Source organism: Suricata suricatta, chromosome 6, assembly GCF_006229205.1.
Source record: "Suricata suricatta isolate VVHF042 chromosome 6, meerkat_22Aug2017_6uvM2_HiC, whole genome shotgun sequence".
NCBI lineage: Eukaryota > Metazoa > Chordata > Mammalia > Carnivora > Herpestidae > Suricata > Suricata suricatta.
In genome coordinates, this window is record NC_043705.1 from 144,616,954 (window position 1) to 144,689,042 (window position 72,089).

A 72,089-nucleotide genomic window follows, 5' to 3' on the forward strand; every position below is an offset into this window, starting at 1 on the left:
ATTCCACAGAATGCCGTTGTTGGAGTAACATTGTGTCAGTCAAGCCCAGAGTATATGAAAAGGGACGGAAATGTGCTCTGTTTGGAGAAGACACAGCTGAGACAGGGATGGTCTGTCCTGGTGGGTCCTGTGACCTCTACACCCGAGGTCCCCCAGACACTCCAGGCCTTAAACTAACCCTCCTTTTCTCTCTACCCTTTGCCCATCCCACTGGTTCCGCCTCTCACAGCTTTTGCGTCTGCAGTGCCTTCCACCAGGAGCACCTTTCCCGCTGCCCGAAGAAGCTGCCCTTACTTCAGGTTCTAATTCAGATGTCGCTCCTTCTGTGAAGCTTTTTGACTCTGCTGCCAAATTTGTGAGCAGAAGCAGTTTCCCTGGGTGTCGAATGCCAAGCCGTGTCTGGCCGCCTTCTGTGGCTGATGCTACAGGCATGCTTTCTGTCATTTCATGGAACGTGCAGAGGCTGGACTATTATCTGTTTTGCTTAAAGTTTATGTATGTACGTATGTATGTATGTATGTATGTATTTTGAGAGAGAGAGAGAGAGAGAGGGAATCCCAAGCAGGCTCTGCACTGTCAGCCTGGAGCCCAATATGGGGCTTGAATTCAGGAACCGTGAGATCATGACCTGAGCCGAAATCGGGTCACTTAACTGACTGAGCCACCCAGGCGTCCCCCAGTCTACTTCTCTTTGTGGCTTCACAATCTAGCTCCAGGTTTAGAACACAATGATTTTGATTTTTCAGAATGTCTCTGTGGCTCTGTGAACACACTGTAGATTCTGCGGTGTGCCCAATGGATTCTGTCCGCCCAATGGAAGGAGCCACTGCAGCATTCCAGAATTCCCTTGACTCCCTCCTGTTTGCTGAGATTCTGACCCTGGTAGAGGTCCTGTCGGCGTCTCCTGGCTGTGGTGCACATCAAGACATCTGGTCTTCCTCCTGTCTCATGGCAACATCTGCTCCTCATTGTCGCCACTGGAGGGGCCCCTTGGGCAAGAAGGACCAGGTCTTGGTCCTGATAAGGGTGAGTCCGTGCCACTCAGTGCCAGGTGGGGAGTGAACAAGAGTATTCAATCACAGGGTGAAATGTTCAGTTAAGTAAATTAAAGCTGAACTAAATGCATGTTTTTCAAGGGCTTGGGTGGGTTGTGACCGTGGAACAGCTGTAACAAGCTGTAACACGTGGAGGTCCCATCCTCCAGCCATGGCGCCTGGAGCTGGAGTGCATCAAGGCCAGGCCTGCGCGGTGGCGCTGCCTCCCACTTCACCCACAGCGGGGATAGCGCCAGGGCTAGGTGGAGGCGCAGGAGCAGGTGCAGGTGTAGGTGGGAAGCTCGGCGGGAATGTCCGAGAGATGGGAATCTCTGGCTGGGCTCACAGCTCGCTGAGTTGAGCCTCCATCAGCATGCACTCCGGCAGCACCCAGGGGCTGAATTCTGGTGGCATCACCCACAAGTCGGGAGCTCTCTGGGGGACGTTGGATGACCAAGAACCATTTTCTCCATCCATATGATCTCAGTCTGGTACAGAAATAGGATTCCTCTCCTTAGCATTCAGGCCATGCTTCAAAAGATGTTACAAGTGTTTCCAGTTAGTTCTTAAAGTAAGGATTTACTAGGAGGGGAATAAGTGTCAGTTTCCACTCAAGTTTCTGCTTAGGGATTTTCCTGACATCATCTGACCTCCTCCCCTGACATCTTTTGATAATGCTTTCTTTTTATTTGTTAACAGTGAGTGGAAACTATGGCTCAAACACTCTTACATAGTTTAAAATGACAGAAATTGAAATACTCCTGGAGTCATGAATTTGAAATTCTGTCTAGAATTAGAGGTTAAAGGAGATGCTATTTCTTACTCTTGATGCAAATGTTGGTGCTTGAGAAACTTTGTAATTTCTACACTGAAAGCCAATCAGGGGAAGATGATGTAGACTTTCCAAGACGCATTGTATGAACAACCATGAATAACTGTGAGTTCAGAAAGAAATATTTCCCTGCTGCTGAACTCTGTTGGTGGCCAGACCCAAATCCCCAAATACTGAGTTTAAAGCTTCTAGTGGAATATTACATATTATTTTCAGTAGAATTGGGTAGAATGTCACAATTTTGACCATTTACATTTAAAAAATTTTTTTAAATTGTTCTTAATAGTATGTTTTTTTTTAATAACCCAAAGGGCTCTTTAAAACATATGGGCCATCTTCTTCCCAAGGCACTGGAGACTGGGGTTTATAAAGCCTGCGTTGAATTCTAAGGCAGACACAGACATTTTCAAGGATGAGGATTATCCTTAGTAAGCATCAGACAATCGGAAGTGACATCTGTTAGGTTTCTTTTGCTGCGTAACAAATGACCAGAAACTTAGCAGCTTCAAAAATAACCCACCGCTTATCAGCTCCTAGTTCTCTAGATGAGAAGACAGCATTGTGTGTGGCTGGATTCTCTCTTCAAGGTCCTACTGGGCTAAAGTCAAGGGGTCAGCTGTACTGTGCAGCTTTCTGGAGTCTCTGGGGGAAGAATTCACTTCCAAACTGATTTAGAATGTGGGAGGATTTGGTTCAGTGTGGCTGCAAGATGGGGGTCTCCATTTCCTTGTTGGTGGTCAGCTAGGACCCGTTCTCAGCCTCTTGAAACTGTCTACCTGCATTGCCATGTGACCTCTCTCCATTTTCAAAGCCAAGAATAGAAGACTTCTGTCTCGTCAAATACCTTCATTCCTTGAAATCTCTTCTGCCAGGAAGAGACGGTTCATTTGATGATGTCAAACTCCTAAAGTCAACTGATTTGGGACCTTCACTGCATATTAAAAATCCATTTATGGCCATAATCAGATTAACAGTTATTTGGGTGAAGATGTGCAGCTACATGGGAGTGGCACGTTTCAATTTTGCTTTCCACAAAAAAGAAAAAAACAGTTGCCTAATTTAGCAATTGTTTCCTTTTACACACATCTACTGAGTATGTTTCATGTGGTGACCACACACTGCCCATAAGGCAGTGAGTTTATGAGTTCATGGCATAGCAAGCAATGACTGAATGGTATAATATGGCTCTCCTCTACTCAAGGGTACGCCATGAAGTGTTAAATACTGGCTTAACAGACACAAAAATGATATGAAACACATTTAAAAAGTTAAACCAAAAGGATTTGATGGTTAGTAAGGAAAAAAGTGGGAGGGATCTATGGTTTGTGGCAAGTAACTGGGAGCCAGTACCTAGAAACTGAGCCAGGGACTGGGAAGGGGATATAAAATAAGAGATATACTTGAGGAAAATCATTAAGCCACAACTTGACAGTCTGAAGTACCAAGAAGACTTTTGGGAAGATTTTCTGGAGGAGGGTCCTTGCCCTCAAGAGAGATTTGGAGCCATTACTCTGAAGATGAAGGTTAAGCCAACCTAACCTGTGGAGTGTGTGTAGAAAAATGGCAGCAGTTAAGGATGAAATTTCAGACAACACTAGCATTTTTTGTGAGACTTGAATATTCACAGATGTTTGTTTTATCTCCAATGAGAAATTTCTTTCAGCTCATGCTACCATGATGTTGCTCCTTCACTTTCCAACTTCCCATAGGTACTCAACGTAGGGACTGGCCTTCAGTAGCTGCTCGGCGGCTGTTTGTTGATGGGTTAATGATAGACTCAGAGTCTATCAGATGGTTGCTTATGCCTAACAACTGTGCCAAGTCCTCAGGCCAGATGAGATAATGTACTGTAAACTCAGAAGTGCTCTAATAATGCGTGTTATTACATAGTGGAAGTACATGTGAATAGTCCAGGCAAAATGGTAAAAGGAGGGAGGCTGTGAGTTGTCAAGGGCGTTACTAAGTGAAGGCACTAACTTAAAATCAATGCAAGCCTGGGGGAAGTATGTCAACTTAATGGTGAGGAGGGAGGCTATAGACAAGGGTGGTAGAAGTCAGGAGGAGTCATTGCCCATTAAAGAAGACATCTTTGGATAGATTTCCATTTTCTCTTCTTAGAAAAGCAGGAGGAGTGTTCCTGCTCTGGAGGTTCAAGTTTGGACAGGAATTCTCAAAACAAAATAGACTTCTCATGAGATCCTAGAATTATTCTGTCTCTAAGGAACCCCCCTGTATGGTCAGTGACCTAAATTCAAATCTAAGAGAAGATTATCTCCCCAGGCTTGCAGCTTTGCATTCTGTGAAATGTGTGTTATTTGTCATGCAAGTCTTGACCTTCGTGTCCAGCTCCATGAAAAGAAGTGTGTCAGTCAGTTCCTCTGAGGTTGGTATCCTGACTGGCTACTCGCTTTTCCTCAAGTCTGCTACCCACCCCCTCACCAGGTTTCATGTCTCCTGGGACTTTGATCTTTTACTTTTAGCGACTGATGATGTGGCTTCACCAAGTCTGTGTGGATTCTCACTGAACAGATAATCCATCAGCTAAATACTGATGCTTCTTTCATATTTATTTCCTTTGGTTTCATTTTTTTAAATGTTTATTTTTATTTTTGAGAGAGACAGAGACAGAGAGCAAGCAGAAGAGGGGCGGGGGTGGGGGGAGACACAGAATCTGAAACAGGCTCCAGGCTCTGAGCTGTCAGCACAGATCCTAATGTGGGGCTCAAACTCAAAAAGGGTGAGATCATGACCTGAGCTGATGTTGGATGCTTAACCAACTGAGCCACCCAGGTGCCCTCCTTTGGTTTCATTTTTAATCTCACCACAGTTTTGTGGATTGTTTCAGCCCTTCTATATATGTTAAGCTTCAAGATGGGGAGCACCCTGGAATCTGAAGATAGAATTCAAAGGGTCTTGGTTGAGAAAAGGGGGGGAATTGCAGGTAGGGAGCTAACCATGTTGGACAAGGTATGGTTCATACTCACAGACCATTGGATTAGAACTTGGGGAAATATTTTGGATGATCTATACATTTGTAAAATAATTCAGTGCAGCAATTACTCTATGTATTTATGTTAAGGCTTTCATGCTTAGTTCTACATCAATGCATATTTTATGTTATCATTAACACTGTGATTTGCATGGGAAAACTCAAGTGCCCAACTCATCTTACCCAGTGGAGAAAATGAACTGTCAGTGAAAATATAACTGCTGTTTAAATCTCTCTATTCCATTCAGAAGACAAGGGAGAGTCTTCCTTTTGTCTCACTGTTGGGTCTGTCACCAACCATTGATTCTTCCATTCTAATATCTTCAGTCTCTCATCTCTCTCTTGCCCTCTTGCTGCTGCCATCAGCAGAGGTGAGACACTTACTACTTTGTGTTTGCTTGTCACTGAAATAAGGACAGAACTGACCCACAGGGAAAAGGATTTAATCATAGTGTAAAATAATGGCAAGGGATGGTCATGAGAGCCAATGTATCCCCTTTACCCTCCTCCCTTCCCCTTCCTTCCTTCTTTCTTTCCTTCCTTCCTCCCTCCCTCCCACCTCCCTCCTTCATTCCTTCCTTCTCCTTCCTCCCTCCCTCCATCCTTCCTTCCTCCCTCCCTCCCTCCCTCCCTTCCTCCTTTCCTTCCTTCCTTCTATAGACACATACTGAGCATATATCATTATGGCCCAGTGATTGAGTTCACAGAAATAACCAGTAAAATCCTCATGCCCAAAGGAGGTGGTGATAAAACAGTCACAAATGTCATGGCAGAAAAGAGAGAACCACCCACTTGATGTGGGTGTTGCGCAGGACCCTAGGGAAGGCTTCCTGGAAGTGGATTTTCCACTTAAGCTGGGAGTTGAAAGCTGGGCAGCGAATGAGCAGTGAGGGTGGAGATTTGGCTCCAAGTCCTGAAGAGGAAGACGGGTAAGAAATGCCAGAAGAGAATACAGAATACTTAAGAGAACAAACACCTGACTTGAGAATTGGTTTCAAGAGAAAGAGCTTGACCAGGGAGCCAGAGGGGGTGGGGGCACTGAGACCCTGAGGGAACTTCAGGCCATCCTAAATTTAGATTTCATTCGAAGTATAATGAGGCCTGCCAGAGGATTTAAAACCTGGAGAGGGGTGAGTGGATTCCTCCTTTCTGGTTTGTTCACACCTCCGAAGTGTAAGCTTTGCTCCTAGAATCAAGGAGAATGCCTGGTGTATAATAAGCACATGATAACTACAAATTGATGTGCATTTTTTAAGCCACAAGCGAAATGACCTACTATAGCCAAGGCCTTTTGTGGATTCTAGAAGACAATGCAAGTGATCAGATATGCTCATACAATTAGGCAAAACCACCTTCTTGACTAAGATATACACTTATGTGCAAGGATACACAGCATGAAAGTGGTCCTTTTCAGTCAACAATGGCATCTCTCTGTGACCATTTTGGGAAGCTTCTGGAATCAAAGCCAAACACCGGGGAACCGACTGTCAAGGCAGAAGCATTTCCAACTGCACAGAGAAAAAGTGAGGGTACAGGGGAAATGGGTGGTGAGAGTGCGAACCTGCCCCACGCGGAAGGCTCCGTGCCCTCCCCGCCCTGCGCTCTGAGAAGTGGGAGAAGCAGAGCTAAGCTCTACGGCGGCCCTGGATGTCATCATCACGCCAGTCCACTGTAAGCGTCCCCGAAGACATCTTTCTGGTTCTCATCTCCACTCCCACGTTTCCAGTCCAACCAACCTGCACTCTGTCAGACTAATGCTCCCCAAACACCCGTTTCGTCATGACATTGCCTGGGTCAAATAGTTACGACCTAGACAGCATTCATCTAACAAATATTTATTATCTGGCAGCCTGGGCTGCTGGTCTACAGCAAAGCCGGTCTGAAGAAGCCATTTGCATTGTCCTTGAGTGTTCAGAGCCTGGAGAAATGCTGGTGGCAGCGGAGCACCTTCATTAGGAGCTCAGGCTCCTGCTCTGTGCAGGGCCAGGTGCCGTCCTTCCTGAAGCGTCATGCGGTGCTCCGGCCTTCCTCTCTGCCAGGTGCACACCTTGATTGCCTCTCACAGGGCAGAAAACACATGAGGTATGTCCTGCCCTAGAGGTCAGGGGATATCAAGAGTGCTCGCAATACTGTCATCCAGAAGACTCAGAGTGATTTTCATTTAGGACGCTGTCAGGCTTGGCTCTTGATTGCCTCATAAACTTTTTTCTGACTATTCCAAGAAATTGCACTCCCACCTTTGGTAGCTATTTGCACCTACCTGCTTACTTCCTTTCATGGGAAGGGGCTGTGCGTCCTCTGAGGGTAAGACAGAAGGTGTCAAATGGTCAATGCATTTGTTGTTTCTCAGTCCTACCAGCAGGACTGCCTCCCTTGCGTGTGGGCTCTAAGACCCCTGGGACACTGGATCTAACACATCTGAGTGGGGTGGGCTGGGGTGCAAAGAGCAACTTAAATAAATAAAACCTGACTCATGCTCCTTATCAGGCCTGAGTGTTTTAGCGACGCTCACATCACTCTGTGGAGTGTGGTTTATCATACCGAATTTAGGGATGAGGCAATGGAGACTCATGGAGAGGAGCCAGTTAGCTCCCAGTCACCCTGTGAGCAAGTGCTAGGGTCTCTGTCCGCATCCTTCCTCCAAAGCCCACATTCTCCCCCTTGTTCCGTCCTGACTCTCAAAGAGCATAAGACCATTCTTTGGACTGGCTTCTTGGGTCAATGTTGGGGCTGTTCCTTCAGAACTAGCAAACTGCTTTTCCCAATTGGAGTGATGAGGCGGTCTTTCCCTGGAGTGGGTGGTCGTCGGTCTAGGAGGATGGCCTGCCCATCCTGGAGTCCCGACAGATGGGGGCACAGGTAGTGCTTATGAAGCCATTGCAAGGAGAACCCGGCCTGCTAGTTATTAAGTGTCTGGAAGCGATTTCGCAGTTTTTAAGTAGCCAGGATTTGCTGCTAATGTAGCCAGAGTCAGCACTACACCCACTGCTCATAAATGACTTGTTTAGAAAGATGCAAGACATGTAGTGACTTGGCGGCCTTCTGCTCTTTGGAGATAAGGTAAAAGTTCCTAGTAACAAAACACGAAAACAAACACGTTGCAATTATTTAACATATGTTACAAGTAAATAATTGGAGAATGCACATTTGCCTTCTTTCCCCCTGCCTTTTATTATTTCCTTTGAATTAACACGTCCCCCCAGCTGCCAAACACATGTTTTTTGGGCATGTGGTCCCTGAGAGGAGCAGACTTGGGTTCCCTACTGCTCTCTGCTCAGTGCCAAGGTGCCCAGGGGAGAGAGTCCCACTCTGCCCACGGGTCACAGAGGTCCTCACGTGTTCTAGCAGTTGATCCAGTTCAAGAAATCCTGGCTTGTTATTTACGTCAGCAGTAAAGTGAGAGGTGCCTTTTCCAGGTGGGCCCCCAACATAGCCAGCAAGGGGCAAAGCTTCTGCTTCCCTGAGCATCAGCACCCTGCCATGTTGGGGCCATGCTGTGTTCGGAAGGAGCACCTGTTGGCGGGTGCAGCTGTGAGCTCCAGAATGAGGCAGCTAAGGGTGAATACTGGTCCATCTCGTTGTTCTGCCTGGAAGGTCCCTCTTCCCTTTCCAAGCCTTTCTGAGCCTTTCTGGGTCTCAGTTGCCCCCTGGAATTTACCTGTTTGAAGAGATCAACAGAATTAATTGTATAAACCCTGAGAGCAAAGCCAGGGCCATGGTTAGCATTATAGAGATGTTTGCTGTGATTGATGGTGATGGCAGTGGGATGGTGACGGATCATGGGTAAAACTCCTAGTGCGCAGCATGACTGGAGGTGCAGTAATGACACTACCAGTAAAATGAATACAAAGAGAAGATTGGAAAGTCACGTCTATTATTTTTTATTTAATATTGTCTTTCATAAATAAATGGATTCCATGTGTCTAAAGAGTTGGGATAAACCTAGCAATAAATATAAAACACCATCTTTCTACTTGTTACCTCATTTTGGAGGAAATTGTTTTATTATTTAAACCTAATTTGGTTAAAAATTACATGCTGTGATTCAGTCATAGAAAAATAAGACATTTCTTTTCTAAGGAAAAACCCTGAGTTTTCCATGAGTCTCTTTTACTCAGGGGACTAAATACTCAAGGTAACGTTGTGTTTGGTCCTCTCTGAAGGACGCTGGGGTTACCTCAGTCCATTTGGGCCAAACATCTAGTCTTTCAGAGGTGTCCTCTTCATTACAAAAATACATGTTTTATTTTAAAATAATTTGGATTTACAGAAAAATTGTGAAGGTAGTACACAGAGCTCCCCACACACCTCATACCCAGGTTCCTCTCTTATTGGCAACTTACATCATTATGGTACTGTGGTTATAATGAATTCACCAATACTAATACATTATTATTAATTAAAGTGCATATTCAGATTGCCTTATTTAATTATTTAAAAATTTTAATGTTTTATTTATGTATTTTTTAAACTTTTTTAAAAATGTTTTATTTATTTTTGATAGAGAGAGAGAGAGAGACAGAGCATGAGAGGGGGAGGGGCAGAGAGAGAAGGAGACACAGAACCGGAAGCAGGCTCCAGGCTCTGAGCTAGCTGTCAGCACAGAGCCTGATGCGGGGCTTGAACCCACGAACGTGAGATCTGACCTGAGCCGAAGCCGGAGGCTTAACCGACTGAGCCACCCAGGCACCCCTGTTTTATTTATTTTTGATACAGAGAGAGACAGAGCATGAGAATGGGAGGGGCGAGAGTGGGAGACACAGAATCAGAAGCAGGCTCCAGGCTCTGAGCTGTCAGCACAGAGCCTGACGTGAGATCATGACCTGAGCCTAAGCCAGAGGCTTAACCGACTGAGCCACCCAGGCTCCCCTGCCTTATTTATTTTTTACATTATTTTTTTTAAGTTTATTTATTTTGAGAGAGACAGAGACAGCATGAGTGGAAGAGGGGCAGAGAGAGAGAGAGAGAGCAAGAGAGAGAATCCCAAGGCAGAGAGAGAGAGAGAAAGAGAGAATCCAATGCGGGGTTTGAACTCACAAAATCATGAGATCACGACCTCAGCCGAAGTAAGAGTCAGATGCTTAACTGACTGAGTCCCCCAGGTGCCCCTCAGATTGCCTTGTTTCTACTCAATATCCTTTATATATTCAGGGTGACATCCTAGATACCCTGTCTCCTTAGACTCCTCTTGGCTGTGACAGGTACTCATTTTTTCCTTGTTTTTGATGACCTTGACAGTTTTGAGGTGTTCTGGTCAAGTGTTTTGTAGAATGTGCATTAAGTGGGATTTGTCTGATGTTTCTCTCAAGACTAGAATGATTTCAGGGGAGGAAGGCTGCTGAGACAAGGTACTGTTTTTATTTAATCATGCTACCAACTGACCTATCACTGTTGGTTCTGACCTTGACCTACTGGCTGAGGGAATGTTTCTAAGCTTCTCCACTAAAAAATTACACTGTTTCTCCCTTTCCTTAGTGTCATCTTTGGCATGAAGTCACTATGTGAAGCGCATACCACATAGTGGGGAATTGTACTTTTAAGTGGAGCGTTGTCTCTGTCTGGTTTGCTATCACAAAATCCAGTAGACTTGAGTGGCTTTTAAACCACGGAGACTTATTTGTCATAGTTCTAGAAGCTGGAAAGCCCCGGATCAAGGTGCTGGCAACTTCTTTATCTGGTGGGATCCCCTTCCTGATTCGTAGATGGCCATCTTCTCCCTGTGCCCTCACATGGAAGATGGGATGAGGGCTGGGGTCTCCTTTATAAGGGCACTAACCCAATTAATAAGGATCTCCTCTCGGGACCTAATCACCTCCCAAAGACCCCACCTCCAGACACCATGACATTAGACCTTAGATTACAACACATGAATGGTGGAGGGGTACCTAAAGATTTGGTCTACAGCAAATACCTGCATAAATTACTTGGAGTTCTTCTGCATGGGAGATTTGTCGATTCTCCCCTACCTATTTACTTAAAACTTTTTGTAAATCAGTGTGAACTCATGGATATTTAGTGTGTGCTCTGTATTATAGTCCAATACTATCTTTACTTATTTTGTTACTTAGATATTCACCAACGGCCCTAGAGAGCTGTTTCAGTTGGCTCTTGCATCCCTTTGACACATCCGATTACTGTGCTTTTTGTCCGCATGTTGTTTTTGAGAAATTCCTTACTTTCTGGCACAACAAGATGCTCTAAGCTCATCTTTTTATATCTAGTCAGTCATGGAATCAGCCCTTTATCTGAAGAGGCCTGGTTCCTTTATCAGAAAGTGGACTTGGAAGCTGAGATCTGGGAGCCAGATGTATTTGCTGCTCCTGGGGTGTTGTTGCTTCTTGACCATCACAGCTGGCTTGGCAAGGGAATACGTGTGTGTGCATGTATATGTCTTATTCATACACATATATACATATACATCTTATGCATACTTCTATAGGGGTGGTCTATTTCTATATTTTGCTAATTATGAGTTTATACAGATATCTGTTCATCCATAACTTTCCACTCTAACCGTCCGCCATCCATCCTCCTAATTATTCAGTTACAGTATTTTCATAGAGCAGTCACATATTTGTTAACCCATGCTCCCACATGAAATAGCTTTATCAGCTGAACTATAGTAAAACCTTGGTTTACAAGCATAATTCATTCTGGAAGCATGCTTGGAATCTAAAGCACTTGTATATTAAGGCAAATTTCCCCCTAAGAAATAATGGATAATTCATTCTACAACCCCAAAGTATTCATATAAAAATGATTACAATACTATAATGTAATACAAAGGAAAGAAAATACAAAATATAAAGAAAAACGAATTAACCTGCACTTACCTTTGAAAATCTTCATGGGGGGTGTGAGGGAGACAAGAGAGAGGAGGGTTACTGTGCAGGACGACCTTCACTGTCACTAACAGATGTTGGCAGTATTAGTAAACTCCTGTCATATGCTATACTCAATGGTATTGGCAATAAGTCAGCTGAGGGTCTGTATGTACAGGCAGCCTGACCTAGAATGAAGCAAAGCATTTCTAGGCTTACTCTTGTATAGAAAAGCAAAGGATCATCCATAGGTGCTTTGGGGTGACAAAAAATACAGTAGTGTCAGTTCTTGGCAACTTTGAATGTTCTGAAAAGTTACTGATTTCTGCTAAACACAGTGGCTTGAGACCGAACATCTGAGCATGGGAGACGATCACTCACAATTGCGCAGAGAGAAAGAGAGAGAGGGAAGACTCATTGGCTCAGTTGTGACCATGTGACATTTGGAGTCACGTACTACTTGTGCTTGTATTGTAAGACATCAGTTGTTTATCAAGTTAAAATTTATTAGAACTGTTTGCTCATCTTGCGGAACACCTGTGGAACAAGTTATTCACAATCCAAAGTTTTACTGTACAGTGCTATGTCCAACTTATTTTGTCTTTATTTTTATAGATTCCTCTAATATCGAAGTTGCTTCCCCTCATGAGATGGTTTCACGTATTTGTTATAGCGTTATATTGTTTTGTCACATTGCGCAACCCATCCAGGGATACCCTGACTGCCACTGTAGGGAAATACTAGAGTTTGTCATTCATCTATTGAAACACATTGTGGCCGCTTCCACTTTTAGGTGATAATGAATTATCATTAATATTTATTATTATAATAAATTATGTTATTAGAAGATTTATATATTGTTGTGGACATAAGTTTTCAAGTCAGTTGGTTAAATTCCCAGAAATATGATTGCTGGCTTATACGGGAGGACTTGGTTAGTTTTGTAGGAAATTGCTGTATGGGCTTCCAATGTGGCTGTGCCATTTTGTATTCCCACCAGCAATAAATGAGAATTCCCATTAGTGTGCACACTTAATGACAGTGAGCTTTGATAGGTACTTTTTTTTCCTGTCTTGTTTTTTTGTTTTATTTTATGTTTTTCTTTTTGGCCATTCTAACATGTGTCAGTAGAATCGAATTGCTGTTTTAGGGGCGCCTAAGTATCTCAGTTGTTTAAGTAGACAACGTTGGCTCAGGTCATGATCTCACTGTTCATGAGTTCCAGCCCCACACCCCATTATGTAAGGAGCCCAAGTGTTCATCTACTGATAAATGGTTAAAAAAGATGTAGTATGGACTATTACTGAGACATAAAAAAGAGTGGAATCTTGCCATTTGCAATGATGTGGATGGAGCTAGAGAGTATAATGCTTAGCAGAATAAGTCAGTAAGAGAAAGAAAAATACCATGTGTGGAATTTGAGAAAGAAAACAGATGAACATAGAGCAAGAAAAAAAAGAGAGAGAGGGAAGCAAAGAATAAGAGACTATTAAGGATAGAGAACAGATTGTGGGTTGATGAAGGGAGGTGGGAGGTGAGTGGGCTAGATGCAGGATGGATACGAAGGAGAACACTTATTGGGGTGAGCACTGGGGGTTGTATATAAGTGATGAATCACTGACGTCTACTCCTGAAACCAGTTATGGTAAGATTTTAAATCAGATAGTCTGAGTTCTTCTCCAACTATTTTCTGTTTTGTGCTGGTTTCTAACCAGATAATTTCCCCTTTCATGTAAACTTTTGCTGGTGACTACCAAAGAGCCTGTTTGGATTTTTTATTGGAATTGTGTTGAAGCTACACCTAAAGTTGAGAGGAATGAATGTGATATAATGGATTAAACTGATTGATTTAAAAAGTGTTGCACCAGAGTCTTGGACACATTAAATAAACACCACTAGATTATGAGTATCATTTTTTGTATACATTGTTTGGATTTGATTTGCTAATATGTATTGAGGATTTCTTTTTCTGTCTACGTTCATGAGAGAGATTAGTCCGTTGTTCCCCTTCCTTCAATGTCTTTATGGGGTTTCTTCATTAGGGTAATGCTGGTCTCATAGACTGAGTTAGGAAGGGCTCCACCTGCCTCTATTTTCCAGAAGAATTCCTTAAATATTTAGTAGAATTCATTTATGAAACCATTTGGGTATTTCTTTTTCCTTTTTTAATTATTATTAACTCAATTTCTTCAATGATATAATTTTTCAGATTATCTCTTTCTCGTTTTGAGTTCTGATATTTTGTCTTTCAAGTTATTCATCTAAGTTATTAACTTGGTGAGCAGAGGACTGTTAATAGTGTGCTTTAATAATCCTTGTAAAGCCATTGGGATCAGTAGTAATGACATCTTTTTCATTCATGATACTAGCAATTCATGTCCCTATATTTATTTCTTCTTTAGCCTGTCTAGAATTTATCAATCTTATTGGTCTTTTTATTTTTATTTAAAGTTTATTTATTTATTTTGAAAGACAGCGAGAGAGAGCACAAGAAGGGGAGGGGCAGAGAAAGGGAGAGAGAAAATCCCAAGTAGGCTCCATAATGTAATCACAGAGCCTGATATGAGGCTCGAACCTATGGATCATGAAATCATGACCTGAGCTGAAACCAAGAGTTGGACGCTCAACTGAGCTGCCTAGCTGTCCCATATTGGTCTTTTTAAAGAACTAAGCTTTGCTTTCATTGGTCCTTTTCTATTGTTCTCCTAATTACACTTTTTATTAATTTGTGCTCTAATTTTTACTATTTATTTGTTCTACTTACTTTAGGCTTCTAATGATCTTCCTTGTCTAGTTAAAAGCTTATGTTGTTGATTTTATCTCTTTTGAAAACTTTTCTAATATACGTATTTGATGCTACAAATGTCTTTCTAAGCACTGATTTTGCTACATCCCACAAATTTTGGTAAGCTCTATTTCATTTTCATTCAGTTGAAACTATTTTAAGATTTCTTTTGGAACTTCACCTATGACTCATGTGTAATTAAGGAGGGTGTTGTTAAGTTCCCAAAGTAAGCATATTAGATAATTTTCCAGCTGTCTTTCTGTTGTTACTTTCTAGTTTAACATCTGTGATGTCTGAGAATATACTTCATATCTCTAATTTTTAAATTTTTAAATTTCTAATTTTTCTAACTTTTCAAATTTATATTTTTTAAATTTGACAAGCTGTGTTTTATGGTGCAAACTCTGATCTAACTGGGCTGATGTTCACGGTGAGTTGAAGGAGAATGTGAATTCTGCTGCTGGTGGTGGAGTAGCTTATAAAAGTCTATAGGTTAAGATGATGCATAGTTCTGCTCAGGACCACTATCTCCCTCTGTGAACCTGATTTTACAGCTGCCAGTAGAAGGTGGTTGAAGCCTCCAGTGATGATATATCTTTGTCAATTTCTCATATCTGTATCATCAGTTTCACACTCTGATGTCAGGAGCAAACCCATTTAGGATTATAGCTTTGGGAAGGAGAGCATTCTGAAAGGCCTTTGCAGAGGTAATAGGCTGATTTATTTTAAAGCAGGAAGATTATCCTGGATTACCCCTTTGGCCCACTCTAATACATGAGCCCGACAAAAAAGCAGAGCAGTTTCTCTGGATGGGGGCAGACCAGAGATGTGCAGAAGGGGCAGCCAGAGAGAGTCTAGACCTGGGAAGAACCCGTGTGCTGTCCCTCGTGCCCATACAGAGCATGCTGGGAGCAGGAATGTGGCTGCTGGAAGCCAACAACGACACTGGATCTACAGCTAATGAGGGGCGGGGCCCTGCACGTACCCGAAAGTGAATTCCGCCAACAGCCTGAGTGACCTTGGACATGAATGCTGCCCCAGATCCCCCAGAAAAGGACGGCCTGTTCAACATCATAATCTGGGAGTCTTGAGCCCCAGAGCAGAGAGAACAGATGAGTCACACTGTGCCCAGACTTCTGGCCTACGAAGCTATGAGGCAATCGGTTTGCTCCGTTTTAAGCTACTGAGTTTGCAGTAACTTTTCACAGCAGCATGAAGGATCAGATGCCCTGTGCCTGTGGGGGATGAGGGTAGGGGCTGTGGAGACCAGGAGGAGGAAGAGCCATTGCAGAGCCCAGAGGCAGGTGGTAGGGGCCCAGGTGTCACGACGGATTCCCACAGGCTGGCAGCTTAAAGGATAGTCTGCAGACCAGAAGTCTGAGGTCACGGGTTGGCATGGCCGGCTCTGGTGAGGGCCCCTTCCTGGCCTGCAGACGGCCATGGCCCTGCTGCCTCCTCACCCAGCCTCGCCTTGGCGCACACGTGTGGAGGGAGAGTGGGGTCTCTGGCATCTGATTCTTCTCATAGTGGCTCCAGCCCATCCGGAGCGCCCGTCTTCATGACCTGATCTGACCCCACTCTCGTTTGGGGGCCCCACACATGTTCAGGGTATCACAGGGTGTGTGCATGTCTTCTCTGACCTTGTGGTGGGGACTCCAGAAAGCCCACAGCACAGAGCCAGCACAGGCTGGGCATTCCACACTTCCTACTGTGCTGATGCAATTGTCTGCACAGGAAAACCGACCACCAGGAGCACCAGCCTCCCTGCTCCCCGTCCTGTTCCAGACTCTCCCTACGCACCCTGATCCCCGTTCCCAGGTGTGAACCCTGTTTGGTCCATCAAGGTCCGCATCTTGCTGGACTTCGCCTGAGACCCAGTGAATGCGATTGGCCCAGATACCTTGGTGTCAGAGTCCTGGTCAGCCAGGTGTGGTCCCCTGTTCCCATATCAGCCCCCAGCCACACCTCCATGGTACCAGCCACACTGTTCCCTCCTTCCTGTGGACCCGATCCGTATGTCACCAGCCAGGTTGTCCACAGCCTCCCTGGGCTCTGCGTCTTCCTCTGTTCTCCTCGTGCTGTTCACCTGACTCTCGCAGCACCGCTGGTGCTGGGTCGGAGCTGTTTCATCAGGCACAGAAGCCCCCTTCGCTGGGCGCACTTCCAAAGCAGAGATTTTGTCTCTTGCAGGTTCTGGGCAAATAGTCACAACACGTTATGTTTTTTGGAAGAACAGAGGACGAGGACGGAACAGACAGTTTGCAGCCATTCTTGGTCTGATGCGTCCCTTGGTTCCTTGACTGTTAGCTTGGGATCCTATCCAGGATACCTCGGAATCCATGTCTTCCAAGAAAACTGAGTGTCTGTGGTGTGCTGGGCACGAGGGCTGCCACGGTGCACGAGGTGGCACCGAGTGACTCCTGGAGCGGCAGCACCCTCCCTAAGGACGCATAATCGTCGCCATCTGTGCCAAGTGCTACAGAGGACCCCCTCGAAGGTCCGCAGCAGAGAAGGGCAGAGCCTAAACCGGCACCGTCTGGGGGGGGCCTTCTCCCAGTCCTGCGCGCAAAGAGCGTGTGCAAGCCTGTGTGAAGCCAGGAGGAAGGAGAGAGGCCAGTGTGTGAAAGGCGTCGGATGACTGGGAGCAAGAGGGGAGGGTGGCAGGGGCGGGTCCGGGAGGCTTGCGGGCACTGGGGCTGATGGGATCGCAGAAATGCCCGTTTGCAGGGACACCACCTCATCGCAGACTGTAAGCCTGTGGCCTCCTCTCCCGGCCGTGCCTGCCGAGACTGCGTCCCGGGGACTCTGTGGCTCGTGAATGTGTGTGGGGGGAACATGGCTTCAGAAAGTGCCCTGGACCCCGCGGTGACCACCTGGCAGCAGGCAGCCTGTTGCAATAGCACAGAAGCAGCTGGCTTTCCTCCCTCTTCTCACGCTGCCAGGGCCCCTGGCTGGAGAGCCTCCGACGGGAGTTCAAGGTGGGCATCGCTCAGGTGGGGGGACAGGGGAGGAGGCTCACCTGAGGCCTGCCCCCCACTCGGATGGGGCACCGGGCTGGTGCCGCGGAGCCCAATCACACGAGTTCCAGACTCTGTCTGCGCGGCGAGCATCCTCCGGGGTCCCTCACCCGCTCGGCCCCCTCTCTTCCGTAAGTGCAGACAGATGGCTGGGTGCACAGGGAATAATCCAGGCCAGGACCTCAGGCTGGTCCAGCATTTCCGACATGAGCCCGTTTGTGGAGGCCAAAACGGGAAAGAAAATGAAGATGGCCGCCAACACTGATTCTGAAAACAGAAGCCCAAAGAGCATCCTCTCACTCTCTTTCGTGTCTGGGTCGGTGTTTTATATCATGTTTGCACTTGCCAGGGAGTTCCCTGGGCTTTGAGAATTGAATTGGTTCTTGCGTTAGACTGGGCTGCTCTCTGTAGGGACCGGGGTTGGCTCCTAGGCTGCGTTGCAGGCCCAGGAGGAGCCCACGAATACCTTCCGGAAACTTCCTGCATTAAGTTTGAGCTCGGGATTGCATGCGGTCACCTGCCCGGCAGGAGAGGCCGCTCGCCCTCCACTGTGGTCTTCCTCACCACGTCAGTGCTGAGCAGGCCGGGCCAGAGCACGCCAGGGAGTTCCCTTCCAAGTCAAGATCGCCCTGTCTCACTCCAGTTCCACTAAACCAGAAGCTTCTGTGGGCCGGCCCGAAGGGCTCGCAGACTTGGCATCAGCATCTGACCTCATCCTGCCGCCCTTTGTGGACACAGGGGCAGCTTGCAAAGTGCCCATGATTGCAAGGGAAGAAGAAGCCAGCACTTTGTAAATGGCTCCCTAGCACAGGAGAAGGGTGTCTGCCCCTGGCTCCAAAGTGCACCTTCTTCTTCACACTAGAACCCACGCCCCAGCCACGTGCCAGCTGGCTTCTCGTGCAGGAGGGCTGGGTGGGGCACACAGCCCTGCTCTGCTCCTGACTGCCTGGAGGAGGAGGCAGGGAGGAGAAGGAATTCTCTGAGGACTGGACGCCAGGAGAAGGGACAGCAAAGCTAAAGGAGCTGAGTCCAGATTCATTACAGGGATCAGTGTCCCTAACTCGAGCCGCTAATTCCTGCACCTTGGGACAGAGTGGGTGAGTGGGAGCAGGGGACAGGGAGCCAGACCTGTCTTCTGGTGCTGGGCCAGGCTGAGGAGGACTCCCCACCGGAGGAGCTGGGGGTGGGCGATGTTGTCTCTCTGCTGATGCCAGCACCCTTATTCCCTTTCCAGCCCTCACCCTCCAGCTCAGACCTCATGATGCAGAAGTTCAGCAAGTCCCTGCAAAGAACTTCGTGCCAACCATGCGGCTGTCTGGCTCCCCTGCTCCCTGTCCCTGGAGCAGTGGGCGTTGCAGGAGAAATGTGCACCGCTGGCCCCTCTGGGCTGGTGGGCTTTCCGGTGTAGTCTGCTACCTGGGCAACAGAACTGATTCTGCACTTCGTGAGCGTTTATCCTCCATCGGTGGCCTCTCCACTGACCTAACCATCACCCCCAGTATTTACCAGCCCCTCATCCAGTGACTTCCATGGAGAACACGGCAGCAGCCACACTGTTGGCCCCTGGAGTTGCCTGCTGTGGGGCCGGTGACTGTGCGTGCTCTCACTGGCCCCCTGCTCACATCGGGTCCTCTGGCATCCTGCCCTCCGAAGTCCAGGCTTTCCTTGTCTGTCTCCTTCTTCAAACGTCCTGGAGAAACACACTCACATCTACACTGTAACCAAGCGACTTACACCCAAACACCTCCGACCTCTCTTGGTCTTGGTTTTGCAGATACGATCTGAAACTTCTCTTATTTTTTGTGATTGTGTTTCTGGAAGCACAGGCTGACATTTATCCTTCCTGCTGCCCCTCTTTGATTCTCTGCACCCCAGCTGAGTTCCCACTGAGGGGTCAGGAAGCCAACCAGCTGGCATTGCTGGTAGCATCTGACCCTGAACCCCCTTCAGCCTTCATCGGTTCTGTTCGAACATGCATGCTTCCTTCTGGGCCCTGCTGCTTCTCTGCTCTGTGCTCGATTCTGCTCTCGAGACTCAGGCTTGCCCTGGACGCTGTGACCCAGGTCTGACTACCGCCCTTAGCTTTCCTTCTTAGCTCTTGCCACTTTCAGGACCTAGCAATGTCTTTTTTAAGAAGCTGGGAGCCATGCCTTTGAAACATGACGATGAAGGATGATAACCCTGTCTCCTGGTCTCTGTCCGAGGGCCTTCCTTTGATGGGTGATGATCGCAGACGGAACATTTGCAGATGTGCGGGATGCATCTCCTTGGCCATCCTCTGCCCTCACCCCCTCCAGTGCTTTTCCGCCAGCTCTCTTGAGAGCTGAGTCCTTGGAGCTCTGCTTCAGCAGAGCTGAGTTCAGACTGAGTTCTGGTCTCCCTCCCCTATTGCAAAACCCTTGTGTCAAGGGCTTGCCTGTTTAGCCTTGTCCGGTGCAATTTTTGCTCTGACAGGCTAGCTGGGTTGCATTGTCCTTGCTTGGGTCCGTCAGGTCAACGCCATTGCTTCAGTTACAGGGACACGTGTGACTAACAGAAAATGGTGAGATCCGTGTAAAATCACTATTAAACAAACAGGCTGCGCAGAGAAACCGGTGGTATGTAGCGTGACTCCACAACCATGTCATTCAGGAGGATTTCTCCTGTTTTCAGCGGACGTAAGAGGACTCGGGGTTCCTCAGGGCTGGGTCCACATGCCCATGTTTTCAGGGTACTTCGGTTCTTACAGACCGCATTTCCTTCTCACTTCCAAGTCAGAGGCATCTCTGGTTTGCTCCTAAAGAAGAATCCATTTTATTTCCTGTGGGAACCCAAGTTCCTGAGGCCACTTCTTGTGCCCACGGCCATCAATCCTAGATCCCTGGAGAAGGCGGGACCCTGTTTGCGTGTGGATATCTCTGCACCCCTGTTCTATCTGCCAATGGCCTCTTTCTTTTGTGTTCTCCCCAAGGAGCCATTTCAGGGTTTTCCACGGGCACCTCCTTCCAACTGAGTCCCAAAGAATCTTCCCTCCATATCGCATTTTTCACACAGCTAGATTGGATCTGCATTTCAGGATCTGCCATGGAGAAAATTCTGCCCTTAAATGCCCTGCACTTTGAGCAAACATAATTTTCACCCTTGGATATTGGAGCTAGCTGCTTTAACTCTATTAATTCTGTCACTGATTTATGTTAAATGGCATATGGCAAAGTTGCCATGACACAGCATGGTAGGGTAGCCAGTAGGAATTTTAAAAAGTGCTCTGAAGCTTTTAAAGTATTTTTCTGCATCTGGATGTTCATTTTGAATCATCTGGCTGCACTTTATCAGATTAGGTAATGCCGAAGAAGAAATCCATCCCCACCTCTGAAAGCATACCTCAAGGGCTTTGTTTGTGGTGAAGGAAGCATTTGTTAAATCAAATACACTTGTGATTTTTGACCAGAAACTGCATTAAAGTTTGGTAATTAGAGGAATCAGCGTGCAAAAATTGTGCATCATGCAATCCAATCTCCCTTGTGAATCCAAAAAATTGGAACCCCATCAAGCAACTTGATTAACCAAATAAAATGGATCCATCAGGGCTATTAGTGGATCAGTGATTTACTCTTAAAGTAGCAATATATTGCAGTTGGCTTTTGGAGCCATTTGAAAAACTGAAAGCAAATGCCTACATCTGATGGGCCATGTCTTTCTCCGGGAGTAGCACCGCCCCACCCTGGGTGAGGCACACGGTCACAGTATTGGTGAGTCAGGGAGGTCTGTGCGCTCTCCTTTCCTGCTAGAAGAATACAAGTCCATTAGGTTTGAAGAGGAAATACACTTTCAATTCTGGTTTCTGCTTCCTTTTGGTTTTTCACCTGCAAGTTGTCTTCCAGGGTTCGGACAGACCCTGTTTTTATGTCCATTTTGTGCCTTCTGTTCTTCAAGCCAAATCAAGAGAGACAACTTTCACGATGCAACGTTCTTTTATTATTTTTTAAAATTTAAGTATAGTTGGCCTGCGATGGCACATTTGTTTTCAGGCGAACAACATAGTGCACCGCTTCTCGGCTTTTTGGCTAAGGTCAGGTCAGGTGTACCGCATGGTGATCAGCATCTCCGTCAGTGATGCTGTGCTGCCTCAAGGGCAGCTGACACCTGTCACCAGACACCTCCATTGCATTACCATCGTTGTATTCCCTGGGCTGTGCCTTCCATCCCTGTGACTTATTCCTTCCATGATCGGAAGCCTGAACCCCTCTTTCCCCTTTACCCACTTTGCCTATCCCCCTATTCCCTACCCCTCTGGCAACCATAAGTATGCTTTCCATATTTATAGGTCTGTTTCTGCTTTTTAAGAACAATATAATTTTTCAATTAAAATGGTATGAATTCGAGTAGTGGTTATTTATCTTTTGTAGATGTCTTTCCAAAGTAGAACAAGATGGTTCCTCATTTCTGCAGCCATATATTGGGGCATATTCCTTTGGGGCACGTAGGCCGCATGGAAGATTCCAAATGTGTCGCTGGAGCGTGGTCGGGGGAGGGATTGAATTCTCTGTTGGAAGTGTTGACACACGGCTGACTAAATGAGTCCGTTACTCCGCCCGGGGTCTGGTCTCCAGGGAACGGGACCCTCATACCTGTTGTTTCAGCAGAACAGTCCTGACTCTTGCCCCCTCCTGTCCTTCCCTCGGCACCCCGAGGGGGTGGGGGAAAACTCAGACCTAACCACACCAAGCAAATGGTTTGGAAGTCTTCCTTGTACTCATGTTTCCACATGTCCTTGGCGTCTGCATCGTGGAAAAGGTGCTCTGAGTTCACAACATATAGATGATGTCTGTGACATAGCCCAGGACCGGAAAAACCACTCACCGAACTACATTTTCAATTATGGTGTCACAATCAGATGGCAAAGCATGAGCATGAGGAATATATTTCTTTTGTAATTCCATTAGTGACAATGAGATGCATGAACAAAAAGATTCCAAAACCAAACCCTTGGTTTATATTCATTAAAAGTGCTTACAGGGGTGCCTGGGTGGCTTAGGAGCTTAAACCTCAGACTCATGATCTCAGCTCAGGTCTTGATCTCAGGGTCGTGAGTTCAAGCCCCACATTGGGCTCCATGCTGGGCATGAAGCCTACCTGAAAAAAAATGCATTACAAAACCCCATTAAGTAAATAATAAAAATGGTAGTATATTTGCATGTTTGCTGTCACGTACAATACAACATAAGAGAAGGGTTTTCCAGAAATATCCATGGCCACTGCCTCAAAGCGCAAACCTCCTTTCCTTGTTTTCCGACATTTAGAATATGAAAATTCATTTTGATAACACAGTTAGTATAGAAAATCACTTAACTAGCGGTTCTTTGAGTTACTGCAAGCACAAGTTTTGTCAAACATATCCATGTGCCAGTCATTATTTTTGGTTGGCTTTGCTCCTGCTGAATTATCTGACTTCCTCATTGCCACCTCTTTCTGCCTCATGAAGCCCAGGGGTTGTTCTACGGGGATCTAGGGAGCCCTTCCTCTAACACAAATAAAATTCTGTGTCTGCATTTTTCTTTTTAGAATCCAAATGCTTACCTTTGCTTGCTTACCAATACACTTACTTTTGTAACTCACCCAGAGAAATCTTGGCTTTTCCTTCCCATTTCTCTTTAACAGTTGAGGCAGCCTTTTATTTATTTCTTTTTTATTTTTTTTGGTGGTGGGAAATTTGATCTTTCTTTAAAATAGATTCTTGGAATTGTGAGTACTCAAACACATAGTTGCAGGGCTTATTAAAAATATTTTTTTGTTAATAGTTTATTACCAAGTTGGTTTCCATGTAACACCCAGTGCACTTCCCCACAAGTGCCCTCCTCCACGACCCCCCCTTTCCTCCTATCTCTTCAGCCCTCAGTTTGTTCTCAGTATTCAAAGGTCTCTCATGATTTGTCTCACTCTCTCTCCCCAACTCTTCCCCATCTTCCCTTTCCCATGGTCCCCTGTTAGGCTTCTCCTGTTAGACCTATGAGTGACAACATGTAGTATTTGTCCTTCTCTCCCTGACTTATTTTGCTTAGCATGACTCCTTCTAGGTCCATCCATTTTGCTTCAAATGGACAGATTTCATCCCTTCCCATTGTCATGTAGTACTCCATCGTGTATATATACCCCATCTTCTTGATCCATTCATCAGTTGGTGGACATTCAGGTTCTTTCCATGTTTTGGCTATTGTAGAACGTGCTGCTATGAACATTGCCGGACATGTGCCCCTATGCATCAGCACTTCTGTATCCCTTGGGTAAATCCCTAGCAGTGCTATTGCTGGGTCATAAGGAAGTTCTACTGATAGTTCTTTGAGGAACCTCCACACTGTTTTCCAGAGCAGCTGCACCAGTTTACATTCCCACCAAAAGTGTAGGAGGGTGCTCGTCTCTCCACACCCTTGCCAGCATCTATAGTCTCTTGATTTGTTCATTTTAGCCACTCTGACCGGTGCGAGGTGGTATCTCAGTGTGGTTTTGATTTGTATTTCCCTGATGCTGAGTGACACTGAGCATCATTTCATGTGCCTGTAGGTCATCTGGATGTCCTCTTTGGAGAAGTGTCTGTTCATGTCTTCTGCCCATTTCTTCACTGGATTATTCGGTTTTTGGATATAGAGTTTGGTGAGTTCCTTGTAGGTTTTGGATACTAGCCCTTTATCCAATATGCCATTTGCAACATCTTTTCCCATTCTATTGGTTGCCTATTAGTTTTTTTTTTATTGTTTCCTTTGCAGTGCAGAAGATTTTAATCTTGATGAGGTCCTAGTAGTTCATTTTTGTTCTTGATTCCCTCATCTTTGGGGATGTGTCGAGTTAAATGCCTCCTCACAGGTGAATCATGACATGTAGGTGAATGCCTTAAACTTCAACCATTGATCCTGAAGCCCAAAACAGGACGAGTTCATGTGTACCCTCAGACCACAGTCAATGCCCCAGCCGGGGCCAGAGGAAGCATGGGGAATGCTGACCACCTGACCCCCTGGTTCCCTGAGGATGCACAAGGGACATCACCATGTCGATGGGTTCTGGAAATTGTGAACCTGAAAAACAGAGGAAGATCTTTACCTAATGTACTGATTTTTGTACTCTTTTGACTAAAGAACACTTGGAGAAATGTTTTCTCTTTCTAACATCATAAAAGTTAACATCAAGTACAACTGTGTTACTTTGACACCATTTTAGAAAATGGCACCATCTGCACCATCTTCGGAATTTAGTGAAAACAATAGTAGGAGTGAGGGAGTCTAATGTTATCTGAATCGTTGCCACCAGACGATCACAAAGGGAGGGGCCGCTCTGTTCACTGAACAGCAAGCCTACAAAGCCCAGAGGGGTCTTCAAAGGCACACACAGAATCAGAGCTTAGATGGATGTTTCCGTGGAAGGAGGGAATTAAAAAAAGATTTAGAAATAAATATAACTCTACGGGCGTCTGGGTGGCTCAGTCAGCTGAGCATCAGGCTCCTGATTTTGGCTCAGATCATGTTCTCACTGTGTGTGGGGTTGAGCCCCACAAGGGGCCCTGTGCTGACAGCATTGAGCCTTTGGGATTCTCTCTCTCCCTCTCCCTCTGTCCCTTCCCTGCTGATGCTCTCTGTCCCTCTCTCTCAAAATAAATAAATAACATTTAAAAAAATTAAAAAAGAAATATGTTTAACCCTTGATTTCAGCAGTTGCATTATTTAGAAGACTTTCATGTTCAGTTCATGTTTTGGGTTTGGATGAGACCACCCAGAAATTTTGGAGAAATGCTTCCTTTCTGGAAACCTCTTTAGATTATGCTCCACATGTAGCAAAACAGCCCCATGGATTCTGTAAATCAGCAGGAGTTCTGGATCATTCTGTCACATCAGCTCTGGCTGTCAAAGGCCCTTCAGAAATTTTTGGCTACTTCCTGACCTTTAGGTTTTTTATTTCTCTAAATGCTAAGATGCTTGGACCAATTTTTCTAGTAAAAGTCAAGTCTGGCAGACTTTCTTGCTCAGATAGTCAATTCCTTTCACTTTTCCCACCCATAAAACACTCTATTAACTGGCAGCCAGCAGTGATCCTTCCTCTGTGAGGATGTCACTGTGGAATGTGCCTTTCACACCTCTGGGGGTGTTGGGGGTGATGTTTCTTTACACCTAAATGAATGAGAACAAAAAAAATTATAGCTACTAAGAGTGTGTCTTTCTGTTTTGTGGACTCAGGAATGTGAGCGAGAGAAGAGGAAATCCTGCAGAACGTACCCTGGGCTGCTCAGAGCCCGGAACAAGATCCCATGGAGCGGGCAGCTGAAACAGCGAGGTTCATCTTCCTCAGCTCTGGAGGCTGGTCGGCCACGATCAGGGTGTCATGGGTTTGAGAGGTCCCCCTTCTCTCTGTGTGCTCACAGGGCCTTTCCTTGATGTGTGAGCCCGGAGAGGAAGCCAGCCCTTGGGGGGCAGAGGGGCTCATGTATGACCTCACCCAACCCTAATCACTTCCCAAAGGCCTCCTTTCCAAATACTGTCAACACTGGGCCTCAACATAGGGCCTCACTATATGAATTTTGGGGTGTGTTGTGTTGGTCTTAGCCTATTCATAATGATGGTCTTGGCCAGGGAGGCCAGAGCACCCACCCAGGCCTGTGTTGCTTTTGGTGAGTCCCCAGGCGTTACTCCTCCTAGAGCCAATGTGGCTGGCGCGGCCTTTGTGATTCTCATTATGATCTCTGGAGGCACTACAGGGAACTTAGGGAACAAGATTTATCACTCACAGGTCCTGCAGGGAGCACTGCGTGCCCAGCGTCACACAGCCATGGGTAGAAAGAGCATGGGCAGACCTGGAGGTCTGCTTTTTGGGGGTCCAGGGCAGATTTCATGGGCTCCCTGTTGTTAATCTAATTTGATAACAAGCGCTTTCTACATAGGGAACTTCCTGGTGTGGGCAGCCTCAGTCCTTACCTGGTGGTTTCACCGGGGGCTGTGTCATGTAGCTCGCAGTATGTTTATTTGAGACGGATGTTCTTGATGTGGATGGCTTGGCCATCAAAAGGTTAATGTCATGCACTTAGGTTACGGTCAAAGAGCTTAACACCAGGCCTGTCCTCCGCAGGGGTATGCACACACTAGGTCCATGATGCTGAGCTATGTAAACATTGCGTCTTTCTGACCAGGAAGGCAGCGTCCAAGGCCCCAACACTTTCCCGTCTTCAAGCTCAGTGTCTGTGGTCATTATACACCTGCTGTGGGTTTCAAGCCCTTCGATATGCGAGTAGCTTTCAGCAGCCCAGCCCGTCCCAGTTCCTTTTCACACAGAGCAAACTCTAAGTGTGCAATTGCAAAGAAGAATGTCACTTTCATCTTGATTTTGGCTGGAAGGCTCTAAGCATGTATAAGAAGCCCTGTAAAGATATATTTCTTTAGTTATTGTCAAGTTGGTTTCCATGTAACACCCAAGCTCTTCCCACAAGTGCCCTCCTCCATGCTCATCACCCCCCGTCTTTCCCTTTCTGCCTCCCCCTTCAGCCCTCAGTTTGTACTCAGTATTCAAGAATCTCTCATGATTTGCCTCCCTTTCTCTACCCAACTCTTTCTCCCCCTTCCCCTCCCCATGGTCCCTTGTTAGGTTTCTCCTGTTAGACCTATGAGTGACAACATATGGTATCTGTCCTTCTCTGCCTGACTTATTTCACTTAACATGACATTTTTAATGAAATTGTCACTTGTTAAACTGGTTGACTATTAATTTCATTGAAGGAGTTGATTCAAGTATGTTACGGAAGTGATAAAATCAACAAAATATTTTTTAAAATAATAGTTTATTGTCAAATTGGTTTCCATATAAAAAATATTTTTTAAAATCCTCAAACCTAACCTTCAACTGGGAGGAAAAAGGAGTTGTTTCACTGATGAGGGGGTCCTTGCTCTGTCAGCCCTGGGCACCGCCCTCTCTGAACACCGGGTCACAGGCGATGCTTTGGGCTTTGGCTACGAGGCAAGGAGCTGCTCCCACCCTCGATTCAGGCAGCAGCAGATCCAAGTGCCAAATATGAGGGAAAAATCATGCCAATGTTCTCCCAAAGAGTGTCTTCTTTATTCCCAGCTCCAGAAAAAATAGTTACCAGCTACTAGAGGCCCCCCTCCTGGGTAAGGACCCAATAATATCCTTCCTAAACCCCTATATTAAGACCCTAACCTCCAACATAACCATATGTAGAGTTAGAGCCTTTGAAGAGGTAATTACAGCTAATGAGGTCATAAGGGCAGGTCCTAGTCCAATAGGACTGATGCCCTTCAAAGGGGGAAGAAACACAAGGCATGCACGTGCAGAGAGGAAAGACCTTGTATGGACAGGAGAAGGAAGCAGCCGTCTGCATGCCCATAAGGAGGCCTCCGGAAAGACCAACCCTTCTTACACTTTGAACTTGGACTCCCAGCCCCCAGAATCATGAGAAATCAATGTCTACTGTCTCAGCCACCCAAGCTGTGGTATTTTGCTCTGGCGGCCAGGGAAAATGATTGCATCCTTTCTCTGCAGAACACATTTGGTAGTACATGAGTTAGGATATCTTGATCTCTCCTACTTACATGTGCGGCCACGTCATCCATACTTACTGACGACACCCCAGAAGGGACAGCCATCATTCTGGTGACATACCTGCTCTCTTACTCAGCCAACAACACACTAATATGGGGCTGACAGTTTGCCAAGATGTATCACCACCCTGCTCCCACCACACAAGGGCATCCATCAACCATGTCCATGGATTGCCTGCCAAGGACTGTAGGACAGAGAAAAATACAACCCAGTGTTTGCCTCCCAGGACCGTGCCCCGCCGTCTAACTGTAGGTAGGGATGGCCTGGCTGGAGACAAGCTGTCTTCAGCAACAGGCTCAGGATCTTCAAATGTCTCTCCAGTCCTGGGTTTCTAGACACAAAACAGCAGTGTTTGGACTCTAGACCTGGTTACTAGAGCAGCCTTCCTTCGCTGCAGTTTGAGATTCTCCTCTGACTTGGACGCTCTCGGGCCCCCTGACCCTCGCTGTGGCCTGGTGCGGGGCAGGAGCAGTGAAGACGGCGGTGCTGGTCACATGCTGCAAATCCATTTGAAAAGCACTGCTTCGGAGAGAGAGGGATGCAAAACTTGAGAGACTACTGAATGCTGAAAATGAACTGAGAGTTGAAGGGGAAGGGGGAGGGGGGAAAAGAGGTGGTGGGGATGGTGGAGGGCACTTCAGGGGAAGAGCACTGGGTGTTGTATGGAAACCAATTTGACAATAAAATATTAAAAAAAAAGAAAAGCACTGCTTCTGTAAATGTCATCCCTTCACTACAGGGTGCACGCAACTTACATGAATCCTTTTAAACCACCTGGCGTGAGGCCACCGCATTTCAGTTCTTGCTGAAGTGACTGTTTTTGCCATCCACCTGCTGCATGGTGGACGTGCTGTCTCATGCAGAAGGCACTGCCCTTGCAGTGATGCTTGGGTTTTCCTAATTTAGCTGCAACCGGATGCTTCCCATTTGTTACCTGGTAACCAATGCGTTCAGCTTCTTCCACAAAAATGTGCGCCATGCCATCATGAGATCATAGGGCCCACTTTACTCTCATCGGGCCTCATCATGAATACTGGGCTGCTCTCTGGACCCCCACTGTCTGAAAGACAGACTGCGGAACCCACACATCCTCAAAATCCCTACTTCAGCAGGCTCGCATGTGTTAGATGAGGCTCTCCAAGCCCCTTATTGTTCAAAGCATGGTTACAAAACATAATTTCACTCCAAGTCTTAATAAATTACAACTTTCTGAAATGGGGGAGTGCCTGGCTACCTCAGCCAGTTGAGCGTCCAACATCAGCTCAGGCCATGACCTCACAGTTTCTGAGCTCTAGGCCCGTGTTGGGCTCTGTGCTGACAGCTCAGAGCCTGGAGCCTGCTTCGGATTCTGTGTCTCCCTCTCTCTGCCCCTCCCCTGCTTGCATTCTCTCCCTAGTCTCTCAAAAATGAATAAATGTTAAAAAACAAAAACCATTCTGAAATGTGTCATCCAAGGATCTAAATTTTTAACTAAATCCCAGTGTTCTGTTTCTAAAAGGAGGACAATAAAAATCATTCGCCACACGGTGGGATCATTGACTGAGGAAAGTAAGGAAGGGCTTTACAAAGCATGATCCGTAAGGCCTTTCCCAGGGCTGTTTTTATCTGTTGTGCATCTCATCGGTCTTTCTGGGCCAGAATTCCTGTTCTAGGAAGTGTCAAGGGAGCCGCGCACCTCACCTTCGCCACTTGGTCTGGGAGTGGGTACATGGACCTACCCAAGTCAGTGGTCAGAACTCGCTCTTCCTCCCTTCCTTCTTCCTGGCCCAGTCCATTCATCCAGGTTTGATTCCTAAGTCAGGCAGCTCCAAGGGTCGATCCCCTAACATGTCTGGATTATGGGGCGGAGAGAGGAATGCCAGGTCAGTCCGTCTCTGCTCTGCAAGAGAGACTGGTGACCATTCTGGGCAGCCTGGACGTGTACAATGGAAATGTCGTAGCCAGAGAACACAAAATAACCGTTTAATTTCAAGCCCTAGCCTGCCCGGAGCCCAATCACATCTTGGCCATTCTCTGGGTGTGAGTGCGTAACAGCCTGGGATCCTGTGAGCCCAAGTCCTCTTCAACGTCAGTGGTTCAGGTGCTGCCCAGATCTAACTAGTACAACAACAGTAGGTATTAAATCGCACGGCCCACCCGGCCTGACAAAGACCAATTGCCAACTGCACTGTTCTTTCCGTTTCATAAGAACCGAGGATTTTTAGTTGAGTTATAGACTTCTGTGATATTATTACTCCTTTTATATGCACACAACTTCGGCATGACATCACCAACATTTCTGGACTTCAACTCTTTCTGCGTGATTGAATATATTGCAGTTCAGAGCCAACGGGGCTAATAATTCCAAGTACTGTTCAGGATCTTGATAATACAGTCACTACCTAATTGTGGAACTCAGTAGGGAACTTTCTAGGATGGCGGATTCTATGTCAAGGGAGCCCCAAGTTTGTCCAGCAAGGGAAACCATTTCCCCAAGGGGGATTTTCTCTCCCATCCTTTGACCTGGCCCACCCTCCTAGGGCTCTTCAGAGCCTGCAGTGGGAAGGAACTAGAGAAGGGACATAAACCACACAGGCGTTGTGATAATAAGAAACCAATGGATAATGTGTTCCAGAAGAATCAAATAGCCAAGAGCTTTGAGTTGTGGAACAAAAAGGCAACATCGAAATTTATCACAATTCAGTATTGACTTTGTGACAGTGGCTAAATTAAATCTTTTACTCATTCCTTGCAAATTAAAATGTTTTAAAAAACAGCGTCTCTTCATGCCAAATACATCAATCCTCCAACCCCACCGTTGTGTCTTCCATGGCAGAAGAACGCGGTGTCACCATGGATGGACCCTGGGTGCTGACTGCCCTGGCGCATTCCTGACCATCCCAAGAAAACCGGAGCTCGCGATGCTCCAGCCCACCCGTCACGTCTTCCTGAAGTCGACAATGCACGGGAGAGTGTGTTTTGGAATCAGGCAGCACCATGCCTCTCGGGAAGCTCGTGGACAGGAGTCTGCACTTGGGGCCTGGGAAACGCACTGCTTCGGCTCTTGGTCTTTCAGAAGTCAGAGCACAAATAGTAAAACAGGGAGGACCAGATCATTCCTTGGGGGAAAAGTGGGTTACAAATCAGAGTGGAAATAAGTCATGTTGATCATGAGAAAGGAAAGGCTTTTAGTCTTTCCCAGGAGTCTTCCAAGGGAGGCATTGTTCAGGAGGCTGGGGCTCATGGCTTTACTGAGAGCAGGGTGCACTGAGCTTTCTGCTTCGGGGAGACAGAGAAGCAAATAGGGTTCAGGGGTGACGAGGGTGCTGGCTGGGGTAACTCGCGCAGGTTGGGGGAAGCCGGCAAGGGTCCTCGGTGTAACAGCACCATAGACCCGGTTCAGAGTCTGTAGGCATGTCTGCCGCTGGAAGGAAGATTCCCTTCCCCGGCCCTCTGCACAAACTCATCCTTGGAGAGGAAGAGACGGGCTTCATTTTCATTGCGGAAGTGTCTTGTGGAGGGGAAGACCCCCATGCCCCCATTTCCCCTGCATCCCACCCCCTCTGCTCTCCCAGGTCTGATCATGGCCTTGGTCAGGAGACTCTGGGACCAGCATGCAGTCCTGGGCCTCTCCTCCCACAGAAGACTCTTCTGCTGGCCATGGCTGCTGAGGCGGGGCCCTGGGACGCCCACATTCCACAACAGGCTGGAGCTCCGTCTCTGCTACTCGGAACGGCGAAAAGGGGGGCAGAGGAGGAGGAAGAAAGATACTGAAGGGGGAGGAGGAAGGGCAGGAAGGAGGTTCCCCACGTGACTACTCTGCAGAGGTCTGAGTGATGAGGCCTTGGCCAGTTGGGGGAAGAATCCCAGGAAACCATCTTCTCTGGGCCCTGCGGGACTCCAGGGGGATCTGCCTGCCGAGTAGCGAGGGACATGATATCAAGAAAAGGTGGACGCTCTGTGTCTCCTTCCTCCTCGGGCAGAGGCTCATGTCCCAACACAGGCCTCCGTGCCCTGTCCCAGCTCTCTAGGGGCCCTGGGGAGTGCAGCCTCTAAGGCCGGGTCCCGGGGACCAACAGGGGCAGCTAGACCAGACAGTTAGCCCCTCAGGGTCAATTGGAAACTCAGAGAAGTGTGACAACTTGGAAATATCAAGGGGAGAAGCAAATCCCCACAAAAGAGCAAACCAGAATCAACCACATAAATACACAAAAATAGGCGGACTTAATTTCTCCAGAGAGCACCCAAACACACCCATTAAAATTGAACACAAAACACTCTTATTCTCTGCATCTACAGCCTCACAGGCTATGGGACTAGAGGGGAAATAAAAAAGCAATATCTGGTTTCTGTCCCCTTTGGAAAATAATAGGTTTGTGACATTAGCCAAATTAGATTCTCTGAGCCAAATTCCTCCCCAGCTGTTTGGGAACTATGATGGCGCCGCACACAGACACCGAAGGGGGGTGTCATCTACCAGGTGCGACGTGACGTTCACTCAGCCTGTGGATACTGAGTACCTACCATACACCATGCATTCTGCTGACCTTTTAAGGGCATTTACTTATTTAAAAGATTTTTTTAATGTTTATTTTTGAAAGAGAGACAGACATAACATGAGCAGGAGAGGGGCAGAGAGAGAGGGAGACACAGGATCTGAAGCAGGGTCCAGGCTCCGGCTGTCAGGAAAGACCCCGAGGCTGAGCTTGAACTCACAAACTGTGAGATCATGACCTGATTCTAAGTCAGATGCTTAACCGACAGCCACACAGGTGCCTCTGTACTTACTCACTTTTAAAAGTTTATTTTTTTTTTGAGAGAGAGAGAGTGAGAGAGAGAGAGAGAAAGAGAATGAGAACAAGAAAGTGAGACAGGGGAGGGGCAGAGAGAGGGAGAGAGAGAATCCCAAGCAGGTTCCTTGCTGCCCACCCAGAAACCGATGCAGGGCTTGAACTCAAGGACCCATGAGATCATGACCTGAGCCAAAATCAAGAGTCAGACGCTTAACAGACTGAGCCACCCGGGTGCCCCTAAGTGATTTCCTCATTCGATCTTCACAAAGCTGTATGGAGAAGGCCGGATTGTTTTCTCTGTTTTATGGAAGAGGAAACAGGTAGAGAGAAGTGAAGTGAAGGAACCAAAGTCGCGCAGGGCCCAGAGGAGCTAAGTCTTCAACTCCTCAACAGTGTGAACCTGTATCGTTTTAGAAGATTACAGGTTCTAGAAACAATTTCTAAAGGACCGGAAACAGCATGACATTTCTGTTAAATGATTTTTCTAAGACAAGTCAGGCAACAACAGGGCCACAAACAGAGCAGGTAAATGGACAGGGACCCTCAGAGGTCCACACGTGTCTTGGGGTTGAGGTGTGAACCAGGTGCTGCTGGTGGGAAAAGTGGGAAGGAGGGGTCGTGAGTCACCAGCAATCTGAGAAAAATACCTTGATGTAAGTACCTGCCGCGCCCCATACAGAGAAACAAATCACAGACGGTTTAGCGAACTAAATAGGAGGAAGCAAAATTACAAAATGCTGTTGTTAATTTATAATCTGGGGGCACAGATGGTTTTTCTTGGGAACAAATAGAACAAAGAAGCCATCGAGAAACGGACTAAAATGAAAGTGGAAAATGTCAACCCATATGAAATGTGCGCTGTGATATCCATGAAATGCAGAGATCTTGCAAACCAGGAAGGAAAGCATCAGTAGATGAGTGGATAGAGATCTGGTGTGTACGTCTACACACACCGTGCACACATGCACACGCGTGAGAATATTACTCAGCCATAGAAAAGAACGAGATCTTGCCATTTGCAGCAACGATGGATGGTCCTGGAGTGTCTTATGCGAAGTGCACCGAGTCAGACAGAGAAAGACAAATACCATATGGTCTCACTCACATGTGGAACCTAAAAACCAAAACAGGTAACAAACAAAACAGAAAGGAAACGGACTCACAGATAGAGGAAACACGCAGTGGGTCCGCAGAACAGGGTGGTGTGGAAGTGGGCGGAACAGGCGACGAGGATTAGGAGGTACAGATCCTGTTTATGACATAGACACGTGGCGAGGATGTAGGGCACAGTGTAGGGGACACAGCCACTGTGACCATGATGACATTTTACGGTGACAGGTGGTACCCGAAATTATCATAGGAATCGCTGATTAATGCATAAAAATGCCAAATGACTATGATGTGCCCTGAAATAAATGGGATACTGTGCATCAATTACACTTTAAAAACTCTGAGCGGATGGGTTGCTGGGGGGCTCGGTCAGCTGAGCATCCGACCCTCAGTTTCTGCTCAGGTTTCTCTCACGGTTTGTGAGATCGAGCCCTGCATAGGCTCAACGCTGAGCGTGGAGGCTGCTTGAGGCTCTGTCTCTCCCTCTTGCTCTCACTCTCTCTCTCTCTCTCTCAATCTCTGTTCCTCCCACACTGGTGTCCTCTGTCAGAATAAATAAACAAACATTAAAAAATAAAAATAGTTAAGAAAAAATGTCAGGGGAAAGGCATGGGCAAGGTTGCAGCAGCAGTAACAGAGAAATGAAACGGACGGACTGGGCACATGGACAAAAGGTGCTCCTTCCTTGATGTCCAGGAAATTGCAGGCTTGACGGGAAGCTGCCGTTTCCCACGTGCTGGACGTTGAGAGTTGGAATGTTGGAAACACCCAGATGTGGCAGGAAACGGTGGAGCTTTCCTAGGCGGCTGGCGTGAATAGAAGTCACCACAGGCTTCCAGAGGATCATTGGCTCTTAGGGATCAAGTTTAAAATGCACACGTGCTTTTGCTGACTTTCCAACGCAAGGCGTCTTCCCCAGAGATTCTCACACAGAGGACCGTCCGGCGTGGGGCGTGCGGCCGCGGGGTCTGGGGATAACGGGAAGGGATCCAGTGCCCGTTCAAAGGAAAACGCAGAGTAAATGCTGCCTGTTTTGTCTGGGCTCTGAGAAACTAAGATGCAGTAAAACCCAAGGAACCTTGGATTTTGTAGAAGATTCTTGGAGAAGGGCAGGGGCCCTGGTCTTTTTCACTCTGTGTGAAACTATTTCTAGGATCTGTAATGTGTGTGCTGCCGAAGCTTCAGAAGGAAAAATAAGTATCAGGTGAAATGATTGGCCAGGCTTTCTGTGGGGGACGCACCCACCAGGAAACACCCCTGTAGGCTGCACCCTCTCTTAGTCTTGTCTCTCTAGTACTGATTCATCTCGAACCTTGACAGCTGGGTTATAAACTAGCAACATCTCCTTCTTCTTCTGTTTCTCCTGCCCTGTCACCTGGGCTACTGTCCGGCATGGGGTGACAGTGACTGTCCCGACAGCTTTCTTTCTCATGGTACCTATTTTGGGGTGCACCTTCCACCATCTCAGTGAGCCCCCCCCTCTTACGTCCGAGCTTCTGGAAGGACACAGGCTTCTGCTCCTCTCAGGGGTCAGTTGTGTCCAGTCCCAAGACTCCCCTCTCGAGCTGGTCTTGGAGCCTGGGAGCCCAGCACCTGCTGCTCAGAAACAGATGCCAGAAGGTCTGCCGCCCAGGGCTGGGCCTCCGAGACCCTGGTGACGTGAGGTTGGCAGGCACGAGCCAGGGTCTCGGGACGCTGCCTCCCTGACATCCTGGGGCTTGGTGATGGCGGAAGGGTTTCCCTTCCCAGGAGCAGCCATCAAGCTCTTCTGGACTCAGCGCTAGGAAGAGAGGCTGAGCAACAGGCCCAGGAGCTTGCCTTTCAGGTGCAAACCAAGTAACCCAGAGCCCAGGAGAAGCCGGCGCACGTTCTCTCTTGGGCTTGCACACTCAGGTCACTCTCCACCCGCCCTGAGCACCCCGAGGCCGAGTACCAGCTGGAGAAGGGCAGCTCCCGCACGCACCCCAGAGCCAGCTGAAGTGATTCCAACTCCCTAATCCCACGCCGGCCTCATTTCTTCCTGGAACTCTGCCCTCCGGCTGTGGCCCCTCACCTCGCCCTCCCCAGGCTGCCTGCCACCACCACTGCTGATTTGGATGCTGTGCCTCCCCATGGCTGCGGCTCCGTGGACAATCCTGAAAATACCCGACTGGTCTGTGCGAGGGAGCTCACAGGCTGATGACCCTGCCGAGGTCACTGGCTGAAGGCAGAGATGGGAAGGTGGGGCTGGCAGGGACCAGCAGGTCCCTGCTCTCGACCCTCAGTGCTGTTAGAGCAGGTGACACCTTCAGAAGAAAATGAGGGAAAGGCAAGTGGCCTCATCCAGTAAAGTCAGCTTAAGCATCACTTTTAACTTGACAGGGAAACAGGTTGAAGAATGGGCAAGGGTGACCTGCAGTGTGCAGAGAGGTCCCCTAGGTGGCAGCAGAGCACCGATCGGTCAGGTGGACAAAAGGCATCCTTGGCCGAGAGGGTGGGTCATGGTCATGGTCATGGCAGGAAGGTCTATGGAGCGTCCCAGACCTTTCCAGCTGGGCAGCCACCTGGGCAGTGTCTCCCGAGGGGATGGAACCCAAAGTTCCAGGGAAAGGGGGCAGCTCTTCCTGAGAAGGATCTCAGCCAAGGACAGAAGCACATCGGGAGCCCTGGGGAAGCACGTTGGCCAGAGAAGGGGACTTCATGGAGTCCATCTAGCGGGTAATGATGGAGAAGGAGAGGTCAGCCATGGGAGCGGGGCTCAGTCAGAGATGCACGAGGCTGGAGTCAGATGCTGAGCAGACGGCCAGACTGGGCTTTGGTTAGGGGCCAGGAGAGGTTGGAATGCCACCAAATTGCTCTGCCCTTTGTGGGGAGCTTGGATCCACTGTGGTCAAGTGTCCACACGGGCACCGGGAAGCCACTGCCAATGCCATGTGACTCAGGAGAACAGTGGTTCTTGGAAACCTTGGGTTTGACTCTAACCATGACCGTGGGTTAGAGACGCCGCTCCATCTTTCAAGGAGGTTCCACAGTTTCAGAAAAGGAAACGTCATCAGTTCTGTTAAACACCTTAACCCCCATATTGTAATGTGTGCACCTGATACCATTGCTCTGAAGGTCATTACAAAGGCCAGACAGCTTTTCAAGAGAGCTTGTTGCTGCCACTGAGTGCCACACAGTTAGGCAGTGGGACATTTACGTCCTTAGTGCTACAGCTCGGAGAATAATGCTTATCATTCTGTGTTCGGCTCTGTGACCAGTTGCTCAGCGTCCGTCTGGCCTCAGTTCAGCTGTTGAGTCCCAGAATGCTCAGCACTGGCATCTCACAGCACCCATACAATGGAGTCTATATGTCATTCTTACACTGAGTTAAACCGACCGTAGAAATCAATTACTCTTACATTTCCAGTACTCACTGTGTCAATCGAAGATCACACCACCGAGCTCTGCTCACCGCTCCCAGCTCTGTGTTTAGCCACAGAGAAAGGGAGTCGCTGGGCAGTTAGGGAGTGAAATGGCCACTAAGGAAGGTGGGCGAGGACGTTCCCCATGGACGGGGGGCCACGTCGGGGAGCACTGAGAACAGTAAGCACAGAACATACACTTTCTGACTCAGCCCTTCTGTTCACGGGGGCTGGACATCTGTGCCTGTCACACCTCCATGTGTGGGTTCCGCATTTATGGAAGCCGTGTTTGTGCAAGCTGCTGGAGGTCCTGCTCCAGCTGGGACTGGACTTCTCTCCGGAGATTCATGTCTCACAGTCTTCGTCTTCCTCAGATCGCAGCCTCCCCTCCTCCCCCGGACCTGCAGTGACGTCAGGGGACCCCACCGCTCAGGATCCGTGCATGGCACCCTCACAGTTCTGCTCACGGGCCAGCCTGTGTAGTTTTGGAAGGGTGGAAACAAGGTTTGAGACTTACACGTATCAGATTCCCTAACTTACAAATTATTTCTGTGGGCCCCCTGTTAAGTTTTTTATTAATTAAAATATGTTTTCTTTGGGGCACCTAAAGGGCTCAGTCGGTTGAGCACCTGACTTCAGCTCAGGTCATGATCTCAGGTTTGTCAGTTCAGGCCCCATGTCATGTTCTGTGCTGACAGCTCAGAGCCTGGAGCCTGCTTTGGATTCTATGTCTCCCTGTCTCTCTGTCCCTCCCGGTTCATGCTCTGTCTCTCTCTGTCTCTCAATAATAAATAATGTAAAAAAATTAAAATGTTTTTTTAAAAACATTTTTCAATGTTTATTTATGGCCTGGGATTTAAAAACACCGAGCCAGCTGCACTATCGCTCCTGTGGCCACGTGCCCGGGGAACCCGGTGCACGCGGTGATCACGTCGTACAAGGCTTCCTGTCCTCGGTGCGATCAGAGCACTGATTCAGGGGCACTCTATAAGCCCCATGGGCTGCAGTATGGACTCCAGCATGATGTGCCTAGATTGTCACCTCCCCGACATGTCTGGGGACAGAAAAGACACTAGTCCCGTCATCGAGAAGCTTGCAGACAGGAATTGATGCTTGCGGTTCATAGACCTCACTTGGCTGAAATGCTTACTTGTCAAAGAATGTGTTTCTCCTGCTGCTGTGCACCGAGGGGAGGCTGCACTTCATCATGTTGCGCAGGAAGAAGGCCTGCCTTCTGCCCACAGAGGGACTCGTCTGCCCACGAAGGCCGTGCACTGTGCCCACACCCCAGACAAGCTAGTCTGCAGCAAATGCACTCAGTGTCAGGCTCACAAGACATGCAGCGACAGAAGAGACCCTCAGGGAGTCACCTCCCCCTCTCACTCTATCCGCCAGGGCTGTCAGGGTCGTTGGCACATAGAAGCCATTTGCTCAGTACTTTTGAGTGTCTGAATAGATGCATCAGAGGCCAAAGATGACAGAGATTCTTGATGGCCTCGTGACAGGTAGGCAGGCCAGCCTGGGGCCTCTTTCTCCCTGCTTCTGCTCACACTGCTTGCTGACTGTGCATTTCAGAGACGCAGTTGGGAGTCAGCTGTCCGGACATCTGGCAGGTTCTGTACACGGGGCATTTGCAAGTTTGGTGTGCAACACGTGGCGAGTGCCCATGTACACATTCCAGGGTATTTTTAGCCCCGGCTGGTGGCATCGCCCCAGCCCCCAGCTGCCTCCCCTAGGGCAGCGCCAGCTGCAGAGGGCTTCGCCACAGGAGGCCCCAGTCATTGGGTTTAATTAGCTGCCCCCCTAGTGGGAGAGGCTTGCTTGGGCCCTCAGGAGAAGGAAGGGCTGGCGCGGTGGCTTCGGAAGGAAGGGAGGTTGCCCCAAGCATGTTGTCACCGATGAGTGCCCTTCCCGGCTCCAAGTGGTAATGACTGAGAAGTGGACTCCGCTCCGGGGGCTCTCCTGCTCCCCCGACTGTGGCAAGGCCCCCGAATGAAGGTCTTGGGAGCCACCAGACTTGTAGGGATGTTACCTTCGTAACCTGTCCGTATACAGGGGAAGGCTTTGTCTTCCAGGGTCTGAGTGGCCTCCTGGGAGGAGAGCCAGCTTGTGCCCGAAGTGAAAAATGCTGAGCAGTTTGGGCAGTGTTTTATTTTTATAAAGTTATTTATTAATTTTGAGAAAGAGAGAGAAAGAGCACAGTTGAGTAAGCAGATGAGTGGGAGAGGGACAGAAAAAGAGAGAGACAGAAGAGAGGGAGAGAGCAGGGGAGACGCAGAGAGAGAGAGACAGAGAATCCCAAGCAGGCTCAGTACCGTCTGCGCAAAGGCCGACACAGGGCTTGGTCTCACAAACTGTGAGATTGTGATCTGAGGCGAAATCAAGAGTCAGATGCTCAACCAGCTAAGCCACCCAGGTGCCCCTCGTGCAACATTTTAAATGGCAAAGGGCACCTCTTCTCCGTGCCTTTATGCTACGGGATGATACTACGGACCAGGAGCACCTTTTCAGAAGGTGATGAGGCATCCTTGAGTCTTTGAACCTAAGGAACATTCCAAAAGTGGGTTTTTGAGACATTCTCCTCTGTTTTCTTCTGAAATCCCACCCCATTTGCACACAGGAAGGTAGATGCTCCGGTGCAGAGGATTGGCCATTAGTCTCTACTTTTGTGTCTATAAAAATGTTCTGAAAGCAGCTGCTTTACTGATAACCCTCTGGCCCACTGATGAACGAGCAACTGTAGTTTGAACAAAGTAAGAGTGAGAGCCCTGGGCAGATGGTTTGGATTGGATTCTCAGGAGCCGTAAATTCACGGAAACCCTGTGACACGGGTTAATAGAGAAAGAGAGCCCGGGATGCTTACAGAGAAAACCAGCAAAGTCTCCTGCTTCTTCTAAGCAGTTTTAACACATGCACCCTTGAGCATCCTGCTCACAATGGCTCACAATCGGGATTTAGACTGTTCTGGAAGGTTGTATACAGTGGATCGCATGGGACAGGATTATAAGGTATGCATATGGGGCAACAATGGAAGTCAGGCCCCTGACTTCATGTGCTCACTTACTTAGCGTATCTTAAATGTTTCCTAGATGGCGGGCAGGGGTAGCACGGATGATATGGGCACAGAGGTTCCTACCTGAGGGTAAAGCTCAGGGCAGAGATTTACAAAAGTCAGGCAGGAGACCACAATACAGGGCGATCAGTAAAGTCAAGAGGAAGAGCAGATCCTAACTTAGGTCCCATGGTCCAAGGTCAGTTGTGTTCAAATCTAGATTTGGAGAATGAATGGTATGTACCCAGGGAAAGAGGGCAAAGTCAGGTTGGAGGGAGCTGACGGTGATGAGCCCTCTGGCTGCCGTGGGCTCCTACATACTGAGCGATTATTCAGATATAAATGTGGCACCGATGATGTTGTTGCTTTTGATTTTGGGAAACAAATTTTCTCTGGCACTGGAACTAAAAGACAACAGGGGGAAAAGAAGAAATATGTTTTTTTGTACCTACTAGTAATAATAAATAATAAAGAAATAATAAATAATAAATAATACATTCTGTGTGAAGGTTTTCAAACTAAAAATAGTTTGTAATATATATATATTGAAATATATATATTTATGTATATATAAATATATATATATATAATTTTAGAGATAGAGAGCACAAGCAGAGATGGGCAGAGAGAGAGAGAAAGAAGGAGAGAGAAACCCAAACAGGCTCCCTGCTCAGCCCAGAGTCCTATGCAGGGCTCGATCCCATACCCTTGGGATCATGACCTGAGCTGAAATCAAACATTCATCCTAGCCACCCAGGTGCCCCTAGACCTTATTTTTAAATAGCATGCATTTTAGTCCCATAGCGCACTGCCAAGATAAATTAAGAAAACCCTAAGGTCTCCCTGGCTTCTAAGCAATTGAGGTTATTTTTCAGTCACTTATGTTTCAGACAGCGATGCCAGGTCCACAGCAGTGTCCTTGCTGCAGTGAATCAGGGACCTGGGGTCCTGCCTTTTGGAGCGTCGATGATCTTCAGACGTCAAGGGCTTCCAGGATCATCATGGACGGGGACTATGGAGACCCCGGGGGAGACATTCCCTCCCTATCAGTTGGGAGAGCCCCTCCTTCGGTCTCTGGGACCCAGCCACAGTGACGCGGCCACACATCACCACCAGGTCCAGCAGTGGGTATACCGGGTTGCCATCATGCTTTTACATGCAGGTCACCAAAATAGAGGTTTCTTCACCAAACAGTAACACTACACAACATCAGCAAAAATGAAGTGATATTGTACATATATTCATAACAATTAGGAGACCTGTTCTCTGAATTTCATAGACAAAGAGAAAGGCCTACAAGCCAGATCATTGTTTTTAGTTTGGATTCTGTTTTGACTGCCAGTGAGCCACCTGCCTGAATTGTGGGCTGTTGGCAAGTTCAGGCCACTATTAGGGATCCTAAGGAGGTCCAAGTGTCTGTTATTTGGGCACAGTATTAGAGCCACACATTTTAAGTGAAAAAAACCCAAAAAGGTGTGACGAGTAATTTTCCAATATCCCTAAGAAGGCTTGTTTGCCTGGGGAGCTCCAGGTAGGCTGGTGCTTCTAGTGCCATGTCCTGCAGCAGTGGGTCCAGAAGAAGTCTCCCAGCCACGCTGGCTTGGCTTGGGAGGGCTTCTCTGCACTGCTAGAAAGACTTGAGGGCGGGGCCAAGGACATGCACTCTGGACTCGCATTGAGGTCACCAGTTCAGAAGAAGCCCCTGGATGTGTAGGGTTTGCCTCAAAGTAAAAGGTATTATGAGAAACACCCAAGTGGTGAAGGGAAGAGTAATCTGTTTGGCGGTTGGGGAGTTCCCCGGCTGAAGGAGTCAGACTTGCCCATGGCAGTTCCCAGCCTGCTGAGTTGCAGGGCCTGTTGGGAGACCCTCATCTTTTCCCTGGAGCCTCACGAATGCCCTCAAGGCATTCCTGGGGCGGTCCATGCTCTGGAGAGGAAGCTCCCTGTGTAAGGATGCAGGTCTGAACCAAACTGACTCCATGACAGGCTTCGAGTTTCTCCTCTGACCTTGGAGGCCTAAGCGTCAATTTCTTAGAATCATTAGACAATAAAAGGGCACGGACTGCTCAACCAGGGACCACCCTAGCAACACCCAATCAGAAGCCACCAGCTAAAATGCTTAACATTCCTAAGGGCAGGCCTAGAGATAGAAGCTATAGATAATCACTTATTGCTTAAGGCTAGTGACACCCTACGTGAGGGTCCTGGGTCCACTCTGTAATTGGTTAATTTCAAAGATACTCTAAATGTTGTGATTGGGTCCCTCCAAAAGTAACGAACACTCTAAGCAACGTGTATGGTTAAAGTCGCTGCCAATGATGTTATGTGATAATGCTTGGATGGCTGTACCTGTGTCTCCATTTCCTGTAACTCCCCCTCCCCAACACCCCTACCCCGCCTTTGTTCGGGGCTCTCAGCACGGTTCCACTGCGCTGGCGAAGTCTGTGAGCCCGAGCTTGAGCCCATAATGATAATAAAGCCCTTTGCTTTTGCATGCGTGACTCGGTCTCCCCGGCGGTCTCTGGTTTTTGGGGACGATATGAAATCTGGGCATAGCACCTGGAGCACTCCCCTCACCATCCCAGAGCAGGAAAGCGAGGCACCCCGCCGTCTCCTCATCTCCTACCTCAACTCCCCTTCCTGTCTGCCACAGATCCAAACCAACACACACCCTCACACACACACACACACACACACACACACACACACACGCACGCACAGCAGCTGCCATCACTGCGGGATCTCCCAGCTTCTTCTTGCTTCCTGTGCGCGCCCCTTCCTGCAGCAAGGATCCCTTCTCAGAAGTGACTCTCTAAATGGCACAAGGATGTGCTTCGTATAACTTTGAAACAAGAGGCCATACACCAGAGCTCTGCCGGCCCTCCCTTGTTGACGCTAAAGGATAAAAGTGTGCCTCCTCTGTGCACCCTCTGCAGAGCCGGCTCCTCTTCACCGGGAACCATCCGCCAGGAGCTGAGCTAAACTCCGTGTTGATTTTCCCGTGTGTATTGTTTGCTCTTCCAGGCATAATTCTAGGTGTTTCCCCATCTCTGTCTCATTTAATTTTCAGAACAAACGCATAAGATGCACATTATGGATCTGAAGATGGGACCAACTAGACGTGAACGGATTTCAGCCCAGGGCCAAATGTTAATTAGCCAGAGAGGAGGCCTCGGAACCCAAGAGGCTCCCAGAAACTTCTCCAGGAAAACATTTAGTTTTATTCTCCTTTTCTAAACTGAACTTTGTTTCCTTTTAAGAAACTGCAACAAAAGAATTCCTAGATAAGTCCTTTACAGAAACCTTGAATTAATTAATCTGAGGGCAGTATCTTACATTTGTCCAGCAGGTTTGAATTTTAGGCACAGCTACACAAATCTTATTTCCATCGACATTATGAAAAACGCTTTGAGGTCATTTACAGGTGCCCTTTGAGTTGCACAATTGTGAATCTGGGGCCCGAGCAATCTGGTTCAACAGAACAGAATCAACTTAGTCATTGTTGTATTTTGCGAATCAGCATGACAATAGCCTTTAAAATATTTTTTATTGAGGTGTGTCGTCCATGGATGGCAAGTGTGCAGGTTCGTGGCTTCGCTCTTGGGGCAGAGAGAGTGCCACACTCTGGGGTCCCTCTGTCCCCCCCGCCCTGCACCCCCGGCCTTGGTGCGCACACAGGGACTCTGAGCCCTGCGCCCTTCTGCATCTGCTTCTCTCCTCCAGCTTGATGAGTGAAGTCCAGCCAAGTTGTTACAAGGAGTGTGGCTGCCTCAGGTTCAGTACTGTACGGCTCTCCAGCCTACGGTGCACATGCAGCATTTAATCCCGCTTACACTTGGTTGTGGTTCACACTCTTTATGGGTTGCAGCTCTCAAGAACACCACCGCTAGGGTACTTCTTGCACACACGTTTACTGTGCATGCGTACACATTGCCAGTGAGCACCCCCGGGGTGTGTGTGATCCACCTCAGCGGTGACTGCTGGCGAGTTTACCAGTGTCATTGAGCTGGTTTATGTCCTGTCCATGGTGACAGGAGGCCGGTCACTCCCCATCCAAGCCGCCACACTCCATGGCCAAGTTTGTGTTCATGTGTGCAGACAGACACATGCGTCTATGTGTTTGTATAGTGCACATCATGTGCTGGCGTCACAGGGCACATCCTGGTATTGTACATAATTCTTACAGCATATGTGTATGCGTATTAGTTGATGTGTATATATCTTTGTGCGTGTGTTTATATGCGTATTTGTTTTATACTAATCATGTACTGGTTATGTTTTTCAAAAAGACCCCATCTTTCAGAGATACACTGAATAGTTGCTTCAAATTAAGACGGAGTGGGAGAGTGGGTGGAGGGGGCCGGGTCCCACAGCTGATGAGGCTGGATGAGGGTGTCCTCAAGTTCATGATGCTCGTCCGCCAGCTTTGGGGTATGATTGAAATTCTCCATTTTAACATAAACATTCATATAAAGTAATATACAAACCACTCTGTTACATATATTACATACATGAGTGTGTCTGTGTGTGTATAATGCCCATTATGTAGTAGTTTAAACACATTATACATTATGGACAGTATATACTAGCTTATGTATCATATATGGCAGTATTGTGTATGTTACATACACAACACATACATATGTATCTTTTATATTATCTTTATTGAGTTATCCTTAAAATAAATTTCTCAATTCACCCACACTTCGATCTGTATCTGTATACTGCTATCCATATTCATATCTACACCTGTCTTCCGTTGGTTTGCTCTCTCTGGACGACCCTAGCTAGTATAACTAATATGACCAATTGGTAACTGCAGGTGTGTTTGTCTGAGAGCAACACAAAGCTTTGAGCCAAAGCAATAAATGTCTAATTGTGGAACTGGAGGCGCTGTTTGGAAGTCCACAACACACGCGTCCGCCTTCCCTTCTGAAGTCATCCTTCCCAGAGAGGCCTCTGCTGCTTCCCGTGGAAGGTCCAGGGGACTGTGTCCTGGTCCTCAGGCCCTCCCCGTGGGGCCCTGGCCACGTGGGACTGCGAATCAGGGGTGCGATCCTTGGATCTGCACAGGAAATGTCGATGTGCAGCTCCACGGTTCTTGAGGCCTTGAAGAGGCACAGATAACTAACGAGGAAAGTGTCAGGAGCTGCTGGGCACCTGTGGGCAGGGGGAGACACTGGGGCTGTGAGCGGTGATCTTCAGATGACCCTCCCTTAGCTGCTTAAGAACAGAGGTGGGAAGAGGGGCCAGAGGGCCCCAGTGGTGAGGCAAATGCAAGGAACAGGGCTCCCGCTTCGGGAGGGGTGTCCCCTGTGCTTACGAAGCAGATTAAACCCAATGCAGGTTTAAGGGCCGTAGGCAAACCCCATCTTCTAATAGATTTTATTATTTAAAATCTCATGCATGCGGTCCGACAGCGTCCTGTCCATTTTTCAGCTCATGTGTGCACGTGACAAACTGTCTCCTAATTTCGATGCCTGTGCCATGCTTCTAAGCTGGCTTCCCCCTTCGGCTCTCCTGAGGAAGTTACTTAACTTTTCTGTTTCTTCACATGTGAAGCAGGAATGATAACGGCTCCAATGGGTAAGAGTTGTTTTAAAGATTAAAAAATGACACTGTTTTTGGCCCCCTTGGCGGAGTGCTTGATGAACGGTAGATCTCAGTGGGCTGTTTCATTATATTATTATTGTGTTCCTAGAGCAGCGGGTCTCACCTGGGGGCAATTCTGTCCCCAGCGGGCATGTGGCAATGTCTGGAGATACTTCTGGTTCCGCCATTGGTGAGGGTGTTTTTGGCGTTTGCTGGGAGGGCAGGGTGCTGCTGAGTGGGCTACGATGTGCAGAACGGTCACTCCAATGGACTCGACTCAGCTCAAAATATCGCTGGTTCTTAGGTCGGTCTGGAAACCTTGCCATAGAGAGAAGGAGTGGCAAGAAAAACACAGGGTGAGAGAGCGACAGTCTTGGAGTCTGAAACTTGTGGTTTCTGGAACATTCTTTCACCCCTCCCACAAGCAGGGATACATTTTCTCCCCATGGTCTCAAGGAATCTGAAGTCTAAGTTCCCTACTTACCCATAACTTGGAAAAGCTCAGCATTTCCAGAAAAATCTGTCCTCCCTCGTGGTCCGACAGAAAGTGTGGGCACCAGGGGACGGGAGGGGGTAAACGTACTTTGTGGAGACCCCCCGCCACGCTGACAAATGCTTCCTCCCACGGCCCAGCTCGACGACTAGACCCACTTCATCTTCCCTATTTGTGCCTCTGAGCTCTCAGCAGCCTGGAGCGGGTTCAGAACCTAGATTTCCCAGGTAACACTCTGATGCTGTATACAGACACACAGGAAAACATGAGAAAAACATGGATCTTTCCAGTAAAAAATAATGGCCTGTGAAATTCACAGATACATCATAAGTACCATCTCCTTGATTATAGCTGATTTCAACACTTTAGGTTAATGGCTGGAAAAATATTTGAAATGACAGAATTGGCCATTGGTCTTCTGGGCTATTGCCATAGGCAAAGCCTATTGCTGAAGTATTTCTATATCCCCAGTGGCCTAGTTCCAACAATAACTAGATGTTTTATGCAGCAAGATCTATAAAACTGTGCTGGAAAGAATTGCTCCTGGTAAGACCATAGCAAGCGGCCAGTGGCCTCAGAAAAAGACACTCCCAGCCATCGCTGCACACTGGTGCCCGAACAGTTCCCACAGAAATCCATCCCGAGGAGCGTGCAGGGCGCGCAGCGAAAGCCCTGGCCCCTGGGCCACTTGCTCACAGCGGATGTTACCTCATATTAAAATATGGCCCCACCAGCCTGCATAATTGACACCTCTGTACCAGATGCCATGACATCACAGGAGGGCCAATGGCTTTGCTGCGGGTAGGGGTCCACACAACATGCACCTGCAACCCAGCCCTGCATTTTCCTTCATGGTCTTGTCACCGAGGCACTGGCCAAGCCCGCATGGCGACGGCACCACACCCAGGGTGCACGCTTCTCTGGGCTGTGCTGTGTGGTCCTCCCTCATCCCTGCCCCCTGCCCCGGCTCCCAGGCTGGACCTCAGCCTCGGGCAGTAATGCTGTTTCCATGCCCGGAGTTGTAGCCCATCCAGTAAGGCTGTTAGCAGCTGGCTTCGCACGCCTGAAGCCAAGACTTTAGAAAGATAGAAATGCCATGGCCCTTGGTAGCAGCTTTGGAAATTAGTCTCTAGGAGCATTTGTGGACACTTGATGCTCTTCTTCCTTTTTTATTTATTAAAAGCCTTTTTAAAATATTTATGTTTGGGAGAGAGAGAAAGCACAAGTAGGGGAGGGGCAGGGAGAGAGGGAAACACAGAATCTGAAGCAGGCTCCAGGCTCTGAGCTGTCAGTGCAGAGCCCGATGTGGGGCTTGAACTCACGAAACATGAGATTGTGACCTGAGCCGAAATCAGATACTTAACCGACTGAGCCCCCCAGGCGCCCCAACACCCCCTCATCTTGATAAACAGAACATATGCTGTAGCATCAGCCAAAGGAAGACTGATCACGACCTGAGTCTGAGGCCTGAGGGCCCTCCAGAGACTGTCTGAGCATATTTCCTGGGAAAAGGATGGTCAGTGATAAGTTCATTGGAGGGAGCGTAGTCACAAATTAGGATGTCTTAGCCACACTCCATTCATCATGACAGATGGAATTCTTGCAGCCCCAAAGCACAAGGGTTTTTTGATCATTCACATTAGAACCTCAGATGAAATTCCAAGCAGATGCATTGCCATTGTCAGGCAATCACAGTCAAGACATCCTGTTCCTTGTGTTCCAGTGCTCAGGGTTGACCCGGAGCCAAGCCCCCTCATCACGTCAGCACGCCTTGCATCACACTCCGGCTCTCTCCTCCCTGCTTCCCCCATGAGGGGCCTGGAAGCCTCTGTCTGCGGGGGCCGAGTGGTGAAGCGGGCAGCACACCCGGGTCAGGTGGATGGTTTCCGTGATCTCTCCGGGGAGGGGCCGACTCATGAATCCGTACCTTCAGCTGTGACTTCTCCTTGGAACTTTGGTCACCTCTGCTGTTTGGTGATGGTGTCTCAGATGTCTACAGCCCCAGGGACATGGACACTGGGATGGGAGGAAGCTCTCATCTTCCTCCAGCTTCTGGTCTTGCCTCTTGCTCTTCCAGCTTTTCCTTCCCGATGGTGCAGAGCCACGGTCCTGAGAGCCGCTCTCCCTAGACTGTGTGTCCTCTGCCCTGACCACACAGTCAGTTCAGGTGCGCTCGTGGTTCCTCTGCCTGCAGTCAGGGCCAGGAACTCTTGCCCCCATGTGCCACTCAGTCTCTGCTCCTGCCATCCCACCCGTGACTCCTATTTGCCGAGCTGTGCCCCTTACTCTATCTCGGTGACTTCACTCTTCTAACCCTACTGCAGAAATGGGCTGGCTCTCGGAGCATTTGCTGCCTATCTTGTGAATATATCTCCCGAGGTGTCTCCTCAGCAGGGCGACCCTGTCCCCTCGGCCCCCAGGACACTACCTCTATGGTACTTTTCCATTTCCATCTTTGCTACTCATGATTCATGTGCAACCTTTCCCTGCAAGGCCAGCAGACTCTAAGGAATTACTTGTGTGTTTTCTCCAGAGCCTTGGGTGTGGGTGGAGAATCAGCCTCCAGAGGGTCAGAGGAGAGCCCATGGAGGGAAATTTCCCCCATATATTTCTCCAAAGTGGTTCTTTCCCACCATCTTTACAATTAGCATTTTATAGTTTCCAGGTGAGCATTGAGCTAAGGGTCTTGCACAGCCCTGTGTCCATTCCCTTGGGAAGTCTTTGACCTTGTCAACACCTCAAGGTCCTCTTTCAGCTCATGTGGTTGTTGGCAGAATCCGTTCCTTGAACTGTAGATCTGAGGCCCCATAGTTCCCTGGATGTGACCCTCTCATAGGTCTCCCCAACATGGCCCCTTGCTTCATCCAGTCTACCAAGAACATCTCTCCCTTCTGTCTTCTCTGAGGGCTTCCTACAGAATGAAATGTAACCATGGAGACATCCCATCACCTTGGCCACATGCTGTTGGTCAGGGTCAAGGCAGGAATTCCACTCAGTCTCAAGGGGAGGGGACCACAAGGGCGCAAGCCACTGGGGTCGCCTCAGACCCTGCCCATCATGCCATCTGGGGCACCCGTCCTGACAGTGGTTCAAAGCAGCACCGCCTTCCCACATGTGCTGCACACTCTCTGTGTTCCCCCTACACTTGAGTTTTGTGCCTCCCAATGACCAGGTTATATTTACTTTTCCAATTATACTCAGCATCCCTCTTTCTTCACTAGACAGTAAGCCTCATGTCCCCTGCCTGTGTGGTCAGTGTTTTGCCTTCAGCACCTGTGACCATGGCCGATGTGTGCTGGGTATTTAGGAATATTGGTTGGATACATGGCTGGATACTAACAGTCATTCCCATCTATTCCACCTCAGTGAAATCAGTCTGGTCAAGGCAACCTCCTGCCAAATGCAGTGTCCCTTCTTGGTCCTTATCTTTCTTTATCTTCAGCAACATTTGAGCCAGCTGGTCATTCCCTCCTTCTTAAAGTCTTTTCTTGACTTTCCTCCAAGCACATTCTCTTGATGCTAGAAACTCCTTCATGACAGCAGCTTCTTGGGGGTTCCTCACCTTGTCAGGGGCCTCCGGAGCTGTGTTCTGAGAACCCATCTCCCTGGAGCCCACACTCATGCCCCAGTGACCCCCCACCTCCCCTGGGCTCAGCTGGGAGACTGATGACCTTCTGCCCCTAGCTGTAGTCATCCTTCCAAACCCCGAACCCTGGGGTCGCTCTGCTGCTTCTAAGTCTCCAAAAGTCTCTCTTTACACATCACAATGACGTCCAAACCCTCGCCACAGCCTCCAAAACCTGACGAGGTGTGGCCCCCACATCCGAGGAATAGTAGCTGTCTGCCTCCGCAGCAAGACGGACTCTTCTCCCTGTCAGCCCCTGTCTCGGATGCTCTCCCACTCGCCCCCTGCATGCAGGGCTGTTTCTAGCTCATCATTCATACCACTTGCACCTCCTGACTGCACAGCAGGAGGCCCACTTGCTCCAAAGAACCCAAACCCTTTACAAACCCTCTTACAGCCTGCAATGCCATTCAGTATTTGTAGCATTGCTGTATGTATAGATTTCCTTCTTTGCTATCTCTTTCCCTATAAGACTGTGAGTTCAATGAGCGAAGGCACTTCCCTCATCAATCTTTTCCACCACAGTGTTTCCAGAGCCTGACATGGGGTATGTCCTGATGACAAGCTCACTGGCAGGCTGAGTAAACGGATAAATGCCAGAGGTTTGGCTCCTTCCATATAGGTGTGTGTGTGTATGGGAATCCCTGCTAGAATCTGATGACATTTATCCTGGACACTTTGGGTCAGAATGCTCGGGGGGTCCAAGCAGGGTTATTGGGTCCCCTTCATTTCCATGGTAGGGGCTTACAGTGTTCAGCACTAAAGATAATTCCATACTCACCTTTCTGGGGCTCCGTTGATGAGACCTGTGCCCAACAGAAGAGTATTGCAATGTTACCTGGCAGAGAAAACAGTAAGAAGAGTATTCTCATGGTTTTCAGCATTTCTAACGTGTAAGTTAATTTTTTCTTGCTTCTGTTACAGATCTTTATGTCCATAAAAGAAAATATATTGGGCCACAAACCTGGTCTTATTCATGGTATCAAAGGCTGGGGCCGCATGCTCAGGAGAGTGGAGTGTGTCACCAGTGAGAACTGTCTGTTCAGGTCTGAGCATAAACAAGGGTGCAGAAAGAGAAGGGGGAGTCCCTTCCCTTCCAAACGGCACAGACATCATCCTCTTCCTCAAGGGACAGCCTTAAAGCCACTCTTGCTTCAATAACTCTTGTTGGTTTTCTAGAAAAAAATATGCAAACATAACTCCAGCCATGATTATCAGAGCTTAGCTAGACTTTCTGATGACAAACACGTCCGTTTATCTAATAACTTGGAGGATTCCTGGAGCCCCTGGCGGTTTATACCAGAACGAATCACAGACGACATGGCCAATTTACTTTCCTGTCCTGTCTTCAGCAGTTTTGAATACATTACCGGGCTCTTCCAAGGGAGGGAGAGTAACGTGGTCTCTGAGCTCGTGATGTTCTTGCTCTTCTGGGAAGGCTCTTCGCATCCCAGCTGGGCAGCAATTTACACCCCAGACTTGATAGTTGATGGGCCTTGAGCTTTTAGCATATTTAGAGCATCAACAGATGCCACTCTGATTCTAGTGCTGCTTATGCGATCCATTATTTCTGCTTCTGAGGCATTTGGGTTACTATTTTACTGTGAAGTAAATAGTAATGGAATAATATATTTTCTATTCTATGAAACCCCAGAAAGGGGAGGGGCCGCTTTCTTCTTCACCCTCTCTGATCTCTCAAACTAATTTGTTCTCAAAGTTAAAGAGAAAATCCTTGGCCCTAACTCACAAGTTGATCTCCCCACTGGCTGGTAATTTCAGAAGTGTCCATGGCTTTTAAAAACTGCAAGGAAATCCAAGGTCCTCTCCCTCAGAGGGTGTCTGTGCAGGCTGATGGGTCTGGAATTCGGTCATGGAGTATAAATGTTAATTCACAGTCCACCATCCTGTAATATATTTCAAATTATTTGTTCATTTCACAGTCCTGTTCTTCAAGCTCATGACACTTTCTTGTCTCAGGATATAAAGAATAGCTTCTGCTTTGTTCATCCCCCCCCCCCCCCGCTTCCTATTTCCTTGTCAAGAAGAGCTACTGCCATTTCTAAAACTTGAGATTTTAAGTTGGTACCGTGGCTTCTAAGGCATCCCCAAGGGTTATTTGGGAATTTGCATGTATAAGAAGGTTCTTCTTCTTCTGCTTCTGCTTCTGCTTCTTCTTCTTCTTCTTCGTCTTCGTCTTCATCTTCGTCTTCGTCTTTGTCTTCATCTTCTTTTTCTTGTTCTCCTCTTCCTCCTCTTCTTCATTATTATTATTATTTTGCATATCTCCACCTGAAGAGAATATTTTGTTTCCTGTTTTGCAGGTGAGTTGCCACAAGGAAAAGCTGACATTTACCAGTTCCCCACCACTGCCTTCCACCACCACCAGGAGATCACCAAACTGCTCTCCGTCACCACAGATTAGTTTGTCTTCCCTAGAGTTTTATGTAAATAGGAGAACGCATTATCTACTCTAGCTTCCTTACTCACCGTAATTATTTTGAGATTAATCCAGATTGCCGCACGTATCGATGCTTCATTTACGTGTTGATGAACTGTTGTTTCCACTTTTTGGCTATTAAAAATGAAGTAGCCGTTTAGCCGTAGCTCTGAACGCTCAGGGTTTGTAGGCATGGACACCTTCTCTTCTTTTCAGTAAGTCTCAGGAGCTGGACAGCTACCTCTTAGGGTAGATATAGACTTCACTTTGTAAGAGACACATTCGTTTTCAAAGCAGGGTACCATTCTCTAGGGCAATCTGCTGCGTGTGGCATCCACATCAGGTTTGGGATCTCCATTGGAAAGTTGCATCTTTCACCTTATTATTACCTGCACTCTGGCTTTTTTTGCAGATGCCCATCACTAGTTGGAAGAAGTAGCCTTCTATTCCTAAATTGCTGAATGTGTTTATGAAAAATGGATATTTGTTTTTTTTTGTGAAATACTTTTTATGCTTTTACTCAGATGTTTATGTGAATTCTTCCTTCTAGTCTGTTAATGTGAAGAATCACATTGATTGGTTTTCACTTTGCATTTCTGGGATAGATCTCACTTAGTCATGATGTATTTTATAAATCATTGAATTAGATTTGCTAATGTCTTTGTTTAGAATTGTTATTCCTCCACGTTCATGATGTCTGCAGCTGTCTTGTAATATCTTAGACTTTTTTTTAATATGGTGGTCTCATAAAATGAACTGGGAATAACTGTTTCCTTTCAATTTTCCAGTGGAGATTTTGTAGAATCATAATCATTTCTTCATTCATTGTTAGTAGAATCTAACGGTGAAGCCACCCATTCCTGATATTTTCTTTGAAGGGAGGTATTTAACTATGAGCTCAGTTGCTTTCACAGAACCAAAGCAATTTTGTTCTATGAAACAAAGAGCAAAATGGGGCTGATTCGGGTGATCCCTTTCTTCTCAATAGCATTTGGTAGTTTGTTTCTGGAGGATTTATCAATTTCAGATAAGTTGTTGAATTTACTGACATAAAGTTGTTCATGATATGCCCTTATTTTAAAAATTATTATTGTGGCAAAATGCACATGACATAACATTTACCACTTGTAACCATTTTTAAGTATACAGTTCAATAGTGTTAAATATAATCACATTGTTGGGACACCAATGTTCAGAACTCCTTTCAATCTTGCAAAACAGAAATTCTGAGCCCATTGACCAACAACCCTTCACCTCCCCCTTCTACCCAGACCCTAGTAGCACCATTAGTACTTGTTATGCAGTCTTTGAGGTATCTTATATAAGTGGAATCCTACAATATTTGTTTTTTGTAACAGGTTTATTTCACTTGGCATAATGTCCTCAAGTTTCCTCTGTGTTGTAGCAGATGTCAGAATTTCCTTCTCAAGGCTGAACAGTATCCTAATGTACATGGATACCACATGTTTAAAATTCAATCAACCATTGATGGTCACAAGGGCTCCTTCCACCTTTTGGCTATTGTGACTAATGCTGCTCTGAACATGGGCGTACAAGGGATTCTTTGAGAACCTGCTTTCATTTCTTTGGTTATATAACCATATAGCAATTTTATTTTTAATTTTTTGAGCAGCTGCCATCTGTTTCCATAGTGCGTAAGGACACCATTTTACACCCCTACTACCATTGTACAGGATTCCACAGTCTCTACAGCCTCACGAGTCCTTGTTATTGTGTTTTTTGTAGCAACTGTAATGGGTGTGCAATGATAGCATCTTGTGGTGTGATTTACATTTCCTCAACGATTACTGATGTCGAGTATTTTTTTTTTTTTTTTATGTTCTTGTTGGCAATTCGCGTATCAGCTTTGGAGAGGTGTCTGTTCTAGCCCTTTGTCCATTCCTTACTGCCTTTTAGTGTCCGTAGAATCAGTAGTGATGCCACCTCGCTCATTCCTGACACTGGAAATTTGTGTTCTCTCTCTCTTTTTTTTTTTTTTCCCCAACTATCCTAATTAGAAGCTTATTAGTTTCCTTGATCTGTTAAAAAGTAGTTTTGGTTACATTTTCCAAATTTTATTTTTTCTGTTGCTCTTTTATTTCAAGGATTTCTGTTGTGATCTTCATGTGTACGTTCTTTAATAATGTGGGTTGCACATCCTCTTCCTTCTCTAGTTGAACATGGAGGCCAATTGATCTGATTTCATTCTGATTTCCTAATACAGGCATTTAGTACACTAAATTCTTGACAGATTTCACTGGCATCCAACAAAAGTTGGTAGGAAGTAGTTGCATTCAGTTCAAAATATTTTTTTCACTTTCCTTTTATTTCTCCTTTGACTCATGGTTTATTTACAAATGTATTATTTATTTTTATGATTTGAGAAAATTTCTGGAGATATTAGTGTTATTGATTTTTTTAAGTTTCTTCATTTATTTTGAGAGTGAGAGAATGAGAGCGTGCAGGTGGAGTGGGGGCAGAGAGGCAGAGAGAGAGGGAGAGAGAGGATCCAAGCAGGTTCTGCATTGTTAACCATGAGCCCCATGCGGGGCTCAAACCCACAAACTATGAGATCATCACCTGAGCTGAAACCAAGAGTCTGATGCCCCAACTGAGCCACCCATGTGCCCCTAATGTTACTGATTTTTACTTTAATCATTATTTGGTCAGAGAATAGCTCGCCTTAAATCCTTTTAAATGAATTGACACTTGTATAGTGGCCCTGAATATGGTCTATCTTGATAAATTCTTCTGTGGCCCCTTGAAGGAATATGCATTCTGCTATTGTTGGATGGAACTATCTATCAATTTTACTTAGTTCAAGCTGGTGATCCTTTTGATCAAATCTACACCCCTGCTGATTTTCTGTCTACATATTCTTCCAATTTTTCAGTGAAGACATTGAAACAATAACTGTGGGGGCATCTGGGTGGCTCAGTTGGTTGAGTGTCCAACTTCAACTCAGGTCATGATCTCACAGCTCGTGGGTTCGAGCCCCACAATGAACTCTGTGCTGACAGCTCAGAACCTGGAGCTGCTTCGGTTTCTCTGTCTCCCTCTTTCTCTGCCCCATGCCCCCACCTCTCTCTCTCTCTCTCAAGAATAAATGAATATTTAAAAAATAAAAAGGAAATAATAACTGTGGATTTGTCTCTTTCTTTTTGCAGTTCTGTTTATTTTTACTTTGTGTATTTTGAAAGTCCTCTTGCATGCATCCAAGTTTAGAAGTCTTCGCTCACTTGAAAAATTTGACCCCTTTATCATCACAAAGTGACCTTTTACTCCCCAGTAATATTCTTCCCATGGAAACATGTACTGTGTCTGAAATTAATATAGACTTCTAACGTTTTTAGATCAGTGCTAGTATGATATATTCTTAATCATTTTACTTTTAACCTATCTATATAGGTTAAAACATAAATTTTTATATTATTATATTTATTATATTATATTTCCATTTACATTTTACATTTATATAATACACAAATGTTGTATTTGTATTTAAATTTTATATTCATTCCTGTCTTATCTGTAGTTCTTTATTTTATTATGTTAGTGGTTTAAGGTTTATCACATAAAAGTTCCATTTACCCCAGTCTACTTTCAAGTGAAGCTATACAACTTTGCATATGGTATGAGACATTTACACACTGTAGTCCCTTTACTTCCTTCTGGATTCTTCTGCCGGGTTTTTTTTTTTTTTTTGCCATATTTTAACTTTATATTTGATATAAACCCCACACTGCATTATTAATGTTTTTGCTTTTATGACATTTGTTAAACCATCTTTAAAAGAGGATTTAATAAACAGAATAGTCTCATATATTTATCTCTGTAGCTATGATTTCTGTGCTCTTCATTCTCTTGCTATAGATCCACATAGCATCTGGTCATTTTGCTTTTCCCCGAAGACCTTCCCTTGATATTTCTGGTAGCATTGTTCTATTTGTCATAAGTTCATTCAACTTTTGGTCTGAAAAAGTCTTTACTTCATACATTTAAAAAATTCTCTTTTCTCTCTGTTTCACTTATAGTTTATAGTCATATATTTTCAAATTTACTAGAGTTTTTTCCTATAATGTCTTATCTGTCATTATTCCTATCTAGTATATTTTAAAGTATAACCCCAATTTTTCATCTCTTGATGTGAGTGTTTTTGAAATCTATCGTAACTCTACTTGGCACTTTGAACATGTGGAGTTCAGTTCTAATAATTGTTTCAAGACATTATCTGCTAACTATAACACCTACGTTAGGATTGGATCAGTTTCAATTGATCACTTTTTTTTCCTTCTTATAGGACATGTTTTACTTTGTATTTGAAAGTTTGGTAATTTAAAAAAAAATTATTTATCATTTCTTTTGGAATAGAGTTGACATATAGTGTTATATTAGTTTCGAGCATACAACACAGTGATCTGGCAATTCTATGTATACAATGTGTGATGCTCACCATGACAAGTGTAGAAATATCAGTGGCTTTTTATATGGGGCAAAATACTATGGTCTGATCTTGTGTGTTAGGAAAATGTTTTTATATGAACATCCTTGAGCTTTATCTTGGGATGCCATTAATTTACTTGGAAATAGTTTAATACTCTCATATCGTGCTTTTAAAGACTTGTTATGCTGAACCAAAAAGTCCGTATAAGACAGGTTAACCCAACACTGGTCAGTCCAAGACAGTGGCCGTAAGCCACAATGATGTTGTCCTCACGCGGCACCTGGTAGTGTCCGGGGGGTGTGGCACCGGCGTGTAAAGGCTGACATCTGGGGTGTCACGAAGCCCCTTATAAGGTGCAGGGTGAACCTCACAACAAATAGACCAACACGCTGATAGTGCTGAGATTGAAAAGCACTCATCTGAGGCTGATCATTGTCTTTTTTGTTAACATTTATTTATTTTTGAGAGACAGAGACGGAGAGTGAGCAGGGGAGGGGCAGAGAGAGAGGGAGACACAGAATCAAAAGCAGCTCCAGACTCTGAGCTGTCAGCACAGAGCGCGACGCGGGGCTCAAACCCACGGACTGTGAGATCATGACCTGAGCCAAAGTCGGGCGCTCAGCTGACTGAGCCTCCCGGGTGCCCCATGGCTACTCTTCCTCCACATCTTAGACAAGACTCTGCTGTGTACTTGGCCCAATCGCCCATGAATCATGAGGTTGATCTGGCCGATGGGAACAGGCACTACTCTTGACGCTGTGTGACTGTGACACTGTCCTCCTCATCCTTCCAAGTGGGTTTCTTCCCCGGCTCCTGCAGTTCCCGCATGCCCATGCGATCAACAGGCTGAACGGTCTCCAGTGGAGACGCCCTCGTTTTGCATGAGGGCTTTCAGGGCAGCAAGTTGGGACATTTGTAGAGTTGCTTTCTCATCTCTTGGGGATCATTGCTTGATTGTCAGTTGTCATAACCCGCGGGCCAATTGTCCTAACCCGCGCTCAGGGTCGAGTTCCTTCACTGAGCCCCGCGTTGAGGTGCCAATTGTCGTAACCCACAGGCAGGCCAGGGCCGCTGTCCCCGGCATGGCATTCGGCGGTAGCTGTTTCGTTCCCCCAGACAGGCAGGGCGGAGAATTGTTGCGGGTCCTTCTCCTGAGGGAGGGAGAGAAAAAGGGGGCAGGAGAGGGAGACGCAGAGAGTAAAGACAGAACTCACGGTTTTCCGATCAGGCAAAAAAAGAGCTTTATTCAGAAAACTGTCTTTTATATAGGTTTCAAGGTGGGAAAACAAAGCAGCTGACCAAGGTCAGTTACCAGGTAAACAGAGTCAAATGAATATAAAAAGAAACGCCCAGATTTGCCTCAGCAATACTGGGAAGGGGGGAGTTAGCACTGAATAATCCAAAATACGGTTTTGATCTTTTGTGCACCTTGGCCACTCACGTCTGGCCCAGCATGACAGATGCCAAAGTTATTTTGACCAGGAAATGGCAGTCTCCAGCCTCTAGGTGCAAATCTTGTTTGCTGGTTCACTCTCCGGAGAGTGATAATCCTTGCCTGAGGCAGACAGAAAACTTGGCGCCCCCGACAGTCAGTCTTTAAAAAAAATTTTTTTTTGATGTTTATTTTTGAGATAAAGGGGGGGAGGGGCAGAGAGAGAGGGAGACACAGAATCCGAAACAGGCTCCAGGCTCTGAGGTGTCAGCACAGAGCCTGACGCGGGGTTCGAACCCACGAACCGCGAGGGCACGCCCTGAGGCAAAATTGGACACTTAACTGACTGAGCCACCCAGGCACCCCTGTTCAATCTTGACCATGTGTGTTTCATACATTCTGTCTACCCTTTTCTGTGCGTCAGGTGAACGGGTAAACATAGTCCCTTTCTTGACAGAAATTAGAAGTTGCTCTCATGTTTATTGATTATAACTGTCTTCCAGAGGAGGCCTTTCTTTTATGTATTCTATTTCTCATGAAATAATAAACAGTTAGTATACATGTACAGATTTATGTATGTATTATAAGAAAATGCTACTTTTGTATTCAATCTATTCCACTTGACAGGAAATAAACTTTAAGTAGCAATGGTAATATAGTACAATACTTTCAAAGTTACACTTAAAATGCATTTACTAGATTAAAAATATGCTTTGTGCCCCTGAAATCTGAGTTGTTAATCTGCGTGCAATTTAAATTTGACTGAATAAAATGCAGTGAGTAGGAAAATTTGATCTTTACAATTGCAGGGCACCATTATGAAGAAAAGGTATTGGAATCCAATACAAAATTCATGTAGTTCGTACCATAACATCTTGTGAAATAGTGAACTTCCTTGGCCATAAGACACTTCTTGGGCCCCTGAAGCTCCTTGTCTTCCTCCCTGACCCAGGTGTCAGCACCTTGGTTTTTACTTTTACTAGAGAACAAATCAGAGGGACCAATTTTACATTTATGTCCATGAAATCATAAAATGCCATCGACCTAAAATACATGGGGAGCCCTGTAGTCCCGCCTAAGACCCAGCCCACACCGTTCTTATGTAATGTGTGTGTGTGTGTGTGTGTGTGTGTGTGTGTGTGTGTGGGCTCAGCCTAGAACCCCTGCAGGGAAGGTCAAGATGTCAGACTCCTCCCGCTGTGTTGTGGGGCGTAGACCCAGAGAGAGAAGCTCAGGGAGAGAACAGGATCACAGTGGTCAGCCACATGACCAACGTCCCTGTTGAGGCACGTTTGTCTCTATTAATCCAGCCTCTGCTCGAATCCTTTCCTCAAGATCTTGTTGGGGCTTCCTAGTTGACTTACACAGGAAAGGCAATCCGCTTCTAAAAGCACATTAATCATCACATCATTTTTCTCTTTACTTTAGGTTAAGCTGTAAAGGGGCTCAACCAAGGGCACATTCCTGCTCGTGTGTAAATTCACACATGTTTACACAGAGTTCTTATATTCTTTATACCAAAGACGGGTCTGTGTCGTTACAACAGAATTTACTCAATTTGATAATTAAGTTTAGATGTGGAAAGAGTAAAGGATTCAGTCTTAAGAACGTGAAATTGGAACCATGTTATCGGACACCATGATCACGACCCTTGTGAGTCTTGCTTTGTGGCCGCCCTGCTGAGCCGGCGGGGAGCGGAGGCGGGTCTCCCCGCACCCCAGATCCCACGGCTCTGGAGGGCTGGGAAGCACAGAATCAGTGAGTTCAGCTTTATCTGTGTTTTGGCACTTTTCTGGTTGTTTACTGAGCTGCAGCAATTAATATGCCTCTAATAACACCTCAGATGTTAATGATCTCCAACATCTTAGTTATCTCAGTTAACAGAGATCATTAACATCTGTGGCGTTATTAGAGGTACATTAATTGCTCTCTAACTGCTGAAGTGCGCTTCCTGCCTTGATACATATATTCTAAAGACCTGTGGGGATTTGGAGAATTTGATGGCACTTGTATTTACACTCACCTGTGTGCATAGTAGAGAAAGAGAAAGAAAGAAAGATCTGTGTGGCTTCGGGCTGAGTGGTAAGGAAGGAAGCCACAGAATCTGAGTAAGAATTCATTGCTTCGAAGCCAGCGTGCTTGAGAGGCGTCCCTACCCCATGCCAAGCCTCCCTGCTCCTTGTACACAGTATTTGGATGCAGAAATAAACACTGGCTTCGCTGCTTTCTGGGGTGGGGGCAGTAATATGGAAGCCCTTCCAGGCCTGAGGACATCTCCTGGACCCAACCGGCTCTGACCCTCCGCCTCCCCGGGTCGCTGGGACCCTCCCCCTGGCTGGACCCGAGGCCCAGGCCCGGTGCCCAGTGAAAGGTCAGCATTTTTGTGCGCCAGTTTCGTGGAGACCGCATGAAACCCACAGCATGAACCACGAGGGGGTCCGAGCCGCCTTTATGTGCGCGGGGAGATCTGGTCCTTTGGCATGAAGGAGCCCGGAGCCCGGGGCAACGCGAGGTGCGGCTGCCGGTTCCCACCCGGGAGCCAATCAGCTTAGCTCTCCTGCTCCGTGACAAATCCCCAACACGCGATCTCCTCTTGAGGCGGGAATGGCCAACAATAGTGGGGGCTCCCCGTGGAGCACCGTCTCCAGGGTCTCAGCATCTGCCCTGCAAACACCTGCGGTGACTTCATCCTAAATCTGGGACTTTATAATGTTAACTAACAAGCCGATATTGAAGGTGACACGCAGAGAGTGCCTGGTCCCCACCGAATACTAATTGCTGTGGTAGAAGGAAGTGTCGGGGTCATAAAAACTGTCATCCGCTGGCTGGCGTTCCTGCTGTGCGCAAGCCGGTTACATTCCTGGTCTGCACATGTTTCAAATCAGCGAGGAATATAAATGAAGTATCCAGCTCCAATGCTCTCTGACACTTGGCACCAAGGGATGCCAGCCGCAGCCCAGTCCCGGCTCCCTCCGCGCTGCTGGGTTCCGGAGCCCACGGAGGCCTTGGGGGGCCCAGGCCTCCCCCTGTGGGCCCGGAACCCAGGAAGGAGCGCACGCCAGGTGGCCGGGCCCTGATGCCTGCGCTCTCCACCTGCTCATGCCCGAGTCCTCTCCAGGAGCCAGAGGAGAGCAGGAGAGTGTCCCCAGCTGCGCCCTCCTTCCAGCATGGAGCCTCCATGACCATTTTGCCCCCTGAGCCTGGAGGGCATCTGCTCCAAGGCGGGTTTTCTCTCTCTTCATCTACACCCTGAGGCCAGCACGAGCAGCCACTGAGCTCCAACACGAGGCTGCTGTAGGACGCAGGTCACCGGCCGTCTTGTTTGTCACCAAAGGAAATTATTTCAGAGCAATACCTATCCAATCCGAACACGTTTTCTTCTTTGGCCACAGTCGTATTGGCTGTCTGTTTTTCTCTTAAGTTTAATTGTATTTATGTTGAGAGAAAGAGAGAGCAACAGAGAATCCCAAGCAAGCTCTGGGCTGTCAGCATGGAGCCTGATGCGGGGCTCACACTCATGAACTGTGAACATCATGACCTGAGCCAGAATCAAGAGTCGGATGCTTAACTGACTGAGCGGCCCTGCGCCCCCGTGTCAGCTCTGACGAGTCGGTGGACACAGCGGCAGCACGAGGCAGGCGGAGGGCGCGATGCCTCCCTGGGCCGGGGAGCTGTTGAGGTCCGATGGGGATGGCCAGGCGGAAGCCTGAGCAGGCCAGCGGCAGCTTCTGGTCCTCCAGCAGGGCTCCTGGACAAGCCCAGTGCGGATCCTAGACGCAGGCTGGTGGAGGACCGGGCTGCCCGCACCCAAAGCGTGGCCTGCGGAGGGGGCCAGGTGGCCTGCGGAGGGGGCCAGGCAGCCGTCGCCTGCGGTGAGGCTGAGAGCCCCAGGAGGCCCACACACCTGCTCACACGGTGTCCTCTCCCCTCACGGCCAGAAGGAACCTCCATGGGAAGGTGTTTGTGATCTTTAGCATGAATGGCCTGTGCCTTCACCTTTAATTTTGCCCCTTTGCTCTTAGTCGAGGACTGTCTGTTTCCATCGAGCGTGGCCACCATGCATCGCCTCAGGAATTTGGGGGGTTTTTGATAACTTTTTATTTTTTATTTTTTTTATAGTTGATTGTCAACTTGGTTTCCATATAACACCCAGTGCTTCTCCCCACAAGTGCCCCCCTCTGTGACTACCACCCCTCCCTCCCTCCCCCTCCCCCTCCAGTCCATGGTTCGCCTTCAGTACTCAGGGTTTGAGCCGGCACCCTGCACTTTCAGCCCCGCAGCCCGGCTCTGTATCGGGGAAACAGTCGGTCTTGATAGGACATACCCATCAAGTCTTCTCTCTGGTTCCAGGGCCGCACAAGTTTTCACACTGTGATGTGAAGGTGTCATATCATTATTATCATTGGAACTTGCGTCAAATGTTGGGCAATGACGGCGCCCCTCCTTGGCCCATGGCAGGCTGCGCGCCACAATTAATACTCTTGGACACGTGGTGACAGCTCACTACACCACCTGGTTTTCTTCGAGTTTGTAATGACCAGTTCATGGACTTCCCCAGGGGGGGCCCAGCCAGAGCAGCCCTAGCCTTCCAGGGGGGTCGGACGCCCCTGAAGGCTGAGCCTAATCACCACCACCAGGGGCAGCAGCCTTCTGGAAAGGGCCATGCGATAAATACTTTTAGTGTCTGTGGGCAGTGGGGCCTCTGTTGAAATTGATCAGCTTGGCATGGCGTGCGAAAGGAGCCACAGCCCCATGGATGAATGGGTGTGTCTGCGTTCCAATAAAGCTTCATCGACGGCCTCTGCAATTCGATTTTCACATCATTTTTGTGTGTCACAAAGTATTCTTCCTCTTTCGTTATTTTTAAAAACATTTAAGAATATAAGTCCCATTCTTGGCTTGTACACCAGACCCAAAAGAAACCTTTTGGCCAACCCCTACAGGAGACTCGTGGGAGAAGAAAGTGGTTGTGCTTTGGGCAGGCCTCCTAAAAAGCTCCTTTCCCCAGGGGCGTTTGGGAGGCTCCGTCGGCTCAGACTCTTGGTTTCAGCTCAGGTCATGATCTCATGGTTTGTGGGTTTGGGCTCCGAGTCGGGTTCTGCACTGACAGTGTGGAGCCTTCTTGGGATTCTCTCTCTCCCTCTCTCTCTCTGCCCTTCCCCTGCTGTGCTTGCTCTCTCTCTCCCAAAATAAATAAACTTAAAAAAATACATTAAAGAAGTTCCTTCCCCTGGGGCTGGGGGTCTTAGGCTTCAAAGAGAGTGCTGTTTGTGTGTGTAGAGTCACTGGGTAGGGGATGCTGTGGTACCAAGTGCTGGCCTCACTTCATGTAGCAGCACTAGGCTCAGGGAGCCTACTCAGCCTGAACAGTGATCTAAATATTTATATTGAAAATTAACCAGGTGAGAGGTCTACATAGCGTTCAAAAGCCTCATCAAACTGCAGATGGGTTTTTCAATTAACATTTTTATTGTTGTTTTTGATGATGTATTTTCTTGCTTTAAATTAGCTCAAATTATGCTAAGACCCATGATTGAAGTGGCACCTTGTTGTAAAGTGGTTGATTTATGTGAGGGTTCCTTTTCATTTGGGAATCTGTTGTCTCGTTTCACTGTTTTATATCTGAGGAATCTCACAAAATCTAGTTTGTTTTTGCTAATCTCATGCCTTGGAAGCCCTTACCTGGCACACTGCCATGGCTCTTCCTGGGAAATGCATATTCATAAAATAATCCAGTATTTTGAAGATATTCCAGTATGAGGAAGGGGAGGGAAGTGTTCTTCCTTTGGTTTTATGTCAAATTTTACTTTAAAAGTTTTTCAGGCTCTCTAAGTGTCTGTAGTGTGTAGAACCACCCCTGACCCCCACCCATGGAATTTTTAATTCTTCACAAATGTTCAGGAAATGTTAAGCTCTAGTCTTTATTTTGCTTGACATACTTAAAAAAAAAAAAGAATTTTGTGCGAATTCTTGATTCAACTTGGTCGGAACCTTTTATTGCGTTACTTCTTCAGTTTTCCACCTTCCCTTCACCAGAAAGACACAACTGTCGTTTTACGGAAATGTTTGGGGTAGGATTTATGTGAATCCAAGGTTTTGATCTGTTCCCATTTTCCTGCTGCACTCTGGAAATAAACTTCCGAAGAGAATGCTTAAGATCGATTTTAGCGTGAAGTGCAGAGTAGGCTACCGAGAAACTTGACTTCTCGTGCTCTTGTCTGCGGTGATCCTCATCGTGCTGAGAACTCTGTCCCCTGGTGTCTGTGTAGCAACAACAAGTCTTTCTGGACACAGCTGTCATGGAGCCAGACGTCCCTAATGAGTCCTCCCTTCTCAGGCTGCAGGCGTGACAGTGTTAGCTCGGGTGTTAGAACATGTGAGGACAAGGATCATTGCCATGCTGGCCATTTTTCTTTTTCGATCTGTTCCTTTGTCACCGATCTCATCCCTGGCAACACCCAGCTCTCTCACAAACACATGCTTTTGGTCACAAGAGGGACTGGGTGGGAGACTGCGGCTGGACCACTTAAAGTCCATCATCCCCAGTGGGAAGCAACTCAGCCCACGTGGCCTGGTGGCCCGGAGCCACCCGAGGCATCCGCGTGGAAGAAGGCAGCATCATAATTCCTGACAAAGCACAGACTGCTAGAGTGTTTTCCATCTGAGTCTGGGCTGCCGTGTTTATTCCTTTCCATTGCTCTCGAATTGGCTTCTGCACATTTGAGGCATCGTTAAGTGGGCAAAACTCGTTTATCATTCTAAATTGCACAATATGAATGCTATCCATCAGCGTTCTGGGGACATTAAAATCCAAGTATTCCAATAAGGAGTAATCCCAATGCATAATATTTACACGGGGCTCTTCTACCCATGTCCAGGAGCACTCACTTGGATAGCTGTGGTTTATTTTTGGCTACAAATAATTACTCATTAAAGAGAATCATTGCAAAGCATAGCTTATGTAGGTCAGCAAAATCGTTCATAGTAAAGGAATTTTACTTATTAAGATCTATTGATTTGAATCTAACTGAAACGCATTCAACTTTCTTTATTACACTCTTTCTCCCAGATGTCTTCATTCAGAGATTTTACAGTATTTTTCCTTTTCAATTACTTACACTATATAAACTTCTATGGCTGTTTCCCCTTCTCGTTTTCATTTCTTAGGGCCACATGGGTTCAACATGAGAAAAGGAGAAAGGGAGCTTCCCTTTAAGGGCACAGTGTGAGCCGGGACACAGAGCTCTGTGTCCTGGTTTCTGGGAGTCCCCAGGGGCCCCAGACTGGGATGTGACTCCAGGCCTAAGGTCCTCCCTGATGTGCCCTCCCCCAGCTGGTGGGATGCAGTTTCCTGCTGAGGGTGCCTGGGACCTTGAGGGTGGGCTGCCACAAGACAGAAAGCCCCTGATCCCTGAAATTCCATGAGGAAGACCACCTCTCCAACCACATCTGCCCCGATGGTTTTCAAGTGGCACCTTCTTCGGCCAGCAGGGAGGTTTGGACTCAGGCTGGCTGCCCCCCGCTGACTGAGGATGTCCACTAACCACTGAGCAGGCAGACATGTCTGCTCCTTAGATAGTGATGGCTCGGTAGAGCCGACAAAGCCTTCTTAGGACGGCACTGCCCCCTCCTTCTCCCTGGCCACGTGGCTTCATCCCACACCCGCTCTTCCTGAGTCTTTCCTTTTCTCTTCGTGAAAACAGAACTAGAGGAGACAGGCACCAGCCCGAAATCTGCCCCAAGCTGCTTGTTTCTTTCTCCTTTGTACACAGTGGGGGTACCCCGCAAATTCCCAATTCTCTCAGAGCCTGACCAGGGAGAGTCGATGTGAAGAGGCAGTGCTGCTTCCTGTGAGCTGGAATGAGGTTTGTTCTCTCTCAAAATCCCACTAACTCTGTAGAAAAAGCACTGTCTCTCCTTTCAGGAAGAAAGGTAAGTCCTTTATTGCAAAAGCTGCTATCGATATGCCTTGTCTTTGCACACTCCCCAACCATGACCGCTACTGCAGCTGTGAAGATCAGGACTCGGGATGGGGAGTGCATGCCGCCGTGCAGGGGTGCAGGGGGTGGAAAGAGGGCTCCCTGAGACCAGGGTGTCCAGCAAATTCCCATCACCTTGCACCCAGCCCAAATCCAGAACACTGAGATGGCCATACAGACGGCCATCATTACTCTCATTCTGTGATCTGGCTTCAGATTCTCACCTAGAGGAGTCACGGTAGTCTTCCCAGTGAGAATGCACCGTGTGTGTGTGTTTGGGGGAGGAGCAGTATTTTAAATATTGAAAATCCAGTTAGGAAGTAACTCTGGCCCTAAAGAGAGGGGATTATGAAGACCTGAACTATGACAAATAGAAATTGGCATATAATGAGGGAGACACATTTGAAAGGAGGAGGATGAATTACCATAATGAAATTTGGTTGCTGATCAGCTAAAACAGCCACACAGTTAGCCCCTGGGCTGGTTACATAAGATTCTGAAACACAGGCACGGAGCAGATGAAAGGGTTTATTAATTTTAACTCAGACCAAAGCTTTTAACTTAAACTTTCAGTTTTCCAACATCAGAGGAAGGATAATAAATTTAATATACACACTTCTAAGGAATCTATTTGTCTTGTACAGAGCAGTTCATTGACTCTATAGAGCATAGTTTGTACAATAAGAATGAATTTAAATATCATTGAATGCCAGAGCATGCTATTTAAGAGAATCTATGTTTCTCCTTTTCTTAGAATTACGATCACACATCCATGTCCAGCTTGAGCCTTAGAGACTTATTCACGTTGTAAAAACTACTCATTGGTCTTTTGCCCTGCTTCCTGCTTAGGGGACACATTTGAGTCTAGGGTCTGCCATTCCATAACTGAAGTTGAAACGTAGTTATCTCTTATTTACCAACTTACTATGAGAATAACTATGTTCTCATCCAATTAGAATTGCAACAGTTTTTAAAAGAATGTTCCAAACCCCTCTTCCACATTATATTTATCTTTTAGTGTAAAGAACTGAAGGCAAGCCATCGCCATTTTCTGTGGTGAAAGACAGAAAGCATCTCAACCAAGGCCTATTGGAAGAATCTAAATTCTCCTGCTCCAATAAAGAGAATGCATCATCCAAATGTGCTCTAACCTGATACAGTCCTGTGGGGACAGAGAGGGCTCTGGCCTGAGCATGTGTCTGAAGGGCTGGGCTCGTAAATCTTCCACGCTCCTCCTCTGTGCACTGCCCGGTCACTACCTAATAACTGCCTAACAGACAGGGACCGTATCTTCTCCTCCCCAGTGTGCCTACAGCCTCACTGGGATCAGGCTGAGTCCCACATAATCCCCTTCCTTTGTGCGGAACCAGCTGCTGTATCTTTCAGTAGGAAAGATCAATTTGTATGTTCATGGAGGTTCCCTCTGGAGGGTTAAGGTAGCCCAAAACCCAGATGTGGATTAGTGGCTGATGTGCATGAATGCCAATGTGGTGACATGAATGTGTCCGTTAAGACAAGGGGGACTTCTGAGGTCTGGTGAGGATTGGCTTTCTCATGCTGATGTGAGCTGGGAACCCCAGCAGGGAGGAACAGTTCTCTTTTGTTGCCAGGTTTGGACTCCAGCTGTGCAAGGTGGAGTAGTTTAGGGCTATACTGTTAGGACTATGAGGGACCATGTTTACAGAGACAGGAAATCCTGGAAGAGCAGACCCCAAGTGTGGAGCCTGAGCATCCTAGAAGGAGGTAGGATTGCAGCAGGCCTGAGAACATAGAAGCAATTACCGAGGTCCTGGGGTTTGATCCCAGAAACTCAGATCCATTCTGGAAGCAGTATGGAAACCTGACCTTGGTGAAATCATCGCTCAGCAACGGTCAGCGTTCTGCATCCTCCAGTATTGGCACTAAGGAATTGGTGGGCAGCAGTCCTCCGGCAGCCTTGCCAGTCACGACATGAGAAACAACAGCCTCAGCGTCAAGTTTGCAAACCTGAGTCATTTTCTGGCAGGCACGCAAAAACCACTTGTTCAGCCTATTCTAGTAGCTGAGTAAAGGTTCCAGTCCCCGTCCTCAGGAGCTCCAAGGCATCCCTGGTGTGAAAAATGTTGCTTGGAGGCAGCGGCAGGGATATGGTACTGCCAGGAACGGTGTGCTAGGAGCTTCATGGAAAGGTAGATTCGAGACGAGGAGGTGGAACCGGGGACCAGCCTGGCTTTGGACAATGACATGAAGTGATAAGCTTGTCACCCCTGCATGTGGCAGGTGTCATCGGGGTGGCAGGCTGTCAATTTAAGTGAGCCCTGCAAGGTCAGGACAAAGCATTGAACAGAAACTGAAGAGGAGCATGGGTTGATCACACAAGTGTCTCAGAAACTCCGGGCATCGAGCTGGCAAACAAGCAGCCCCCCGTTTTCGATTCCTGAGCAGAGAGGGGCCTGACTGCCAGATCGAAGAGTGGAGGCAGCCAGGAGCTGGAGTGTCAGACCGAAGAAGGCAGTGAGGACGTGTCGCTCCTGGCACCCAGACTCAGTGCGTCGAGGAGGAGGTTGGGACAGAGCTCAAGTTCCTCCAGAAAAGGGAACTCAGGGTCCTTGTCCTTCTCCTTCGGCTTGTGTGGGCTCCAAGGCTTGTTCTCAGGACACAGCATATGGTACAAATAAGAATACTTGTTTTGAATGAGAAAATACATAACAAATTATAATTTACATGGAACATGCTTACACAAACACAGATGAGTGAATGAATGGACAACTACACATCGACTATATTTTACTTTCCTATACTTTTAGGGTGCATAGTATTTGATTATCTTTTTGAATGATAGTGACTTTTTAGTATGTTTTCTACAAAAAAAAAAAAACCTAGAAAGATAACTTAGTCTTTGCCTCAACTTGTATGCCTAAATTTTATTTTTGTTATTGAACATGAAAATACATAAAACATACAACTTCACATGTGGGAGCTCTTGTCATCTGCAGTATTTATTGGGTATGTGCCCACAAACACAGAGATAAATTGTATTTCATGAGATTTCCCTCAAAAAGAAAAGAAAATATGGATATAATTCTAAATATCGATGCGGCTTTGTGAGGATGTTCCTGACGGGGAACGCCCATTTTGATGAGGAAATTTGCTTACAGTTCTACACACGTGGGGACCAGAAGACGTTTCCATAGAGTATGTTGGAAAGCCATCCGGTCTAGATCTCCTTTCTTCTCTGTGACTGCGGGTTTGGTGTCATCACCTGTGGGACACGTTCTTATGACAGGACCTCTGGCCAGGTTCTGAGCATGCACGTGTCATCAATAGGTGATAGGACAGCTACCAATAACTTAATTATACAAGGAAGTGACTGCAAACCCATAAATATATCAGCTTAAACGAAACCTGAAATATATCCTTAATACTACTAAAATGTGACTTGGCCATTCACTATCCCCAGACATGAGGGGAAGGTGGGCAAGGGGTAAGCAGAGTGGAATCCATCCCAATTTCTTAGTTCTTAGTTTGGCCAATTTTGTTAAAACGTATGACCTACACCGATGTGTTACCAGAGTCCGTCCTCAGGGATCGTGGGCCAGCGGGAGTTGGGCGGATGCCGGAGCTCTATTTACATGCCACAAACTTAGTGATTCCCAAGGTGCCTTGCAAACAGTCTCAACCGGTATTGATTGGGCAATCCAACATGGATAACAGATGAAAGGGACTTTAAAAGAAGACAACACCCACTCCAGGCACCAGCCTTCCGCATGTCGCACTCAGTAAGGCTCCCGCCTGGGACAGGGGCCTCACTGCTCCACAGTCTGGAGGCAGGTCAGAGGATCCTGTGTCCCATCTTGTGCCCGAGTGGAAAGGAAGCAGGAAGACAGATTGGTGGGGGGATGATCCCTCAGGAGGCTGCACACCCAGGGCGCTAATCCCCCCTCCCATTTTCCCTGCAGGTAAAACAGTGAGAAATGCTGAAAGGAAAGACCCATGTAACCAGATGCTGTCAGCTCCTTTTTGGCCATTTGCTCTTCTGAAGAGTGAGATCCCTGAGTGCTTTAGTAATAATTAAAAAAAAAAGTTATCCTGAGAAGTGTTGTGTCTAGGATACATCATTCATTTTAAAAGATTTTTAAGTATTTATTTTTGAGAGAGAGTGAGAGAGAGAGAATCTCAAGCAAGCTCTATGCTGTCAGCACGGAGTCTGATGCAGGGCTGGATTTCAGGGACCATGAGATCCTGACTGGAGCTGAAATCAAGAGTTGGATGCTTAAACAACTGAGCCACCCAGGTGCCCCCTAGGGTACATAATTCTTAAAAGTAGAGGCATGGAAAGAATCTTATGTCAGGAAAAAGGTGGTTTTAACCAACCCTGAATCTGGAGTAGGCAACTATGCTTATGAGTCCAGGAGACAGAGCCCAGGGCAGTGGACATGTTGACAGAATATCGCTAAATGTGGATAAAATGCACATACACACAACACAACATACTTCGTTGGCTTTGGTTTCTATTTACATTTTGTGGGAGAAGTGGAAACCTGCATTTTGCTCTGGGCTAACAACATGCGTCCAGGTGCTGTGAAGGGATGGTGCACCCTCCCCCACCATGGGTCTTTCTGATGCCATTTAGATCACAGACCTTCTCTCATTCTGTTTTGTGAACGTCTAGAGATAATGGTGCACATATTTCACCTTTCGTGTTGTGGGCTGAAAAATTCCAGCCACAGAGATGCGGTTGAAAGATGAAATTTCTCCCAACTGAAACCAGGTGCGTCTACACAATCTCAATATTTCCTTAGAGATGATTGCTTATGTGCTCGCCAACAGCAGACAATAAACTTAGCGGCAGGAGGCACCAACATGAGACCTGCTCGCTAACAAACAAAGCCCCGTGTGTGCGATAGGCATGGTTTAATTGAAATAATCTGTGGTCAATGGTTGCATTTCCAAAATAAATTAATAACCACCCTCCCAGGGCTCTCTATTGCTCTCCAGCCCTGAACAATAGACGCAGGGCAGCTGTACTCATTTGGGATGAACTAATCCTTTTCTGACAGGAAGCTAAAAGAAATTATTTATAACAGATTTATAAGTCTCTGAGGGACATACAGTATACTTCCAAATGTACTGAATCACATTTCTTCCAGCCTACAAACCACCACACAGACAGAGCAATATTCTAGCAAAATCCTTCCTCAAAGGGAGTTGGGGAGAAAGAGGTGACTTTTGGAAAGACGTTGGTTACAATAAAGGTAGTGTCGTGTAGACAGTATTGAGTCAGTGGAAAGATCATCTGTTATTATATCTCTGGAGTGACTTAATTTAACAGAGATAAATTGAAAAAGCTACATCTACAGGAGCTGTCCATCTGACAATGGTCAACATTACTCCTGAAAATATATCATCGTCCTCATACGATAAGCACGATTATGTCTGTAAAGGGGGTAGAAAGCCACGGGTATTCAAAGGAGAGCAGCAGAAGTAATTGAAAGGTCAGAAAACAGCCCTAACGAACAAAGGTCGGCTGAATTATGATGGCCACGCTAACTCAACGTCCGTGAACATGTGTTGAGTGGAAAAGAGGAAGTGAAGGAAAGATCATGATAAAGAAGCTGTGGATGTTAAAAGTAGAAAAGACTTCAGAAACCACATTTGAGGACCCAGCTGATCGGCCAATTAGAAACCCTGGGGCCAAGGCCCAGAAATCTGTTTTTAAAAAAGCCCCGAGTTCATTGATTGCC

General features: G+C 47.1%; 1 long non-coding RNA gene across 1 annotated transcript; it reads left to right on the forward strand.

Moving 5' to 3' along the window:
• Nucleotides 1-896: 896 nt before the first annotated feature.
• LOC115293620 lies at nucleotides 897-26,015 on the forward strand. The gene is made up of 2 exons (XR_003909531.1): nucleotides 897-1,026; nucleotides 25,677-26,015. It is a non-coding gene; the product is annotated as an uncharacterized LOC115293620 (long non-coding RNA).
• Nucleotides 26,016-72,089: the final 46,074 nt, after the last annotated feature.